At 46.9% G+C, this 72,089-nt stretch overlaps 3 protein-coding genes across 3 annotated transcripts; 2 read left to right on the forward strand and 1 right to left on the reverse strand.

The window, feature by feature from the left end:
- Positions 1 to 7,684: 7,684 nt before the first annotated feature.
- On the reverse strand, positions 7,685 to 8,080 carry LOC147983621 (uncharacterized). The gene has a single exon (XM_087540795.1). The coding sequence runs from the start codon at positions 8,078 to 8,080 to the stop codon at positions 7,685 to 7,687; it is 396 nt and encodes a 131-aa protein (XP_087396921.1).
- Positions 8,081 to 20,531: 12,451 nt separating this feature from the next.
- LOC125534893 (uncharacterized) lies at positions 20,532 to 36,729 on the forward strand. The gene is made up of 5 exons (XM_087539566.1): positions 20,532 to 21,059; positions 22,191 to 22,283; positions 22,365 to 22,514; positions 35,618 to 35,652; positions 35,769 to 36,729. Exons 1-5 carry the CDS (start codon positions 20,532 to 20,534, stop codon positions 36,727 to 36,729), a joined length of 1,767 nt encoding a protein of 588 aa, XP_087395692.1.
- Positions 36,730 to 39,970: 3,241 nt separating this feature from the next.
- Positions 39,971 to 40,839, forward strand: LOC147983622 (uncharacterized). The gene has a single exon (XM_087539567.1). The coding sequence runs from the start codon at positions 40,024 to 40,026 to the stop codon at positions 40,741 to 40,743; it is 720 nt and encodes a 239-aa protein (XP_087395693.1). The 5' UTR covers positions 39,971 to 40,023; the 3' UTR covers positions 40,744 to 40,839.
- The last annotated feature ends 31,250 nt before the right edge of the window (positions 40,840 to 72,089 follow it).

The raw sequence follows: 72,089 nt of genomic DNA on the forward strand, positions 1-72,089 counted from the left end.
TTTAACGAGGTTTCCCCGGTTAAATTCGGATGTAACTTTTCGAGTAGATAATTTTTCATATAATTTTTTTTAATCCGAGTTCGTATGCAAAAGTTATGCCCATTTTACAAATTCCAGAGAGATTTTGCAAATAAAGTCAAAATTCATATTTGTAAATTTTCCCAACAAATAGACCACATATCACATGGGAAACTTATTTTTTTTGACATTTTCATCATTTTCTTTTGTTTTTTCTAAAACTGAAAATGCGGTCCATGGGGGGGGGGGAGTTTGAAAATGGGACCTTTAGTACCGGTTCGTGCCATGAACCGGTACTAATGCCTCAAAGCCCATTAGTACCGGTTGGTGGCACCAACCGGTACTAAAGGTCTAACCTTTAGTCCTGGTTGGTGCCACTAACCGGGACTAATGAGCATCGCACCCTTTAGTCCCGGTTCGTGGCACGAACCGGGACTAAAGGGCCCAGGTGAACCGGGATAAATGCTCACGTTAGTCCCGGTTCTTGACTGAACCGGGATTAATGTGAAAACTGCCCCGTGACCAAAGCCTTGTTTTCTACTAGTGGAGGCGGGCCCAATACGCAATATGCACATAACACATATACTCAACAATGAGTGCCTGTAACCTGGAGGAGAGCAAGGGACAGGTCTGATGGACTGGTTGCCCCCGGAGGCAGCCTTGTAGACGAAGTACTCGAGGTGATGGGAGTCTTCGTCGTTGGTGCTCGGTGGGCCGGTTCTGAAGGCGAAGCCGAGTAGGGCGAGGTCGTCGGCGGAGGAGATGAGGCGGGGCTCCGTGGTGCAACACTCGTGTACGCTGATCCCGGGAAAGTGGACACAGAAGTAGGAGACGGCGGGCGGGTCGGCGAGGCAGAAGGTGACCTTGAATTCGTAGCCAGCGCTCGTCGTGGCCTGCACGGTGGTGGCGTCGTCGTGGTCGGCGAAGTAGGCTGTGCTGTCGAGGAGGATCCACGAGGGGTAGCCGGAGGGGAGGTTGGCGCCGGCGGGATCGACGTCGGGTGGCTGGAAGGAGGCGGCCGTGAAGGATCCCTCCATGACTGGCGGCGGCGGTGGCTCGCGAGATCGGATTTTCGAACCTGGGTTTGTCCTGCTTCCGTCCTGATCCAGTGGGCCCTCTCCGGTTGGGGCTCAAGTGTAACCGGCGTTGAGATCCTGCTAACACAATGTTAATTTTTTTCTTCCAAACAAGGCTCTGAATTCATATTAAAAAGACTTCCATACAAATTGAATCAGATGCCTTAGAGGTCGTTAATGCATGTTCAGGCCAAGAGAGGATGTGGAGGGAAGCAAATGAAGCTGCGCACAATTTAGCTAAATTTTCTTATGAGAGTAATGTTTCTTGTAATTGGGTTGATGAACCCCAAGATTTTCTTGTAAACTCTTTAGTGAACAATGCAACAATTTTGCCAAATCAATAAAGCTAGCCATGATGGCATTTCTTCCGCACAAAAAAAGACTTCCGACAATAGAAGCTCCTGTCAAAGATTAGCAAGATGATTGGAACGCTCAAGCGTGAAAGAGTCCTTTCCGATTTACATTTGCTGCTATAAGTTGAGGCGTTTGGACTGAGAAACAAGGTAGCTTTGAAAAAACATGTGGTTATGTCCTGTTGTTTTTACAACTTGCTATTTTCTAATGTATGTATTTGTCAGGTCTTCTGAAAGATGCAAATAAGGAGACTCTCTACAATTGGGTGCAACTTCTTATGATAGAGGCTTCGAAACTGGCGACACTCATTGACTCTAGCTGCTTCCACAAGTGATCTATTACTTCCTCTGTCCGGATTTATTAGGCCTCTCAGCATCACAAGCATGTTCTTTTTTATAAGGCATCACTTTGAAAAGGTGCATGTTTGCAACCATTTCATTGGTTGCATTAAAAGTCATTGTTGTAGGTGCCACTTCACGCGTGTTTTTTCATTGGCTGCATGCATGTGAGAGAGTGTATTGAGAGTGGAATTGAAAAATTAATGTGAGCAAATTACTACTCCCTCCGTCCGGATTTATTAGGCCCAAAGACCACTTTGATAGGACCAAGGCAGTGCTTAAAAGAAGAGCTTGAAAATTACAGCTGAAATTGGCCAATTAGGAGGCTCTGTTCTAGCTTAAAGTAGATGCTACATTAATAAGCCGCAGGAGCTTAAATGCGCATGCAAAGTACAATGGTTGATAAAATGGTCTTATCTTAAGTCTTGCGTGTTAATTAGAGAGGACAAAAAAGATATCTACAATGGGTCATCTCTTAGCCTTATCTTCAATAACTAGCTACTCCTAAAAATGTGGTGAGACATATTATGCTAAGAGTTCATCTCTTGTCTTCTCTTAAATAAGATAAGACAAGCCTTTTTTTATTAGTTCTCTCTTCACCTCATCATTTATATTACGTGGCACTTTTAAGATAACACTATTATACATGCCCTAAACAGCCCACACAAAAAACAAGGCACGGCTGGGGCGGCTTGCAGGCAAAGGCTAGCATGCACTGACTTGCATGCACGGCTCGTAACTGCACACACGATTAACAAGGCATGGCATGGGAATAGGAAACGGTAAAATACTGCGATTGGAGCAGGTTTAGTGTGCGCGGCCTTACAATTTCGGACAGGGCTTCCTGGCCAAGAGGTCCTTTAAACCCAGACGGAGGGAGTATGTATCTTGGTCTAAGAGAAGTTGTCTTTAGGTCTAATAAACCCGGACGAAGGAAGTACCACGCATTGTTGATTGAAGACCTTGCTAAAACGTTTGGCCTCAACTGTCGCTTTGTTTTGTGGATGTATTTTTTGTTAGGTAATATCAGTTGGTTGCATGACTGTTTTCTTTCTTAAAAAAAGGATGACTTCCGGTCTCTGCATCAAGGCGATGCATATAACCATAAAAGTTGGTTGTATGACTGTTTAGTGTGAGACAATGTTAGTTTAGTTAGTGCTAGCAGAGTTACGTCCTATAGCTAGAACTCGATGGTGAGCTCTAGGCAGGTTTCATCAAGAGGCAGACAATGCAGACAGTGGTGGATTCATCCCAATGGACCAGGGTGGACCAACAAGAAGAATGCTCATATAAATACTAGAAGAACGCCCGTGCGTTGCAACGGGGCCACATTAACTTTAAGAGTTCAATATTGATCATGTTAATAATACATTTAATATTCTCATACATATCAAGTGACACTGGCGACCTTTTTTATCAATTTAGCAACGGGCTCAGTTGCAATGGGCTCTTTATACATATCATACAACTCGCTACTACTTAAACTACAACTATGACTATCAATATTTTTTTTGTTAATTTAGCTCAGCAATAGTGCCTGGCTTAATAGACTGCTTTGCATTCACCCCCTCAGAAGACAGAGAGAACCAACTCAACATGTCAGAAGATTAACAGAAATTTCATTTGTATGGCATGAACATATAGCAGGAGCACCAACACATAGATCAGCAGAGAGCAGAGCACAGCATGCACACACTCGGGCCATCTATATCATACACACACAACAACGCACACACGCATCACGCTGGCATACACATACAGAAAAGCAGGCACACACGCATCATGCGCATTGGCCGGTGCGACGCACGCAGAGCAAGTACGTACACACGGAGAGCAAGCTAGCAAGCACGCACGCGTCCAAACCCGCCGCTGCATGCGCTGGCAGAAGGTGAGGCAGCAAGGGAGACTGCACATTGAAGCTGTCCATGCAAGGCTGGAGGTGCTGGGCCGGCGACGGCGGTGTCGGGACGGCGCTTGATTCGTTCCCGGTGGCGTGGAGCTTGGGGCGGCAACGCGACGATAGCTAGTGCTCGGAGATGGGGGTTTGGGGCAGGGGCAGTCGACCCGATGGCTGGCGAAGTTAACGGGCTCGGGCGGCTGGAAATTCGGCGGGTGGCGGCGGCACAGCGCGAGGATGGGACAGGCGGAAAACCTAGCGGGCGTTCAACTACCAATACCCACGCCTTTTTTAGGGGAATTGCTTGTGAAAATAACGTGCGACGACGACTTAGCGAGCGGATCTCCTTAAAAAAGACATAGCGAGCAGATTCCCTTAAAACTGGTAGGAATGGATATGATTGATGACGTTGATAAATAGTGGTGAATGTTGACCTAATTTACTATCATCATGCATGGAAACGAATTATCAAGAAAAAGAATACTTCCTATTACTACACTCATAGGAAGCTTCCTAATCTCTGCTACCAAACAGTTTCTCCCCAAACAAGGAAGAAAAGTTATGGACGTGATTCGGAAGAAAACAAACGTTATGAAGATTAATTAATTTAGATTTGATCTTTAGAGATTGATTGTGATTGATTCTTTTACATAAAGACATTACTAAATAATTTACGTCAGTATGGAAAGTTTTGATCCGTTTAGTTTTTTTCATTGTGTGAGAGGGTGAAGTGAAAATAAATCGATGAAGTGGGGGAGGCGACGAAAAAAATCTACGACGGTTAACCTACGAAAAAAACCGGACGAAAGTGGTGGGACGAAAAAAACCTGGAAGCGAGACTACCAACTGCTCCATTAGAAATAGAGATTTATCATTTTAATTTTTTCTATGATATAAAGGCTATTGGGAAATTTTAGGGTGGGCCACGGCCCACACAGTCCACCCTCTACCTCCATTACCGGACGCAGTAATCTGAGCGAAATAAGCCGTGGAGGCTGAGTACTACACCCGACATAGACAGCTCCAGAAAATTTCGTCCTTGACCCCCTCCTAAAGGCTCTCCCAATGCTCATAAAGCTCAACAAGGTGTTGAGCCAAGAGTCCCGAACTCAAATGTATGTCCTCAAGAAAAGAAAAGGTGATGCATGCGTGTGTCGCCCCATGTACAATGTCGGGGGCTAGGGGTCAATATGACGTGTGGCGTGGAAAGTCGGGGAAGATCATTTCCACATGCTGCAACACGGAATCTACATCTCCAGAATACATACTAGAACATCGAGGCCTCCTTAAAAATGATGGAAAGGAAGAAAAATGCAGACATTTGATAGGAATGCATATGTAAAACAAATGAATAAAAATAGGAATTTTATAAACTTGGGTGTTTGATTCAAAAGAGTAGGAAAAATACATCAATCCTAATTAACGGAGTCAAATCAAACTCAAGCCACCTGGAAAAGGTAAAATTACCATGTTATCATGTCACCGAGGATCTTGGTCACTCTTTGTACAGAGAAAATTGAAAAAAAAAGGTCCAACTGAATCATTGAATTCCTATGTTTTTCTTGAAATAGGGACCAAAAGGTTTCTTCCGCAAGAATTGCCTAGAATCATCTGAGAATCGTAATGTATCCCAGAATCGTCCAAAACCTATGATTCTGGTGATTCTGGGCAGCCCCTCAAAACAAAACATTTCGTTTTAAGAGAATATTTCTAGTTTTTTTTAACCAGGCTAACCCTTCTTTTCATTGCATAGAACGAAAATACAGCAGTCTTACAGAGAATTTAGGAAACAGGAAAAAGAGGGAAAGCGAATTCAACACACTATTAGGAAACCCATCACATTCGCCTGTTATCGAAACAAATGTTATGAGGCAAAAACCTAAGCAGTAAACAATTTCTATTATAGACTGAGATCAGCCAAAGTTTCAGGAGCCTAAAACGAGTCAACGTAAGAGAGACCAGCACCCTGAACAGACTAGGGCCAAACGGGAGGAAATTATAGAGGAAATGCCGTAGGGTCAAACGACGAGTGTCAAACGGTTCCTTTCCTTTCTCTTTCTCTACTTGCCTCGACCCCGCCCCGCCTCCGCTCGACTACGACCTTTTGCCCGTCCCTGACCTACTCGACTCCGGCCCTCTGCTCGGCCCCGCCCCTACATGCCGCCCCCTCCATGGTGCCTTAGAGCATCTTCAACCGTTGGCCCCCCAGGAGGTATAAAAATCACCGCTTGGGGGCGAGCCAGCGATAGAATCGGCTCTGGGGGCGGTTGGGCATCCAGCCGTCGCCCCCAGGTGCCGATATCGGCCCATTTCTGGCCGCTTTTCGGCCCATTTTTTGTGACAAATGGCCCGATATCGGCAAGAATCGGCCCATATTCGACGTAGTTCGGCGTCGAATTCTCAACATAAATAATTTTTTATCACATAGTTCGTCGCAGAAAATTAAATAGTTCAACAAAATAGTGCAACAACAAATAGTTCAATACAAATTATATAGTTCAAAAAATAAGAACTCATATTTCATCACACGTCGAGGTAGGCGCCGCCCTTGATCCTTCATAGGTGATCCACCAGATCCTGCTGTAGTTGATGATGCACCTGTGGGTCTCGAATCTTCTAACGCATATTGAGATAGGCAGTCCAGGTTGCCAGTAACTGGTGATCAACTTTAGCTAGAAGACCCTGTCATGAACGTGACGACGCTGGTCCATCCTGTGGCATGGCAACGACGTCTGCGTGCCGCAGCCGCACCCGACCTACCCGGCCGGTGGCCTCGTGGCAGCATGCAGTGCAACGCGCGAGGCGGACATGGCTGTTTGCGTTCGCCGGCAATGCACAGGGGCAAGACGGCAATAGCAATAACGTTAACGGGGCCGGCGAAGGGAGCATGGTCTCTAGGGTTGCGGCTCGTCGTTCGCCCGTCCCGCGGCTCCGGAGTCCTGGCACCCGTGAGATGTACGCACTGGCCCATGGCAGTCACGAAGCATCGGTGCTGTGTACCAAAGACATCCCGCACAATCCGTTAGACCAACTCCATCGCACGATCCCAAACGGATGTTCGATTTGGCCTGTTTTCGTTCATTTGGTGTGGTAATGAGGTCGCCCATGCCCGCTTGTGGCTGTTAGGTTGTTGGTGCGCCCAACGCGCGGTCGCACCCCAAATCATGTCTGGGGTGGACGTGATTAAAAAAACGCAAAAACTAAAACAAAATGCCAAAAAATAAAATAAACGCAAACATAAAAACATAAAAGCATAATTAACCATCAGGGACACAAAACGGTCCAGTTCCACCGTTCAATTAACATAGACATAATTAACATAAAAAACAAAAGAAATCTGCTGCCCGCACGCTCCTGCCCATCAATGCCGTGGCCGTCGCCGTTTTCTCAGTGGCCGCCATTGTCATCGTCGTCGCTGACGAGGTCGACGTAGTCCATTGGCGTCCAAAGATGGGACGGCGGTGCGTGGTACATGGGGGCGGGCTGGAAGGCGGGAGGTGCCTGCACCACCTCCTCTCATGGCGACGCCTCCCGCTCCGGTGACCGCGGCAGCGTGAGGCACCAGTTCACGCCGCCACGGCGTCGGCCATCTCCGGAGCCGTGCACGACTAGCTCCACTGCTAGCACACCAGGCCCAGGTGGAACGCGGCCACGGGCTCCTCCTCCATCACCTCCTCCGTCCCCACCTTCTCCAGCTCGGGGATGGCGACGTCGCCGGCCGCAAAGAGGGCCATCATCTCCTCGAGGCCCTCCCATTGGCGCTCATCGTGCGTGTTCATGGAGTCCTCCATGACACGCTGCATGAGCCGGGCCTCCTCCTCCGCTGTCATGCGAGGAGGTGGTGGTGGCGACGGAGATGGTGAAGGCAACGGCGTGGGCGTGGGGCCGCGCACCTGGGGAGCAGCCGCTGCACGCTCTTGACGTGGCCGCCACGGCCCCGACGAGGTGCCGGCGAAGAAAGAGGCGCGTCGCGTGTCGTGCTCGTCCCGAAACCACGTGTCTCACAAGTCGGAGTCGGTCGCGTACCTGGGGTCGTAGTACAGGTCATCCGACAGGAGGCGGCGGCGGCAATGGATCTCCTCATGGTGCACACGGCCGCTCGTCGGGACAGGCGGGATCGACACCCGGTCAGTGGAGAGATGCCAGTTATTGGGGAGGTGCACGTCGCTCCCCAGGAGCGGCGTCTTCGTCTCCCAATAACGCCGGCATACATCTGCGTTGATATACTGCCGGCCGCGCTCACCATCGGCCGCAGGGCCGATGGTGAATGGGGAAGGCGCGGGGGGCCGACGCGATGGTGATGCGGGCTCCTCTTTCACGGAGCCGTGGCGGTGGCCCGAGGACGAGCCGGCCTCGCGGTCGTGCTTTCCCTTGTGGCCGGTGTTCCAGAACCCCATGGCTGCGAGGCGGCCGGCCAGCGAGATCAAGGACGGGGAGAGGGAGAGCTAGGGTTTGGGGGCGTGTCGGGTTTCGAGGAGGCAGCATGGGCTCGAGTGAGGAGTGTGGACAACGACCGGTCCACGGCTTCCCATTTAAGAAGGACGGCAACCGTTCACTAGACGAATGACATGTGAGGCCGACCGTGTGTGTGCATTAATGTTGGCCGATGGGAGGTAGATGGTCGCCTACCACACGCCCCCGAAGCGGACGAGCGACGCGCCTGTTTACTATCCGCCACGATCTAAATCCGACGCATGTTTGCGCTTGAAATGGGTTAGACCGAACACAAAATGGATCAGATGGGTCTAGGCCATCACACACTGGGCCGGATGAGATGAGGTCACACGCTGGAATTGGCCTTATGCCCGCACGATGCCGTCAAGTTCGGCTCGTGCGCTGCCGTTCTCGGCCTCGTGGACGCCCAGGCCGGCGCGCAGCTCGGGAACGAGTGCCGCGAGCTCGCGGGCAGGCAGGCTCGCCGCGTGCCTCTGTACGTGCGCCGCCAAGGATGGCATTCTCGGCTTACCTTTCACAAAGCGCAGTCTGCTCTCCTCCGGAGGAACATCGTCTTGCTCGTGGGTCTTGGTACCGCAGCAGACCATCCTTACACCCAGGAACATTTGTCTAAGGAAGTACCCCATGAGTTTCAGCACATTTGTAAGGTTGATTTGAGAAATTACAGCAACCTTGTTTATGAATACATGGATTTCTCTCCATTCTATAGTAGTACTACTTTCTCTATTCACTCTTATACAATGTGCAAAACAACCTATTTTAAGTTGTCTGAAACGATTTACAAAAGTGAATGGAGGGAGTATTTGATTTCCCGATGGCAACAACATGTAGGTGTACAAGTTCTGTATTCACGATGCCTTGTCTGCCACCATCAACCTCAAGAGACTTGTCAAAATAATGTGTGCCCTTCTCTACATACCCTAAGGTAAACATCGTTCCTTCCTTCCCCAATATTTGCCTGTGATTTTGGTTGAATAAGCTCTCCTTCTTGAGTGCGGCAATTCAGTGCCCGGGTGCATTTGCACCGCGACATGAACAGTAGTAAACAAAATTAAAATCTGATTTTTGGTTGTCGTCCAAGATGCTTGAATGAGCATGTGTGTACAAGATTCATTGTGTTTCGACATTCGAAGTTTTCGTGGCAAAAAGATAATGGCAGTGACAGAAACTTTGGAAAAAGAACACTGTTTGGACCCGATTTTGCCTTTTGCCTATAGCTCCTCGAACGTCCACCTGCATTTTTTTTGCATGCACATCGCGCACTCGAGCATCTTTGATGTAAAAAAAATTAGATTTTTTTTCATTTTAACTATTTTTTGAATTTTGATCCTGGAGCTCAAGGGTGAGTTGAAGTTGGTTTTCTGGTTCATCTTCAGCTATCTTATAGCACTGCTCCAATCTCGCAGATGGAGCCATGGATCAAATTTTCTCAAGTCTCAAATGAACCCTATGAGTGGCTAGGGTGGAACACTTGCCTCACGTGGATTTGACGAAAAAAAAATTGACGCCGCAATTTCAACCTCCATTGCGGAGGCCCTCTTCTCCTTGCAAGATGCCAAATATTTCGCAGGACATTGTGGCGATAGCATCTCCGACGAGGTCTCCCAGGAGCATTAGGACTCAATTGCATTTTTGTCGAATCATTTTCGGGTCCGATTTGATAAAGGGAGGATCATGTTATAATTTTTATTCCATGTGGGATTCTTTGTGCAGTGTTGTAACTCGTTTCATCTATTAATGCTACCCTTGTTAAAAAGGGTGAATCTGTGAATGGTTACCGATTTATCATGCAAGCAAAATATGAAAATTGATTGGAACCAGGCGACCGATCAACGCCCACATCCATCGCACACATCTTGCTGGTGGACCCCACGTGTAACCCTTGCCAACCTTATATCTACCGCAATCATCTAGCGCATCGTATGCAGCCACACACTCTAATTCAACCCCCCTCTCCCTCGCTCGCTCTCACACACCTTTTTGTGCATCTCCTGCCTATCTTACTAGAGGCTGGGGCGCCACCTGGTGGCGCCTCCTGGGACGGGACTGTGCGCACTTATCTTATGTCAACACATTGGACTGTCATGTTTGATCATCAGTCTCACTCATGTACATCAACATGCATGGGCGTATGGTATAACATCACGATTTCCCGCTCTCTTGGATGTAGTCATATAAAATATTCATTACAACCATCCCTTGATGAATCAATAAGAAATAAATAAAATCCGAATAAGCTTACAACAGATCAATTTCAGTGTGTATATATGATAGGTTGCTCTGCTATCTACAAAACAGAGAGATGGAAAAGGGAGAGAGAGCTACCATTAGATGGAAACCTATATAAGAAAGAGCGAGGAACATGAGTGGGAGCAACGAAGCTGAGTATAATAACTGGCCGCTGCTAAAGGTAGACTAAGGGTGTAGGTGAAGACATAGCAGAGGGCGAGCTGCGGCTTCCGGCCGTCGAGCTGCAACTACTTCCTGCCAACGTCCTCATCCATATCTACGTCCCCTCACTTCACACCACCTTGTCACTGACCTTTTCATGACAGAGATATACAAAAATTGAGATGGAATCCAGTTGACATAAGATATTCAGCCAAACAAACTGTTAGTGACTTCTTCAGAAAAAGAGATGTACATCAAAGTAAGCAGAGCTTCTAGCAGAAACATCATATACAGGTACATGCTGATCACAAAACTGGGAGTTTTATGTGAGAACGGAACCTGGCAATCTATATCAAAAAGATATCTTAACTGAAAATTTAAGCAACACAAGAATATCACACTTGAGTGGTTATAATTACTTACGGATTCAGATTCTTACTTTTCTTGTAGAGGCCTACTATCCTTAATTACTTGGAGCAAATTTAACTTAGACCAAATATCTAAGAGTAAGCTTTGGTTGATGCAAAGGTCTGAAGCTTTTAGCATTCTATAAAGGGCTTATGATTGTGCAAAAGTTACAGCTATAGGAATTACGTAACCACAAACCAACAGGATATATACAAAGTAACCACTACCACCTTGTCGAACCCTACTCCGCCGGTCCTCTTCCTCGTCGGCCCTGGCGTAAGATGGTTAACATGGTTAACATCACAAAAGGGCATGGATGTTCCCTTGTTTAGTATCTGAAACATGTTTATCCCGAGGATAGTAAAACAAGGCTTCATACCTGTAACAACGAAAGATGGCATAGAAGTCGAGAACTAAATTTTTCACAGAAAAAATAGAACAAACTTATGCACACATAAACAATACACAGAAGATTAACAGAAGAGCCCTCAGTTACTCTGTGGTGTGCAAACCAAAATGCAAGTTAGCTTATTTTCAGTTTACTCTGTGGTGTGCAAACCAAATAAGGAATGCACCATACACAATACACAGAAGATTAACAAGTATAAACTGAATAGTTCCATCTGCCTAATGCAAAGATGCACATTTTTCTATATTTAGCTACATCTTCCAGATTCAGTAAAAAACTTATGCACACATAAGCCTTGTTAAATGAAAGTAGTCGCAAAATCATTAATTAGGAGACAAAATAATTTTCTGGAACTTGTGGCATGGTGCACTAAAATGGGCAGCCTGACGTCCTGCTTGTGACATGACGCCCAAGAAACGGTAATTTTGTTCCACTATTAGGAAAGAAACAGAGAAATAGCACTTCAAAGAAAGAAAACTAAATGACTAATGTTTGTGTAGTGTGCAGGCCTCGGTGTGCGCACCTCCTGAGACTTATAGCAACAACATCATACAGATATGATGTATCAGGAGCAATTGTTTTCCTCTAGTTACCATTTTATTCAGTATTTTGTCCAATCTCAAAATCTGAGATATGCCCGTATCCAACTATTAATAAGTTAACTTGCAACTGTTGGCACAAAAAAGATGCAGCTTGATAACAGAAGAGCCCTCAGTTATCCGCTTTTGATGAAGGTCAGCAGTAGCGGGGCGTGGCGGCGGGCCGGCGGCCATGCCCGAGCACCCGGCGTCCGCAGAGCCGAGGAGGAAAAGACGAGCGAGTGTGGTGGATGTGTGCACCATGGATGACCTCCTTTCCTCCATGGTCCACCGCCTCCAGGCATCCGCCTCATCGGCCGATCTGGTTGACAGGCAGAGCAAAAAGGAGCACGGCGGCCATGGCGTGGGCGCGATCAAGCAAACTTTTGGAAGAGGGGAACAGAGGCGTGGCATTGAATAGACATATACCTGAAAGTGAACATTTGTTGACTTGATAAGTTGAGCGTTGAAGCAGAAATCGTAGATCATGCTAAAGAATTAGCTCCTCTCTGTCAAAATGTTAGGGAAAAGGTCACACGATTAGCTCATGTGTATCAAATTTTAGGTAAGTATGTCTTGTACTGTATTAAGTCAACATGCTACAAAATTTAACCAAAAATTATAACAGGATGCAAAATCAAAGGAGGTGTACAAGGAGGGAAAGGTAGCAATGATATATCTCTACCCAATTTTGAACTTACCTATCAACATAAGACATTATCTTAATAATGGGCAGATTCTGCAAGCAAACCATTTTTCGCAAGAAAGGGGTAAAATCAAGCAGTTTACACAACTACAAATGATTTTCAGCCAAGCAGATGAAAAAAGGACAAAATTACCCATGATTAAAAGATATAATTATTAAAGTTTTCACTGAGACCATGATATAATCTATAAAAGTTAAAGTATCTAGTTGTCAGGAAACCTGTCTTTGATATGACTGATAATGGTGAAGGTGTAACCTTAGAAACTGCTTCAGTGTCCAAAAAAATTCAGATAGATCTGTACTCAATTTTCATTAAGCCTTTTACATGGTTAGTAGAATTCCTTGTGATATATAATGCGACTAATTACTCTCACAGTTAAAACAGGAGATATCAAGTCCAAGGAAGCACATGAGGTCAAGTGCAAGCATGGAATCACTGCCTATTGTTCTTAATTAAAACCAAAATCAGTAAAAAAAAAGTAGCACTGCAGAGGACCTTCAAGTTATATTTCTCATGAGCAGCTTCCAACACTGAAACCCCAATAAGAGCATTAATAATCTTTTCGTCGCCAGCATTGACACCCCAATACGAACAAATGTCACATATATCCTGCAAAGTAAATTCCTGTTATTGGTACTGAAATGCCAATGGGGTGACAAAACAATATAATTTTCAACCAAAAGAATGCACTACCCATCAGATATTAAGCAGTAAATCAGCTCAAGAGAAAAGGGCATGGAATCCTGACCAGATGATTAAGTTCTGGTATAAACTGCAGGTACCACAAACTCAAGCCAATACAACGATATGCAAGAATCATGTGGAGATGACGAGAGAAGAAATAAAAGGAAACTCACACGAAGTGCAGATCATGGTGAGAGAGAGAGAAAAGGACTTGTAGGTCGAGCAGATGCCGTCGGAATCAGAAAAACCAGAGAGGAGGACGACCTCATGTGGACGAAATTTCAACAACAAAAAACTGTGCAAATCTGAAGTATCACAATTAAATTTTTAGTCTGTTGTCTAAATCTGTACATTACATGACCAATGTATAATAGTACCCTACCTTCTTCTAAATGGCTCTTATGATTCTTTTAGAGTGCAGACCAATGAGATTAACTAAATTATCTCGCAATTCCATTAGAGACGACAATAGCAGCAAGAAAGCATCATAGTTCAAGTTATGCAACTACCAACCTGTGTTTTATTGAAACAGAAGAAACTTAGCTTAAGTATACAACTTCCAGACTACAGAAGCAGCAAAAAGCATCATGGTTTAGGCTTTGCAACTACCAAAATGTGATCTCATGCGAAAAAAGGACAATAAATTGTTCAGCTTAGCTTCATGTTTCAGCTTACACAACTACCAAAATGTCAGTCTAAGCCATTGTTTAATGCTTTCAGGAAAAGGATTACGAGAAAGGTCACCCATTAATGTGATTCAGATCCAGCCTACCACAAGGTCAGAGAAGTTAATCGTCATTCACGTTGGCATCATCCGCTGCACCGTTTTGCTCCTGCAGTACTGTTTTTTATTTCTTTCAAAAAAGTACTGTTTTTTATCTAGTTTCTTCTGTTATGCTCCAGGCTTCATTTTTTTGATTTTGAAGATTGCAGATAGCAGAGAAATTAGCTAAAGACCTTAACGATGCAGATCCTAAACCAGCAGTGCTAACTGCTGACCGATGCCAATAAATTAACTACCACTATTTTCTTCCCCCAAAAAACCCACAAACATTTAACCAAAGCATCAAATTCGTCACCCAAATTACCCTAAACACATAAGAACAACAGTTCAGACTTCAGTAAATGCTACAACACCCAGCGGCAATCAAATTTAAACATCCATAGTGCATACTTCATAGGCACTGATCCTAATAAAGATATCTTGCTAGTCTGCTACTGTAAAAAAACATGCATTTAAGTTAGATCCGCCCATGAATACAGGTAAGGATCCATGACAACCAAAACTGAACCAAGCTTTTTCTACTTCATTTTGAACCTCAATCAAAACAAGACTTTTCCTTTTTGAAACTCAATCAAACCACGAAAGATTGACTATGTGAGGAACTAAGGAAGAGGAATTGAGGACTTACCATATTGGAGTCTTGGAGGTGGACGAGATGAGTAGTGAACTGACACGCTCGCCAGCCGCTGCAGAAGACACCTCGCCGGCGCACCCAACACTGCGGAGGCTGCCCGAGCCCGGGCCTCCATGCCGACGCCGTCGCAGCGCAGACGGGAGGCCTGGCCCCGTGAGACGGAGAGATCCGTCACTGCCACAGATCGGGGGCGCCGGTATGCGCCAATGGTCGAACCTCGTCATCGCCGCCGTTTTCCATGTGGCCGCGGTATGGCTAGCATCCGCACCAGCGGAGGGGAGAGTGTTGGAAATATTCCCTAGAGGCAATAATAAAATGGTTGTTATTATATTTCTTTGTTCATGATAATTGTCTATTGTTCATGCCATAATTGTCTTATCCGGAAATCGTAATACATGTGTGAATACATAGACCACAACACGTCCCTAGCGAGCCTCTAGTTGACTAGCTCGTTGATCAAAAGATAGTCATGGTTTCCTGACTATGGACATTGGATGTCATTGATAACGGGATCACATCATTAGGAGAATGATGTGATGGACAAGACCCAATCCTAAGCATAGCTCAAAGATCGTGTAGTTCGTTTGCTGTAGCTTTTCCGAATGTCAAGTATCATTTCCTTAGACCATGAGATTGTGCAACTCCCAGATACCGTAGGAGTGCTTTGGGTGTGCCAAACGTCACAACGTAACTGGGTGACTATAAAGGTACACTACAGGTATCTCCGAAAGTGTCTGTTGGGTTGGCATGAATAGAGACTGGGATTTGTCACTCCGTATGACGGAGAGGTATCTCTGGGCCCACTCGGTAATGCATCATCATAATGAGCTCAATGTGACCAAGTGGTTGATCACGGGATCATGCATTACGGTACGAGTAAAGTGACTTGCCGGTAACGAGATTGAACGAGGTATTGGGATACCGACGATCGAGTCTCGGGCAAGTAACATACTGATTGACAAAGGGAATTGTATACGGATTGATTGAATCCTCGACATCGTGGTTCATCCGATGAGATCATCGAGGAGCATGTGGGAGCCAACATGGGTATCCAGATCCCGCTGTTGGTTATTGACCGGAGAGTCGTCTCGGTCATGTCTGCGTGTCTCCCGAACCCGTAGGGTCTACACACTTAAGGTTCGGTGAGCTAGGGTTGTAGAGATATTAGTATACGGTAACCCGAAAGTTGTTCGGAGTCCCGGATGAGATCCCGGACGTCACGAGGAGTTCCGAAATGGTCCGGAGGTGAAGATTTATATATAGGAAGTCAAGTTTCGGCCATCGGGAAAGTTTCGGGGGTAATCGGTATTGTACCGGGACCACCGGAAGGGTCCCGGGGGTCCACCGGGTGGGGCCACCTATCCCGGAGGGCCCCATGGGCTGAAGTGGGAGGGGAACCAGCCCCTAGTGGGCTGGTGCACCCCCCTTGGGCCTCCCCTGCGCCTAGGGTTGGAAACCCTAGGGTTGGGAGGGCGCCCCACTTTGCTTGGGGGGCAAGCCACCCCTTGGCCGCCGCCCCCCCTTGGAGATTGGATCTCCTAGGGCCGGCGCCCCCCTAGGGACCCTATATATAGTGGGGGGAGGGAGGGCAGCCGCACCCTAGCCCCTGGCCTCTCCCTCTCCCTCCCGTGACACCTCTCCTTCTCGAAGTGCTCGGCGAAGCCCTGCGGAGATCGCCGTAGTTTCCACCACCACGCCGTCGTGTTGCTGGATCTCCATCAACCTCTCCTTCCCCCTTGCTGGATCAAGTTGGAGGAGATGTCTTCCCAACCGTACGTGCGTTGAACGCGGAGGTGCCATCCGTTCGGCGCTAGGTCATTGGTGATTTGAATCACGACGAGTACGACTCCATCAACCCCGTTCTCTTGAACGCTTCCGCGCGCAATCTACAAGGGTATGTAGATGCACTCCTCTCTCCCTCGTTGCTAGATGACTCCATAGATTGATCTTGGCGATGCGTAGAAAATTTTAACATTCTGCTACGTTCCCCAACAGTGGCATCATGAGCTAGGTCTATGCGTAGTTTCTATGCACGAGTAGAACACAAAGCAGTTGTGGGCGTGAATATTGTCAATTTTCTTGCCGTTACTAGTGTTATCTTGATTCGGCGGCATCGTGGGATGAAGCGGCCCGGACCGACCTTACACATACGCTTACGTGAGACTGGTTCCACCGATTGACATGCACTAGTTGCATAAGGTGGCTGGCGGGTGTCTGTCTCTCCCACTTTAGTCGAATCGGATTCGATGAAAAGGGTCCTTATGAAGGGTAAATAGAAATTGGCATATCACGTTGTGGTTTTGGCGTAGGTAAGAAACGTTCTTGCTGGAAACCTATAGCAGCCATGTAAAAACTTGCAACAACAATTAGAGGACGTCTAACTTGTTTTTGCAGCATGTGCCGTGTGATGTGATATGGCCAAAAGGATGTGATGAATGATATATGTGATGTATGAGATTGATCATGTTCTTATAATAGGAATCACGACTTGCATGTCGATGAGTATGACAATTGGCAGGAGCCATAGGAGTTATCTTTATTTATTTATGACCTGCGTGTCAACATAAACGTCATGTAATTACTTTACTTTATTGCTAAAGTGTTAGCCATAGTAGTAGAAGTAATAGATGACGAGACAACTTCAAGAAGACATGATGATGGAGATCATGATGATGGAGATCATGGTGTCATGCCGGTGACAACGATGATCATGAAGCCCCGAAGATGGAGATCAAAAGGAGCAAATGATATTGGCCATATCATGTCACTATTTGATTGCATGTGATGTTTATCATGTTTTACATCTTATTTGCTTAGAACGACGGTAGCTTAAATAAGATGATCCCTCGTAATAATTTCAAGAAAGTGTTCCCCCTAACTGTGCACCGTTGCGAAGGTTCGTTGTTTCGAAGCACCACGTGATGATCGGGTGTGATAGATTCTAACGTTCGAATACAACGGGTGTAAGCCAGATTTACACAGCAATACACTTAGGTTGACTTGACGAGCCTAGCATGTACAGACATGGCCTCGGAACACGGAAGACCGAAAGGTCGAGCATGAGTCGTATAGAAGTTACGATCAACATGAAGATGTTCATCGATGTTGACTAGTCCCTCTCACGTGATGATCGGACACGGCCTAGTTAACTCGGATCATGTTTTACTTAGATGACTGGAGGGATGTCTATCTGAGTGGGAGTTCATTGAATAATTTGATTAGATGAACTTAATTATCATGAACTTAGTCTAAAATCTTTACAATATGTCTTGTAGATCAAATGGTCCACGTTGTCCTCAACTTCAACACGTTCCTAGAGAAAACCAACCTGAAAGATGATGGCAGCAACTATACGGACTGGGTCCGGAACCTGAGGATTATCCTCATAGCTGCCAAGAAAGATTATGTTCTAGAAGCACCGCTAGGTGACGCACCCATCCCAGAGAACGAAGACGTTATGAACGCTTGGCAGTCACGTGCTGATGATTACTCCCTCGTTCAGTGCGGCATGCTTTACAGATTAGAACCGGGGCTCCAAAAGCGTTTTGAGAGACACAGAGCATATGATTACTCTTTGTTCTACAGTAGTACTACTTCCTCTGTTCACTTCTATAGGAAAATTGAAGACATTTTAGACAATGCGTAAAACAACCTATTTTGAGTTGTCTTAAACGACTTACAAAAATGAATGGAGGGAGTATTTAATTTCTCGATGGCAACAACATGTAGGTGTAGAAGTTCTGTATTCACGATGCCATGTTTGCCACCACCAACCTCAAAAGACTTGTCAAAATAATTTGTGCCCTTCTCTACATTCCCTAAGGTAAACATCGTTCCTTCCTTCCCCAACATCTGCCTGTGATTTTGGTTGAATAACCTCTCTTTCTTGAGTGCAACAATTCAGTGCCCATGTGCATTTGCACCGTGGCATGAATAGTAGTAAACAAAATTAAAATATGATTTTTGGTTGTCGTACAACATGCTTGAATGAGCATGTGTACACAATTCAATGTGTTTTGACATTCGAAGTTTTCATGGCAAAAAAATGGCAGCGACAGAAACTTTGGAAAAAGAACATTGTTTGGACCCGATTTTGCCTTTTGCCTATATATAGCTCCTCGAACGTCCACCTGCATTTTTTTTTGCATGCACATCGCGCACTCGAGCATCTTTGATGTAAAAAAAATCTGTTTTTTTTATTTTAACTATTTTTTGAATTTTGATCCTAGAGCTCAAGGGTGAGTTGAAGTTGGTTTTCTGGTTCATCTTCAGCTATCTTATAGCATTGCTCTAATCTCGGTAGATGGATCCATGGATCAAAATTTCTCAAGTCTCAAATGAACCCCTATGAGTGGCTAGGGTGGAACACTTGCCTCACATGGATTTGACGAAAAAAATTGACGCCGCAATTTCAACCTCCATTGCGGAGGCCCTCTTCTCCTTGCAAGATGCCAAGTATTTCGCAGGACATGGTGGCGATAGCATCTCCGATGAGGTCTCCCGGGAGCATTAGGACTCAATTGCATTTTTGTCGAATCATTTTCGGGTCCGATTTGATAAAAGGATGATCATGTTATAATTTTTATTCCATGTGGGATTCTTTGTGCAGTGTTGTAACTCGTTTCATCTATTAATGCTACCCTTGTTAAAAAAGGTGAATTTGTGAATGGTTACCGATTTATCATGCAAGCAAAATATGAAAATTGATTAGAACCAGGCGACCGATCAACGCCCACGTCCATCGCGCACATCTTGCTGGTGGACTCCACGTGTAACCCTTTGCCAACCTTATATCTACCGCAATCATCTAGCGCATCGTATGCAGCCAGACACTCTAATTCAACCCCCTCTCCCTCACTCGCTCTCACACAACTTTTTGTGCGTCTCCTACCTCCCTTATCGTCGTTCACATTGACACCGCCGCTCACAACACCATGGATTAATATTTCTCTTGCCATCACCGCTCACCTTCCTCCTCTAAATATCATTGCACATCTATGGCTCACACCTACTGGCGCCTCCTACAGGGAGACGCTAGAAGGCAGTGTCTCGCCGCTGCAGGGAGCTGGAAGGCCGGCCGCCGACACTGTTGGCTAACCTATGCCGATGTCCTCCGACGCGTTACAAGTGGGCCACAAGGCTTCTGCAACTGCTGGCCACAAATGCTACGCCCACGATCACGGATGCAGTGCGGCGAGTGGCCGTGCTGTGAACGACCGCACCATGTTGGGGACGGCGAGCGTCCGTGTTGCAATGTTGGGACCGACCGCGACCCATGTTGGGGATGGCGAGCGTCCGTGCTGGGATCGGCCGCGACCTATGCTGGGACGGTGATCACCCAACTCTACGCCCAACCATGACCCATGCAGAGTTTCTAGTCGGGACATGTGCTGACGCGGTGATCAGCCCACACTATGACCACCCGTGACTCGTGCGGAGTCGCTCGTCGGATTTTTTTGCGCAGTGGCCGATCTCCCCTCGCAAGCGCGGTGAGGGGAGAGGAATGTTTTCATGCAACGTCGCACAAGGCGCGAGACGAGGGGAACGATGCAGCCGGACTGATCAAATGGGTTGGATATTTGGATCCAACGGCTTGGGAGGGAGCCGACCTTGGGCAGGGTCGATCACCCGAAGCGTAGCCTACCCGGCACGAACGGCTCTTCCAGAAGGCCACAGCTTCGAAATGCCCCCCCCCCCCGCCCCCTGCCTTCCCAAAATTTCCCACCTCTCCCCCCGAATTCTTGGAACAATCCCCCAAATTGGAACCCCTCCCTCCCCCCCCCCCCCCGCTCGTCGTCATGCCGGGGCTCCGCCTGCATCCAGATCACAGCGGGAGGCCGCCGCTTGTCGGCGGCGAGGGCGGCAGCGGGAAGCCGTCGCTCCTCTCCCCCACCAAGTCCGCCGTCTTCAAGCCCACGCGCCTCCTGCCCCAAGAAAGCAGCGGAAGACAGCCGCCCCGCGGCGGCGAGCGAGGCAGCGGGGGCCTCCCCAGGGGCGACGGAGGAGGGACACAAGAGGTCGAAGGCGACGGCGGTGAGCGCGGCAGCGGGGGCTGCCCCAGCATTCACAGCGGGGGAGAGAGCCGAGGGCTCCACGGGCGCGATGGCGGGCGCGGCACCTCGATCGGAGCCGGGGATGCGGGCGGAGATGGTGCGCAGAGGAGGAGCGACCGGGGACCAGAGGAGGAGGACGGGAGCGCAGGAGCTGGGGGCGCGACGGCGAGGCCTCCCGCCCGGGAACAAGCAGGTCCCAGCCACGCGGGCAAGCCCTTCTCCGGATTCCTCTTCGTCTTGCTGGATTACTCGGACGCTGGCATCACCGACGAGGTGAGAACTCGAGAAATCTGAACTGCTGGGCGTGCTCTTGTGAACTTTTGACCCTTTTGTGTGGAATTTGGGAGCAAGAGCATAATCTTGTTTGGTATATATATGGCGTTGCTATCACTAAATAATAGGGATCTGATAATTTTCTTACTGTCTCCTTGTAGCTGCATCCTTAATAATCACATGAAAAGAGTTATGTTGTCATGGTTTCTTGGGGTAACAATAGGAGATGCTGCATTTTGGTTGTATACATCAAGTTGGTCAACAAGGCCTAGGTGTCAGATCGGTGGCAATCCAGTCCTAGCATCCAGGCCAGCAAGGTCCTGCCTAGGAATTGCACTGCAAGATCATGCAGCTGGGGCTGCTGAGCACTCGGCATTTTCTGTTCCCTTTAAGGAAGGTTTTGAGATCCACCGAACACTAGTCTAGTAGTCTATGCGTTTACCTGAATGTAAAATTGACCTGTAAGCATCAGTGTCCTCAAGTTTTTTCATTCAGAGTTTTCTCACTCGGTTTCTCCTTTCATCGTTTTGTCTGATGGGGACTTTCCCCTAGTTCTAATTAGGTGACCAAGCAGTACAAACAAAGTCTCACCGTACAAAGCCTTAAGAAAATCTGCTTGCTTCTCATTCAGACCATGAGACTTTTTTCTCTGCCATTCTTTTCAAATAAAATATCAACATCAGAGGACTTCAACAAGCTTCGCGGATAAATCCTAAATTGTGACATTGTGGCAATTAATCTGAACATGTTAATTTGTTATATGTGGTTGCAAAAGTATTGGCCAGTCATTTTAGACGTAGAATCATGTCACTGTTACACAAAAATGCAAGTGCAGTAGTGCAATGTGGCTGATTTTGTGATAACGAAGCAATATAAAGTACTTTCATAATTAAAAGCAGATAAATTGCACTAATGGCAGTTATTTTTTGAGAAAACACATCTATTTTGGACTTGGTATGCTGGCTTCCTTACATGGTATAGAAGCAATATATAGTCACTTTTATTTTGCAAACATCATCTATTCTGTCCAAGTCACCCAGTTCTTTTCTCCGAGAAACTTGCAGGAGCACATTTTTGGAATAAACTACAACAGTGGCTAATAGTTTTTGAATATCTATCTTGCATGCGCAGGACTTAGCAGCTTATAAGGAAAAGATTGAGTCTCTTGGTGGAGCACTTGCTACAGGACTTCACTATAAAGAGGCCACACACATAATTGTCAAGGTAGTATTCGCTCATATCACTTTATGAATTATCTAAAACCCGAATATTTTAAATCATGGTATTCACATATTTTTTTGGTAGGGTAACATCCCAGCAGGGGCAAGGATCTTGTGGGAGTCGGAGTTAAAGCAAGTGAGCTCAATAGATTGGGTTGAGAGCTGTTCTAAAGAAAGCAGGCTATTGGCTACTGAACCAAAAGGAATTATTGAAAATCTGATTTCTCCAGAAAACATAATGCACTACCAGAATTTACCCAATTGCCGACGGCCAAATCTATGCCGACGGCCCCCGTCGGCATCGACAGATCTATCCCGACGGCCCAGGCCAGGCCGACGGCATAGGAAAGCCGTCGGCATACATCCACCTATGCCGACGGGGGCCGTCGGCACAGAAGGGCCGTCGGCATCCCAATAAATATGCCTACGGCGGCCGTCGGCATAGAGGATGCCTTCGGCATATCTGTGGGCCCGACTGCCCGGGCGGCGACATCCTTTGACGGCGTGAAGCCTACACCGATGGGGCCTATCGGTGGCCGTCGGCATATCTACCACGTCATCGATCCACGTGATCTGCCACGTCAACGATCTGAAACACTCACCAGTCCGTGGGGTGGCATATCTATGCCGACAGCCTTGCCGTCAGCATAGGCTTGGCCCATGGGCGGTGCCACGTCATCGATCCGCGCCATACGCCACGTCATCGATCCATGGCTCTACCCTTCTGTGGCTGTAGCTATGCCGACGGCATAGCTGTAGGCATAGATTTCTAATATTTTTTTCATATTTTATTTGTTTTCTCTTTTTCCTTTTTATTTTTTCCCAAAATAATTAGATTAACTTAAATGTGCCTTATGTACAGAAAACATATCTCGATTATATATATATATATATCGTTTGCTCCCTCTCGGGCGTCGCTTCCGTCGTGTTGCGGAGAGGGGAGACGGGACGGGGTACCTGGGGGGTAGCAATGCCGCCAGGTGTTGCGGTCGGCCCTCCTACGGTTGTGGAAGCGTGGTGGCAGGCGCAGGCACCCGGCACGCGGCTCCGGGGTGTGCCCCTCCCCTCACGGGCGTCGCTGCCGCCGTGTCCCGGAGGGGGGAAACGGCAACGTCGGGCCGACACGGAGGGAATCTTGGGGTGGGTTGGGTCGGGACTGTGTTGGGGATGTAGCTATGGGCTGGTCTATGACAACCAGGTGAAAAGGTCCACCGGTCAAACCCCGTGCGGTGAAAGTCAAAGGGCTAGACCCGGCGGTCGTCTGTGTCAGGGTTAGACGGGACGGTGTACCTGGGGGTTAGCAATGCCGCGAGGTGTCGCAGTGGGCCCTCCTACGGTTGTGGAAGTGTAGTGGCAGGCTCAGGCACCCGACACGCGGCTCCGAGGTGTGCCCCTCCCCTCACGGGCGTCGCTGCCACCGTGTCCCGGAGGGGGGGAAATGGCAACGTCGGGCCGACACGGAGGGAATCTTGGGGTGGGTTGGGCCAGGACTATGTTGGGGGTGTAGCTATGGGCTGGGCTATGACAACCAGGTGAAAAGGTCCACCGGTCAAACCCCGTGCGGTGAAAGTCAAAGGGCTAGACCCGGCGGTCGTCTGTGTCAGGGTTAGACGGGACGGTGTACCTGGGGGGTAGCAATGCCGCGAGGTGTCGCAGTGGGCCCTCCTATGGTTGTGGAAGCATAGTGGCAGGCTCAGGCACCCGACACGCGACTCCTGGGTGTGCCCCCCTCACGGGCGACGCTGCCACCGTGTCACGGAGGGGGGAAACGGCCACGTCAGGCCGACATGGAGGGAATCTTGGGGTGGGTTGGGCCAGGACGGTGTTGGGGATCTAGCAATGGGCTGGGCTTGGAATGGTCCACCGGTCAAACCCCGTCCGGCGAAAGTCAAAGGGCTAGACCCAGCGGTCGTCTGTGTCAGGGTTAGACGGGACGGGGAACCTGGGGGGTAGCAATGCCGCCAGGCGTTGCGGTGGGCCCTCCTACAGTTGTGGAAGCATGGTGGCAGGCGTAGACACCCGGCACGCGGCTCCGGGGAGTGCCCCCCTCACGGTTGAGGTCCCAGTGCGACGCTCCGGTGCCATTGCTACCCCCAGGGCCCCCGTCCCGCCTAAACCTGTAGCATTTGACCACGGGATCTAGCCCATTGACTTTGCACGGACGGGCTTTGAGCAGTGGACCTCTCCACCCGGTTGTGTTAGGTTAGCCCATAGGAACACTTTGGAGCAACATCCGGGCCAGACCCACAGCAAGATCCCCTCCGTGTAGACCCGACGCGTCCGTTTCCCCCGTCCAGGTGCCGGCGGCGGCGCCGTCCGTGAGGGGGGGGCACACCCCGGAGACGTGTGCCGGGCGTTTGCATCCGCCACAACACTTCCAGACTTGTGAGAGGCCGCCTACGCATGATTTGGCGCCATGCTAGCCCCCGGAGGCCGCTGGCCACAGTCGTAGACACGCGAAGAGCAATCCGCGTAGAGGGAAGTGTTCAGATACTTCTCCATCATGAAAAATTATGAAAAATTACCATCAGTCCTATAGCACATGTGCCCACGTCGTGTAAAAAACTCATGATTTTATCGCGCTCCAAGTATTTAAAAATATTCACGCCGCATCGTTACCGCAGAACGTGTACTACCGTGTCATCGCCATCAGTGAGGGGGAGGGGGCACACCCCGGAGACGCGTGCCGCCTCTTCGAACATGCCACCACACCATCCCGCATGTATGATGTCCCGGTGCGATGCTCCGGTGGCATTGCTACCCCCCAGGGCCCCCGTCCCGCCTAACCCTATAGCATTTGACCACGGGATCTAGCCCTTTGACTTTGCATGGACGGGCTTTGAGCAGTGGACCTCTCCACCCGGTTGTGTTAGGTCAGCCCATAGGAACACTTTGGAGCAACATCCGGGCCGGACCCACAGCAAGATCCCCTCCGTGTAGACCCGACGCATCCGTTTCCCCCGTCCAGGTGCCGGCGGCGGCGCCGTCCGTGAGGGGGGGGCACACCCCGGAGACGCATGCCGCCTCTTCGGACATGCCACCACACCACCCCGCATGTATGATGTCCCGGTGCGATGCTCCGGTGGCATTGCTACCTCCCAGGTCCCCCGTCCCACCTAACCCTATAGCGTTTGACCACGGGATCTAGCCCTTTGACTTTGCATGGACGGGCTTTGAGCAGTGGACCTCTCCACCCGGTTGTGTTAGGTCAGCCCATAGACGCGCGATGGTATTTTTTCATAATTTTTGGTGATGGAGAAGTATCCGAAAAATTCCCTCTACGCGGATTGCCCTTCGCGCGTCTACGGCTGTGGCCGGCGGCCTTCGGGGGCTAGCATGCCGCCAAATCTTGCGTAGGCGGCCTCTCACGAGTCTGGAAGTGTTGTGGTGGTTGCAAATGCCCGGCACGCATGTCCGGGGTGTGCCCCCCTCACGGACCGCGCCGCCGCCGGCACCTGGAGGGGGGAACGGACGTGTGGGGTCTACACGGAGGGGATCTTGCTGTGGGTCTGGCCCGGATGTTGCTCCAAAGTGTTTCTATGGGCTGACCTAACACAACCGGGTGGGGAGGTCCACTGGTCAAAGCCCGTCCGTGCAAAGTCAAAGGGCTAGATCCCGTGGTCAAACGCTACAGGGTTAGGCGGGATGGGGGCACTGGGGGTAGCAATGCCACCGGAGCATCGCACCGAGACATCATACATGCGGGGTGGTGTGGTGGCATGTCCGAAGAGGCGGCACGCGTCTCCGGGGTGTGCTCCCCCTCACGGACGGCGTCGCCGCCGGCACCTGGACGGGGGAAATGGACGCGTCGAGTCTACACGGAGGGGATCTTGCTGTGGGTCTGGCCCGGATGTTGCTCCAAAGTGTTCCTATGGGCTGACCTAACACAACCGGGTGGGGAGGTCCACTGGTCAAAGCCCGTCCGTGCAAAGTCAAAGGGCTAGATCCCGTGGTCAAACGCTACAGGGTTAGGCGGGACAGGGGCACTGGGGGGTAGCAATGCCACCGGAGCGTCGCACCGGGCCCTCATACATGCAGGGTGGTGTGGTGGCATGTTCGAAGAGGCGGGACGCGTCTCCGGGGTGTGGCCCCCCCTCACGGACGGCGATGACACGGTAGTAGACGGCTCACCCCGGAGACGCGTGCAACTCTTCAGACATGCCATCACACCACCCCTCATGTATGAGGGCCCGGTGCGACGCTCTGGTGGCATTGCTACCCCCCACCAGGGCCCCCGTCCCTCCGTGTAGACCTCACGGGCGTGGCTGCCGCCGTGTCCCGAAGGGGGGAAACGGCCACGTCGGGCCGACACAGAGGGTATCTTTGGGCCGGGATGGTGTTGGGGGGTGCAGCTATGGGCTGGGCTATGAAAATCAGGTGAAAAGGTCCACCGGTCAGACCCAGTCCGGCGCAAGTCAAAGAAGCTAGATCCGGCGGTCGTCTATGTCAGGGTTAGACGGGACGGGGTACCGGAGGGGGTAGCAATGCCGCCAGGTGTTGCGGTGGGCCCTACTATGCTTGTGGAAGCATGGTGGCACGCTCAGGCACCTGACACGCGACTCCGGGATGTGCCCCCCTCACGGGCGTCGCTGCCGCCATGTCTCGGAGGTGGAAAACGACATTCATCATGGAAAGTGGACTATCACGGTGAAACCTTCAGACTATTTTTGGGATAGGTGAGACTATTTTTTACATTGTGCTAAGAGTCACACATATGTCATAACAAAAAAAATCGCAAAGTATCTATGCCGACGGCTTAGCCGTCGGCATAGCAGCGCGCACGGCCACGGATCGGCGATGTGGCAAAGGGCTAGGCCTATGCCGATGGCCAAGCCGTCGGCATAGGTTGACCTTATCCGCTGCGGTTCGCCCCCGACCACCCATTCCCCATCTCCCCCTTTTCCTCCCGACCCACACCCGCGCCGCCGCCGGATCCTCTGCTCCGCCTGCCGCTGCCCTTCCTCTCCAGTCGCTGCCGCCGCCGTTCCCTCGCCCTGCTCCGCCGCCGCCCCACATGCGCTCTGGGCCGCCACCGCCCTTCCTTCGCCACTCGCCGTAGCCTCCCCACCCGTGTTCCCCCCGCCCTTCCACTCGCTCCGGCTGGCGGCTAGGCTGCTCCGGCCCTCCTCTGCCGCTGCTCCGGCCGGCCTAGCCCGAGCCCGAGCTCCCCTCCGCCTCCCCCTCCGTGCCTGCCCCCCCTGAGCCGGCCCTCCCCCACGGTGAGCTCCTTCCCTCCCTCTTTGAAGCAATTTTTTTAATTTAGTTAGATGATAGATGGATGGATGCATTATGTATGATGATAGATGGTTATATGGATGAATGCATGCATTATGTATGATGATAGTTAGATGATAGATGATGTGATGATAGTTAGAAATGTGAGAAACGCAAGAAATGCAAAAAAAATAGATGATAGATGATGATAGATTATGATGTTAATGATGATAGATGATGATGTTGATGATAGATGATAATGCTTTTTTATGCCTTGATAATTTTTAGATGATGACGATGATAGATTTCCATTTTTTGCGAAAGAGATGATAAATGATGATGATTGTTGGATCATGATAAATGATGATGATGATTATTTTTTTATGCTTCGATGATTGTTACATGATGATAGATGATGACGGCGATGTTCTTAAATTTTGTCATGGTGCAGGTTCTGTGGTGTTCCATCTCGGTGGAGTGATCGTCGTAGGAGCTGTTGGACCCCGATTGTCCCTCCACTATTCAACTACTTCCTCCACAGCCGAGGGTGAGCTACGAATAATGTCACTAGATTTCATTCTCAAGTCAAGTGGCGTAACCTAGGCGTCTCCCGTCCGAAAGGGTTGCATCGAAAAATATGCATTCAATTGCATATTTATCACCGCAGCTCTTTCGGATTGTCCAGCGTTTTGCATGGACAGCCCGAGGATGTGTAGATTGGGTATGTTCTCCATGTTCTACCCCATTCTGAGACAGGATTTCGGCAGCACCTCCCCATTGTTCTCCGGAGCACATTCTCTCGGCTATTTGCCGAGACGTGTATCTGGAGAACAGCGGGGAGGTGCTGCCGAAATTTTGTCTCGGAACGGGGTAGAATGGAGAACGTACTCAATCTACAGATCCTCGGGTGGGATTAGGACCCATCTTTACCTATTAGAGATGTAGGTGGATTAAACGCGGTACAAAGTGAAAATTTGATGTGATTAATTTAAGGGAATCCTTAATTATGTTGTGTGGGTTGCAAAAAAGCAGAGGATGGCAGATAATCAGTGGATGTACAGTGGTTTTATCCGTCGGAATCGAGTAACATCAGAGTGGATCGCGAAAACCGATGTGTATTTGAAGGAGATATTCCGTCGTCCAATGAGAATTATCCCACCATGCCCCTGTGCGAGATGTGCCAGACGTCACCGTAGAAATCAGACGGACATGAGTGAGCACCTTCGCACGCATGGATATATGCCAAACTTTGACATGCCGCCGATAAACATAGCCGAGCGGGACCGTGGTAGAGAGGAGGTGATGCGACAACGCATCGATGGATATGAGGACGACGGGGTCAGGGACATGCTAGATGATGTCATTGTTGCAGAAACGGCAAATGCGACACCTTCAGAGAATGAACCGGAGGAGCCTGAGGCAACCGCAAAGGCCTTCTTGGAGGTCTTGGCCTCGTCGAAGAAACCTCTTTATGCGGGTGCGAAAATATCTCAGCTGGGTGCCATCTCGCAACTGATTGCAGTCAAGGCTGAGTACGGCTGTAGCCAGAAATGCTTCGAAGCATTCCTGGGAGTATGGGCTAACAGCCTCCCTGAGGGTCATGAACTGCCGAAAAGCATGTACGATACAAAGAAAATCATGAAGGCACTCTCTATGGATTATGAGAAAATAGATGTTTGCCCGAAGAATTGCCTTTTGTTTAGGCACGAGTATGCGGATGACAAGTACTGTAGGAAGTGCGGTTCGTCTCGGTACATTGAGGTGGTCGGTGAGGATGGTGAGAAAAAGCAGCTAACCATCCGCGTTAAGGTTCTTCGGTATCTTGATTTTATAAAAAGACTGCAGCGCCTTTTCATCACGAAGGAGTCTGCCAAAATGATGAAGTGGCACAAGGAACGTATAAGGTACAATCCAAAAAAAATCATACATCCATCGGGAGGGGAAGCATGGGAGTCATTCGATGAAGAATACCCCGAGGAAGCAGCCGAGGCTGGGAATGTCAGAATAGCCATATCAGGTGATGGGTTGAATCCATATGGTATGTCGTCCAATCCATATAGCTGCTGGCCTGTGTTTGTAATTCCGCTCAATCTTCCTCCCGGTGCCCTAATGCAACGGAAGACCATGTTCTTGTCGCTCATCATTCCGGAGCCTGACTACCCGGGGAAGCAATTGGGTGTGTTTATGCAGCCGCTTGTGGATTCTTTGCACCATTCTTGGTACTTTCCGAGGTTGACATACGAACGGGATCTGCAGAGAAATTTCTTGATGAAAGTTTGGTTGCACTATTGCATGCATGACTTTCCCGGCTATGCTCTATTCTGCGGATGGTGTACAAGTGGTAAGATGCCATGCCCAGTGTGCATGCAGGCTCTGCGAATGATTTGGCTGAGTAAGGGTGGCAAGTATGTAGCCTTTGACCTGCATCGACAGTTCCTCCCTCCAGACCATCCAGACAGGGAAGACAAGAAGAACTTCACGAAAGGCCGGGTTGTTCATGAAGTAACCGAGATTCCAACATTTTCGGGGGCAGATGTTCTTGCTCAGCTAAAAGCTCTCAAGCCTAAAGTCAAACGCAAAGCCAAAGCCAAAGCCAAAGGCTTCGAGGGATATTGTGAGACGCACAACTGGACGCACATTACCCCCTTCTCGCAGCTTCCCTATTTCAAGGACCTCAAACTTCCTTACAATATTGATGTGATGCACACCGAAAAGAATGTGGCAGAGTTCCTTTTCCACACGATCCTCAACATTCCTGATAAGACGAAGGATAACGTAAAAGCTAGAGCCGATCAACAGAGAATTTGTGATAGACCACGCCTGAACATGAAGCCTCCCACATGCGGTCGAAAAAACTGGTTCAAGCCAGATGCTGACTTTGTCCTTAAACCGCCAGAAAAAAAAGAAGTACTTATCTGGCTGAAACAAATTTTGAAGTTCACCGATGGTTATGCATCGAATATAAGTAAGGGAGTCAATCTTTCAACGGGCAAAGTGACCGGCCTGAAGAGTCATGACTACCATGTATGGATTGAGCGGATAATGCCGGTGATGGTTCGAGGCTATGTCCCCGAGCATGTCTGGCGAGTGCTTGCCGAGCTTAGCCATTTCTTCTGCACGCTCTGTGCTAAAGAAGTAAGTAAAGAGGTGATTGAAAAATTGCATAAGAAGGCACCGGAGTTGATAGTCAAGCTAGAGAAGATCTTTCCGCCAGGCTTCTTTACTCCGATGACACATCTCATTCTGCACCTCGCGAACGAGGTATTGTTGGGGGGCCCTGTGAAAAATCGCTGGCAGTACGGCCCTGAGAGGCAGAACAAGCATCTCCGACGGAAATGTGGAAACAAAGATAAGATTGAAGCTTCCATAGCTGAGGCAGTTATCCTAGAGGAGGTGTCAGACCTCAGGACATCATACTATCCAGACCACGTTCCCCATCTGCATAACAAGGTGCCTCGATACAATATAGAAGAGCCCAAGTATCAACCCAGGCTCGATCTATTCAACGCGCAAGGTGGGAGGGCTAGGGCCTCGAAATCTTATAACATGCCACGACAAGAGTGGGAGGACCTCATGTTCTATATCATGCACAACATCAAGGAAGTTGAGGAAGTGTGGATGAGGTAATACCACTACACCATTCCTTTATGTCTTCCACATCATCATGTTTCATGTTCACTTAGTCCCGGTCTAACACCGCTTATCTTTTTTTAGTGATTTCATTCAAGAGGAATGGACGGGAGTGAATCCTCCTACTGAGGCGGAGGCACTTACTCTTCTCCGTCATGGAAACCCTGGACGTAAAAATTTTGTTGCTTGGTTCATGGAGAAAGCAATTTTCCACACTCCCCTATTAAATACCTACTTCAACATTTATTAGTTAACCGAACTAATGCACGCAACAATTTCCATTATACTTGTAGGGAAAAGATCTGAACATATCTATGGATGATGAATTGAGATGGGTTTCCATGGGTTTTGACCCTGCCGTCATGACATGTAAAAAGTATGATGTGAATGGGTATCGCTTCCATACAGAGGAGCACCAAAACAGCCGCCCCGATCCCAAAACTATAAATATTGGAGTGTACACCCCCGGTCAAAATTCAGTAGACTACTACGGAAGGGTACAAAATATATACGAGGTTAAATTCCGCCAGGGGCGTGAGACCCTAAGTCTGCCTGTGTTCAAATGCCGATGGTTCGATCCGCGGGAGGGGGTAAAACATACGCCTTCCATTGGTTTGGTCGAAGTTAAACCATCAACCGTCTATGCCGGAGCCGATCTCTTCATTGCGGCTACCCAAGCTACACAAGTATATTATCTGCCTTACCCATGCCAGAAAGTGTATCTAAAGGGTTGGGAAGTTGTGTTCAAGGTGTCGCCACATGGTAAGCTACCAGACCCGAATGAAGACGATTACTGCAGCATTAACCCCATGACATACGAGGGAGTGTTCTATCAAGAGCAACCTGATGATGATGATGTGGTTAGAAACGATGACGCTAGACCATTGGATGATGATGATGATGTGGTTAGAAACGATGACGCTAGACCATTGGGTGATGATGATGTGGACCCAAACATCGACGATGCACGGAATGATGGTGAGACCATTGTCAATGAAAATGGCATACTTATGCTAGAAAAGTAAAACGAAGACGCTGACGACGAGGAAGAGCCTCCACCTCCGTCGTACAACGAAGATGATATGATTGATAGTGATGATGAGACGGACCGAGAAAGAGGTTACAATAGTGATGATTCATATGGGTTCTAGCAGATGTACGTTTCAAGTATTTTTTTCTATAGTTTAGGAATATGCCTTTTTATGCATTTTTATTAATGTGTTTATTATCATGCCTTTTCCTTCATTTCATTAATTTACTAATTGCTTTTTCTCTTTTCAATGCAGGTTCGTGGAACATGGGCAAGGGGAAGGCCGACGGCGTGGGTTTCCTACGCAAGGTCGTTGGCCTGCCTAGTCGGAGTGGTCGAGCACGTAATCCTCCCCCTCGGCTACTTGACGATGACTCCTCACAGGGAGGTCGAGGGAGAGGTGCCCCTAGAGGAGGAGGGGGCGGGGGGAGAGCCTCTAGAGGACGAGGTGCTGGGGGGAGAGCCACTATAGGGGGTCGCGGCCAGAAAGAGCGCACCCCCACCGACAGGGGTGTTGTCTTCGAGGCCCTCCTCTAGTGAGGTACCCTCTAGGGAGGAGGAGGAGGAGGAGGAGGAGGTGGTGGTGGTGGTGGAGGAGGAGGAGGAGGTGGAGGAGGAGGCAGGCGAGGAGGAGGAGGAGGTTGGGGAGGAGGTTGGGGAGGGGGAGGCAGGCGAGGAGGAGGGTGGTGGCGGGGATGATGGTGGTGACGGGAAGGGGGTTGACAAGAAGGGGTGGCTGCGTGGCAACGCAAAGCTACCAAAGCAGGTTCCTGCTATTGAGGAGCAGAAGTGGCTCAGTGAGCCCACGGGAAAGAGTAAGTGGTTCATTATTTTGCTTGTCACATGCTTATTCCGGTTGTTATTTATTTTGCTTGTCACATGCTAATAGTTCATTCTTTTGCAGCAACTGGATATATTCTAAAGGGGTCCGTATTCCCAACGGCCTCATCACCGTCTTGCTGAAGTTATATTGGCCGGGGTTGTACTGTCCTGATCCAGTCAGGCAGCCAGACCGTCGGGTTTTGGCCACGAGCTGGGACCACTGGGAAGCGGCCCGCCACGCGGACCATGAGACCCATGCCAAGGCCGTGATCACTACTTTCTGGGTGAGTTCTCTTCAGAAGCACAAGTCCATTCTAGTTTCATGAATGATTTAACTCATGGCTTCTTCCATTCTTGTTTCATGCATGATTGTAGACATTCTATCGAGTTCTTCCGGAGCACAGGGCTAGAGCGGACCAGATCGTGCTGCGCCAATGCAAGAAGAAGGCCCGCCAGATGCAGTACGAGGTGCGCTATGTGGCCATCTCCACATACTACCACGACTATCTCGGTGTGAAGATGACCAGGGAAGAAGCGCGGAGGATGGCCATTACCTTGGAGAGGCCCGAGTTCTTGGCGGTAAGTATAAAAGATTTTTCATTATGCTTTCATTATGCTTTCATTACCTTGTGGTACATTATGCTTTATGCTTTATGCTTCCATAACACCAATTTGGACACACCTACATGCCATTATGCTTTTATTATGTAGGTGTGTCCAAATTGGTGTTATGGAAAAGACGAGTCCTGGGCGGCATTGGTGGATCTTTGGTGTGATGAGGCTGGAGCCTGAGCGGCTATGAGAACCAAAAATAAGGCTAACCGAGGGACGGAGGGAGTACATGCTCAGGGAAACCGAAACCACTATCTCCACAAGGCAGTTAATGTATGACTAACCCCATTAAACATTCTTCTTCTTCTATTTACCATCACTTTCTTATGTATGACTAATCTCTGTTTGGTGGTGCAGGAGGAGAAACTGAAGCGGCCGCTCTCAGACATGCAGGCGTGGGAGATCGCCCATACGCGGAAGGACTCCAAGCCTGGCGAGCCCCAGTACTACGGCAAGAAGACCGCGGGGAGGAAGCAGGCCTACTCCGAAGCATATCTGAAGTTGCATCCTGACACACCTGACCCCATTGCGACGCCTCTGGACGATAGGGCAGTGGTGAGCATGGGCCCCAAGGAGCACGGTCGGGAGGCGGTTCTCGATGCTGTGATCACTCCTAGTATCTCCTACACACATCTTCGTCGGATCGACCCGAGCCTGAGCCAGCGCACGAGCCAGCCAGTGACCAGTACACAGTTTTCAGGAGCAACAATCTGTAAGTATTTTCCCTCTTATCTTCATTGCTCACTTCATTTTCCGCATTTAGTAGTTTTATGAGTTCCATCATGTCATACTGTAGGCCTACATGGAGTACACACGCCAGGAGACCATGGCGTGGCATCAGAGGCTTTATGAACACCAAGTGCAGAGGGATAGCTAGATGCAGCAGGCTTTTCAGGATATGGCGGCCGGCAGGTGTCCTCAGTTCCCTCCAGCACAATGCCCTCCAGCACAACCAGTACTGATGAGCTTTGAGGAGTTTGTGGCACAGAACGCTGGCCCCTCGCCGGTTAGTTCATCCCCAATCTATTCACCCAAAGCATGTCATGCCTTTCAACACAGTCATATATCTCGTGCATATGTCTTTTCAACATCCAGGGAACATGTGGATCTACCATTGGCGGTGGTCTTCGTAGCACTCCGGAGACACGGAGCCCGACCACTCCGATCCACGGAGGCGGAGGCGGAGGCTGTCTTGGCGGTAGCGCTGCCGCTAGCAGTGACGACCTGGGCTTTGGCCGTCTTGGCGGTGACGACCTCCGCGGTGCTCGATGATCCTTGTGTGGTGATGATGCTTGAGATGACTTGTGTGTGGTGATGATCATTTAGATGACTTGTGTGCTTCTCTATATGCTTATGTTGGTTGTGATGATGTTCATTTAGAGACTTGTGTGTGATGATGCTTATGCATATATTGTTGTGATGGTACCGGATGATATCCCGTTGTGTTTTATATGTCTATCTCATCATATATATCTGCTGATATGTGCTGCTATTTGAATTGAATTGATCTGAAAACAAACAGAAAAAAGAAAAAAAAAAGCAAAAGCAAACTATGCCGACGGCTAGGCCGTCAGCATAGGGCTAGCGTGAGCTCCCAGTAGCTGACACGTGGGCGCCTATGCCGACGGCCTAGCCGTCGGCTTAGTTTAAAAAATGTGCCGACGGCTAGGCCGCGGCATAGGCGCCCACGTGTCAGCTACTGGGAGCTCTGTATGAAGGACTATGCCGACGGCCTGGCTGTCGGCTTAGTTTCAAATTATGCCGACGGCCAGGCCGTCGGCATAGCCCTGGTCCTAGAGCAACGGCTGGTCGCCACGTGGCACACCTATGCCGACGGTCGAGCCGTCGGCATAGTTTTTGACTAAGCCGACGGCTAGGCCGTCGGCATAGTGGTGCCACGTGGCGACCGTTTGTTGGGCAGACTTGACGGCGGCCCTATGCCGACGGGGGCCGTCGGCATAGGCCTATCCCGACGGGACTCAGGGCTATGCCGACGGCCCTGGCCGTCGGCATAGGGGGCGATTTTGGTAGTGATGACACCAACAGCAAAGAAGTCCCCTGTAAGGTATGGGTATGCCTTACCTTACATTTTTATTTATTACATTATTGTGGTCATGCATTTTATTAGCACATATGAAAGCACCTCGGAAGGACTCTACTCAATCTTTATCACTGTTACAGGAACTGCCAGTCAACGGGCTCTAAAATCCTGAAGTGTAGTGCTAGGAACAAGCTCGGAGTTTCAAGGAGGCTGAATTTTCATCCTCATCACAGGCACCTCAGTTGTGCGGCAGAGATCGAAGACACAGAGAGTTTGTATGATTATTCTTTGAGGTACAAGATGCACGAGTACTGTGAGCTCCCTGGATGTAGAGCTGTCCTGAGCTGCGAAGAAGGATCTAACATAATGATACCGACTACTCTGAAGTTATCAAAGCTTCGCAGCAGAGTGATTTTGATGCGTTCATTTAACAAAGTTGTCAAGCTCCATCATGAACACTTTGCTCTTGCTGGAAAGTTTTCCTCGAAGAACTTCCAAATCTATCAAGATGACTCCATCAAGCTTGATGGTCTGGCCGAGGGCGCGATAGTGGAGTACAGTGAAGCTGCCGGGGACCTTGACTATCGCCAATTTGTTCATATGGTTGTAGAGGAGGTATTTCATGGTCAGAAGCTACCATTTGATCTGACCGAGTGGCTAAGGATCATCTCCCAGGGAGTGAACGCGTGTCATGGCAGCCTGCTCTGCAGCCATATTGACCTGATGGAGCCATATCAAGGATACGGAAACTTTGTCTCATTGTTTCAGCTATTCTGGAAAGTCAAAGATACCACTAGTGGAGAAGATCTGCTAAACACTCTGGGACATTACAGGGGATGGAAATCTAAGGGCCTGCAATGTTCATTTCTTCACGATACATTGACCTACGAGGATGAAGCTGGCCATAGATTTGAATATGAAGATGACATCAGAGGACTTCTGAGATTATTGATGAACTCCTTCCGTCACTCGGCAAAAAGCCACTGCAGGCTCGCCATCTACCTGATTATGAATGAGTCCCGCAGGTTGCTGTCTGATCTTCAAAGGGCGCTGCACCAGGGTGGTTACCTTAGTCACCTGTCTGTGAATTACAGTATGTGAAAGCATCCTACATTATACTTCTGTGCACAGTATGCTTCCGTCATCTGAGAGAAGACCATCGCACTCTCTGTACATCGACTCGTGTATGGCAGCACATGATTCAAGGCATGCTATAAATCTCAATAGCAGCCTTAGCTCTTCTGCGAAGATCCTTCCATTTCATCATGGATAGGTCTAATGCAATGAAGCCTGAAGGCTGGAGGCCTGGTGCTGTGTTTGAACACAGCTTGTAACTAGAAAACGGATAGCGATTTGATATTCTTCTTTTCTTTTTGGGCTGTATAGTAGAAATCTTGCCCTTCTTTGAGATGTCCTTGTAGTGGACACTCTACACTTGTGTGTGATGAATGGTGTATGTCCTTTACGCCCTTTAATATGCAGTGGAACATCACATGAAATCAATATATTCTTTCTTTCTGGTGGTATTGTTGTGAACTTGTTCCTAATGCCATGATAGTTTTGTGATGCTGGCGTGGTGGATCTCTAGACCCTCTTGACATGCATGCATTTTACTCTGCATTGGAATATCATCTGAAGTGTATGTCTTTTTTCTGGCTGTATTGTTCATAATGCCATGATATACCTATTGTCTTGATGATTGATTCATGTTAGTTATGCACTGGAGTGTAAAACTACAAAATCACCTCCTGTCATCTGCAGCAGGATAAATTATCTTTTTGGCAGATCATCTCTCTCTCTCTCAAATGGAAAAGCTATGAAACTTTTCCTTGAGTTAGTGAATTGATTCTCAAAACACAAAAGGGGAGTCAAGACCTGAGGTCAGCTTTAGTATAACACCTTCAGATCAAGCTGCTGCTGCTCAGCACCTCCTCTCTTCTTGTACCAAAATTTAGATTGATAATGGCGAGCATGTTTCCTTTTGGGCTGCGATCAGACGTGGGAGCCCTCGTAGATTTTGCTTATTTCCTCTCGTCTTAGGATCAGATGGATATCTTCATCACAACTTGGATTCTGGTTCGGAATCTTGTGCTTGAGGACACCATTTCTTTGGTCAGCCTATGATGCCCATTTCTTTCTTTGGTCAGATTCATAACACCACCAACAGTCACAAATTTTGGCCCGTTCGAAAAACTGAAGGTAAGATGAGGTTTTTCCTTCTGCTCCTTCAAAACAGATTATGGACTGCAGATAGGCTGATCGAGAGCTAGAGGATGGCCGCACGGCATGATAATGCATGCTTGGCTGCTCGCTTTGTGATCTAGTTCTGGAAACCTTACTGTAAGAAAAACCAGTTCTGGAGTGCCCTTTTGCTAAACAGACTTGGTTTGCCTTTGGCATCTCTCATCCATGGGTGTCAACCACTGCTCTGAATGCTTCAACTGCATGCTCTGACTGAAACCCAGCCAAAGGAGAAGGAAGATCTGCACAGTTTTTCTTCCCTTTGGCTGGATTTCAGTCTGTACAGATTTTCCTTCTCCTTCAATGCTTAAGCAGAGCTTCCGGTGTCTAAAAACCAATGTGGTAGCTTAAGCAGAGATTCAGTCTGTAGACATAGCTTAAGTTTATCTTGCGTGAAGACAAAGGTTGGCTTTCACCCATCTGAAGACAAGTTTATCTGCACTTGCACATATTCAGAATCTTTACAAGACTCAAAGATCTGCCAGTTTAATCATTCATTCTCTTTACTGAATCCGAAAGCCGATTCATATCAATCGGACAGTCAATACTCACTCAATAATCTACAACTTGAGGCATGGACGAGCTTTTCTCGTTTCTCTCTTCAACGCGCGCGCCAAGCCACTGGACTGGAGATCCTGCCGTTGGATGCCGGCGCCTCCATGTTCTGTAGCGCGGCCATTTTAAACATTTTTCTTAAAGGATCAATTTTGAAAGATCGTGACCATTTTCAAAATTGCAATTTAAAGTATTCACGAGCATTTCTTAAATATGTAATTTTTAAAGAACCATGTACTTTTGAAAAATGGGCCAATTTTTTTAATAATGTAGGAACGTTTTATTATAATTTTTTGAATATATTTAAAATTTAAATCATTTTAGAAATAAACTTCAAAAAAACATGAAAGCCATTTAGAATGCATGGACATTGTTTTAATCTATGAACACTTTATAAATTTTGGGTAACATTCTTTAATATGTATTTGATTTGTTGGTGGCTTCGCCCGGTAATATGTACTCCCTCCTTAAGAAATATAAGACCATTAAAATCACTAGTTTTACAGAGGGGGTATTTTTTAGTGAATTTATCCCTTTTTAGGATCTCTTAGAGAATTTATCTTTTCTTTAGCAAATTTGGAGAATTTATCTAAATCTGTCCAAAAAAAATCTGGCTCAACCCCGGAACGGGCCCATGTGTGCGCCTAGGCAGGCTATCCCTTGGAATGGGCCGAACCGAATTTCAGGCGCCTGAAGAAGAATAGCACACGCGCAAAAAAGAAAAGGAAAAAAAGATGGGAAGCAGAGGTGGGGCGGCGCGCCGCCGGCCACATCAACATTTCGGCGACCACGGGAGGGGTGGCGCGGCCACACCAAGATTTCGGCGACCACGGGAGGGGCGGCGCGTCTCAACTGCCTTCTTTCTAGCCATACGGGCGGCCCGGCAACTCAAGCAGTCTACGGGCGCGTGGAGCACGAGAGCGGCGGCGACGACTCCGGCGACCACGGCGCGGCAACTCCGGTTAGGCGGTGAGGCGCTGACCCCTATTCTGCTCCTTCCGACTCGGGGTCTAGCTAGGCACTCTGCCATTGGCTATCTGCATGCAATCCGAGCCCGGCTGTGAGTCAGGTTAGATCTGTCGCCTCCTCCTTGCCCTTCCGTTTGTCTATAAATTTCTTCTCCTCTACTGGCAACCCTGCTCGTAACCTCCGTCAGAATCAAAAATTCAATCTTTAGATCCAGTTAGTGCGGGAAGATCGACCGGCGGAGACATGTCTAAGCGTCACCTCTCGGAACCCAATGCCGACCGCACCGGGAAAAGGCCACGCCGTGTGCCCAAGAAGCACCTCTACCTGGTGCTGGACGACTGGCACAAGGACTTCAACATCCACAAGATCGACATCGATGCCTTGCAGGACGCCACCACCGACCTGCACCATGGGTTCCCTCACCCTGCTGCTCTCCGGTTAGCCGCACCGGTAAATCGTCTTCGCATGGACTTCGCCGCCATGGACAGCAACATCTTCATCACCACCAACCCATGCTGTCCGCACACTCCCACCCTCGTGTTCGACACCAAGACGGCTGGGCTCACCATGGGCCCCCGTCCACCGGTTTGACTCATCGACAGGACCACCTTCACCGTGGCCGCCGGCGGCATGATGTACGCGTTGACACATCGCCATGTCCACGAGCAGCACTCTTTCGAGGCCATGTCGTGGGCGCCAATGGACAAGGACGAGCCGTGGCCGAGCCCAACCATGAGGTGGTCCTGGAAAAGCGTGCCCTCGCCGCCACCATTCGCCATGGATGACGTGATCACCTCCTACGCGCTGCACCCGGACGGGCACACCATATTCATGTCCGCGCACGACATACGCTATCATCATCTTCCAAAGGGCACCTTCTCCTTCGACACCAGGACTTCCAAGTGGAGGTTGCATGGGGATTGGGCTCTACCATTCCAAGGGCAAGCACACTACGACGACGGGCTAGACGCATGGGTCGGGCTTCACAAGGACGGGTACATCTGCTCCTGTGAAGTCGCCTCCCGCAGCAGCACAAGTGCGGTGGAGCCCGAGTGGAAGGTGACCAGGGAGAAGCTGTTCCACAAGGACCCGGAGAGGCGGCTGGCATTTGCGAGGCCCAATCTCGCCTACATGGGCGACGGCAGCTTTTGCCTTGTGGAGTCTGTGCTACGCGAGGGAGTGGAGTTTAAGTGCGCCTTCGGTGACCGTGACTGCTGTGTGCTCCACTTGAGCATCTTTGGTCTTAAGTATGATCGTAGGGGACAACTGCAAACCACGCGCCACCACACTATCTCCTATGTAGTGTCTAAGCATCTCCAGACAGTTTCTCCTGTAGTCTTCTGGATGTAGAGCTATTTGTTGACATGTTTTATGCAAACCATGTCCGAGAGTAATGTACGCTATGTATTATTATATGTGGGCACTATAAAGAGAAATAAAAAAGAAGTCCACTTCTCATGGCATTTTTGTGGAACATGAGTGATTATTTTTGCATAACTGTTCTCGAAAGCACAGTGATGATCACACGTTACAAAAACTAAAAGTGGGACTGTCTTTTGCTCCTGCAATAACACGGTGTTAAATATGGATGGTGAAATTCTATTGTATAATAGTATCATAATAGACAATGAAATTATCTCTTATTTTGAAGAAACAGGGCTGAAGCTCTGCCTTTGCATTAAGGAGAAATTAGAGTTTTCTTACGGCAAAATTAAATCATCTATAGTACACCAAAAAGAATTAAATGGTGACAAACCTGCTGAGTAATTGCCAGACCCAGTTCTGACAAAAATTGGAAAATTTGTACAGCTAATATTGTCTAGCTAGTCATATATGTTCTTGAAGAACAAAACAAATAACTGTCGCTAGAGGCACAACTAATATTGTCTAGCCAGTCATAGACACTGTAATCTATGTATTATATGTGGGCAGGATAATAAAGAGAAATAAAAAAGAAGCCCACTTCTGTTGGCATTTTTGTGGAACATGAATGATTCTTTTTGCATTTCTGTTCTTGAAAGCACAGTGATGATCACACGTTACAAAAACTAAAAGTGGGGCTGTCTTTTGCTCCTGCAATAACGCTATTCTTAAATACGGATGGTGAAACTTTATTGTAATATCATAACAAACAATGAAATTATTTCTTATTTTGAAGAAACATGGCAGAAGCTCTGCCTTTGCATTGAGGAGAAATTAGAGTTTTCTTATGGCAAAATTAAATCATCTATGAGTACACAAAAGAAGTAAATGGTGGCAAATATATGGTCGATTTGTAAAAAATTCAGACTGGTTTCCGACCTGCGCCCGTCTGTTGCATATGTGAATGAGATTACCCCCGGTAAATCGATTCCTCCTATGGAGGTGTCGTGTTTATTTTCAGCAGGTACCGATCTCGTTGCTCCAACTTTGTCAACTCACAGTCGAGGAAGTAATTAAAGGGAAATCACCATAAGTGTTGAACGACCGATTCCACATGCCCAAACGAAGACGCCCCGAGGCAAATGCCTCGGCAGGTTCCGATAAGATTTTGAGGGATGATAATGGAGTTGTGATCTTTGCGGCATATAGACGATTGTACTTCTACAATGAGGCTCTAGAGGCTGAGTTACATGTGATAATGGAGGGGGTTGGTTTGGCGATCCGACAGACTACCTTATCAGCATTACTCCAATCTGATTGCACCACTTCATTAGCTGGAATGAAGGGCGACACATTGGACAAAACAACATACGGTCCTTTGATAGTCGATTTTAAATGGTTGTTGGAAGACGGGGTGTTTACTCCCGTTAAGATTTCCCGTGAACAAAACAATATTGCAAACCGTGTAGCAAATTTTGGTCGCAGTGGGGACAAGCTTGCGTGATGGCTTAATCATACTCCTACTTGTTTTTTTTTGCGAGTTATACTCCTACTTGTATTGCTGAAGACTGCTGCTATACAGAAGATAAAGTTGTGGCCGACTCCAGATGATCCTACTTGGCAGCGGCATGTGCATGCAGGAGTCAATTGTTTTTTTCTTAGTTGATGCTAGCGCTGTTGTGGACGAAGTATCATCCGCAGAACATGCATAAACTGTCGTGTGTGAAGCAATTTCGATTGTTGAACTAGTCGCTACCGATTGTAATCCCGTGACTTTGGAATAAGAAATGCACTGTTTTTTCCCGCAATTCTTAAGAAATTTTCACAAGGATTTCATTCTTATGAGTCAAATTATCTATACAGAAAAAGTTTGTAAGAATCCAAATCCTCTAAAAATAATATGGAATTCCTTCCTTTAAATCAAATATTGACGAGTTAGTTAAAAGAGACGCCATGTTGTTGCTTGCTGACTCTGACTCGTGTCTTATTCACGGCTCATGAAATTCTTTCTCTATCCAGATGCGGGCAGGTTCAGAAAAAATACGCCTTCACTCGCAAGACTTTGGCTCCCGCTAATTTCTGATACGCCTTGAGCCATATATTACGTAGTCCTCAATATGTAAGTTGATTTGTTCTGATGTACTACTAGAATGCTTTGCATATGTTGATTGGAAAATCTGTCATCAAGAGTTGTGTTTATTATGTGATCCTATATTTTTCCAAATTGTATTCAAAAGTTGCACCAACAGCAAGCACGCGACGATGATGGGTTGTATATCATCATAGTTTTCGGCGACGTGAAAGTTGTACTTTGTGTGCTCTGTGCTGTTTGACTGTGAAGCTAAACTAGTGAAGTCTTTGTTTACTTGTGTGTGAATTGTTGAGGGAAGTAGCAATGATTGAGTGATGACATTCTAAAGACCCATGTTTCTTCGTTTCAAATGTTGCCAGCATAAAATTCTGAACAAGTTGTAGTGAATGAAGATGACCCATCTAGCATAATACAGAAAGAAAATCCTTTACTTTCGGTGACTGGATTGTTGCCAAATTGACATGGTAAAGAAAGAAAGATAAAAGGAAAGAAGAAACAAGTGCCTGACTGGCTGGCTGGCCGACTCATTAGAGAAACAACAGTCAGCCAACAACAGAAGTACGTACAGAAACCAGTCAGCAGCAAGCAAACACACACAGCCACACTCGTCAATGCCGATCGATGCCATTATATATGTTGTTGCATATCTTAATATTGCTTACATTCAAGATAGATGGATAGATTGTCGCAAAAAAATAAGAAAAAGATAGATAGATAGATAGATACTAGCCCCTAAAAAAAGGAAAATAAAAAGGATGGATAGATACTACGTAGAGAGGAAGGAAGGAATTAGTCCGGTCACGTCTGAGGGGGTGTTTGTTTCCAGAGACTTTTTGGTGTAGGGACTAGAAAAAGTCCCTCTTAGAGATTTTTTAACCAAACAGGAGGGACTACTAGGGACTAAAAGTTGCTTTTTGGGACTAAATTAAGAAGACTCTCAAGGAGAGTCTTTTTTGGGACTTTTCCAACAATGCCCCTCCATGCACCCATTGGCCCGCCACCCCATGGTGTTGTTTGATTGTTATTTTTCTATATACTAGGGGTAACATGGTCATTTAATAACCTCTAGGAAGGGACTAGGGACTTTTTAGTCTCTGGAAACAAACAGGGAGGGACTTTTTAAGGACTAGGGACTTTTTAGTTGAGACTAGAAAAAGTCCTAGGACTTATGAACCAAACGAGGCTTGATGGATTCCCTGCAGTATTATCCATCTATTACTCCTCGTATCCCTCCTCCTCTATTTATTATTTACTCCTCGTATGGAAAGAGGGATTAATTCTCTCCCTCGAAACCAGGCGCTCTGTTACTCCCTCCCTCTCGTTCCTGCCGCATGCCATCCATCGGACTCCCCCTCGTGTCACGCGGATCGACCCCCCATCCGATGTCTCCCCGCGTTTCTTGCCTGCCCTCCTCTCTCTATTTATCTCCATCCATTCCCTCCTCCCGCGTTCCCCTTCCTCTCCAATTGCTTCTCACCTTGCCTCATCTACAACACATACATACATGGAGACCCAAAGTTGTGCCAGGCTGTTCCAATGATGCACTGCCCACAACAACATTGATGGACTGTGTCAGGAGGGCCCGTGGGTTTGATCTGTCCTCTGGCGGTAAGCTCACACCGTTTCTCTCGATCTAATTAACCTTCTTTCTTCAAAGTCAAAAATCTTGGGATATATGGCACTACTCAAACTAATGAGTTTTCTTTCTTGCGGTGTAGTACATGGTTCTCTACTTAATTAGGCGACATGCAGGCAGGCAGAGATGAATTGGTCAGACAACGGCTAGCTACCTAGCAGGATCTGGATGCTGGTATGTTACTACCAGGGAACCTATTAACTGGTTTAAAGAAATAGCTAAAGCCATTGATCTTGGAACATATTGGCTGGACACTATCACACACCAAGTAATTTGCTAGGGATTGTTTTTCAGTGATGTTTTATTGGCTACTTACACTATGCATTTTGGTGTAAGTAGTGTATGTTTTAACAGTAAACAAGTTTTTGATCACAGTAAGTTATAAGGAACTTTATAGTTAGGTGTGTTTCCTGCTGCTACTGCTATAAGTGACCCAAGAAATGTCTGAATTTGTTTTAAGACTATCGCTTCTGCCACTAAACTACTGATGTCGATGCTATACTCTGTTGTTCATGTTATACAGTAGTTAGGTGTGTTTCCTGCTGCTACTGCTATAAGTGACCTAAGTAATGTCTGAATTTATTTCAAGACTACCGCTTCTGCCACTGAACTACTGCTGTTGATGCTATACTCTCTTGTTGATGATATAGTTAGGTGTTGTGGCTATACTCTGTTGATGCTATACTTTGTTTTTGATCCTACTGCTATAAGTCACCGCGGCTACTGCCATACTATTGTTGTTGATGCTATACTAGTGCAGCTTGTTTGACTTAACACTGATTTTTCCTCTGATGCTATACTAGTGTTGCTGTTGATTGGCTGAAAACTCTTTCCAGCCGACTCTAAAGTAGAGACCCATAAGAGGGGGAACATACATATACATCTCTTGGGCCCGTTTTACTTGCTATTCATGCAATGTTCCCACTTGATCTTAGGTTTTGCGTGCTAGGTAATAAACAAATAAATAAAACATTTTTACCAACAGTTCAGTTCATTCTTTTAGAATAGGAGGTGGTTTCTCATTAGATCAAATGTGGTAAGATGTAAGTATTTCGGTTTGCCAACTCAGCACTTGGATTGGTAAAAAGAAATTTCTTCTTGCATCTAGACATATGTCTAAAGTGATTAATTGATTTAGTAAGCACATGTGGTTGATGCATACTAGGTCAGGGCAGAAAATGTTAGCAACCACTGGGTTAGTACTAGTATTATCTCAGTCGATGGCAAGTTGCATCGGTACAATCAGAAAAGACTATGAGTTTGGTAAGACAAGCATACAACCAGTAAAAGCAAAAAGAAAAAAAACTAGGTTAGTACATTGTGCTGCAATTCTTTCTAGAATTAATCTGTCCTGGAAACCAGAGCATACTCTAGTCATCAGCCCCCCCCCCAAAAAAAGCTCGTCTCACCATTGTTACCTCCACAAAAGGGGGGAAACAACTGATCCACATGACATAAGAATCTATACTGTTAATTTCCCACCAATTCAGAAGAATGACAGCTTTGCTGCAGCTCAATACATATAGATAATCAGTACAAGTGTGTCTTAGTGTGTGTATAGACAAGAGTGAAGTTGCAAGACAAAATCTTTGTTCGGAAACCTAAACTGCAACAGTTTAAAATGATCAGCGGAGGAGTCAAAAAATCTCTACAAGTCTGTGCAAACATTTGGCTACTATGTAGGAACCTGTCTACTTGTGAAAATCAAACACCCAACTTAAACTTGGCTGCATTTTCAAAGGAACACAAGAGATTAGCTAGTTTGAACAGGCAAACCAAATTGAGTACCATGGTTCTAACAAGTGTTATTAGCTAATGTCCATTTCTTTCTTTCTGTTAGAATATATAGGAAAGCTTGGTGTAACAAATGTGATACTTTTTACTATAGTCATTGAATTTGCCATTTTTTGGTTGTGCACTGCAGTTGATGGGATCATTTGTTTTGATCCTATTGTGGCAAGATTTTGGTTTGCCAACACTGGGATTGGTCAAAATAAAATAATTGTATCTTATTATAGGGCCGTTGACTCGTTGTGCATGGAGATCGAAGTCGGCGGTGGTCCGTCCTTCCATGTGGAACAGTGGAAAAAATATTTACTAGAAGAGATGGCCGTGGGGAGCGATTTGTAGCGCCATTGTGTATGCTGCGACGCGTTATGCTGCCGGAATTTCTGGTGAGAATTCCCGCGACTTTGTTTTGTTGACCATAGAACAAGATTTGCTTTATTTTGTTTCCTGTGCCCGAGGCTTTGAGCTCCCTCGAAACCATTAATATAATGAAAAGGATCAGAAGAACATGATTTGCTCTTTATTTTCTTTCCTATTCCCAAGGCTTTGAGCTCCCCGAAACCATTACTATAATGAAAAGGATGAGAAGTCAGTCCTTAAACATAGAACGCACATAAGTTGTTTGAAGATCATTTTATTTGGGATGTCAATAACAGTTCTACCAATTTGCATCAATTGTGTATATGTTACAAACCTTCACTTGCCCCCAGTTGAGTCTTGCTGTTTTTCGTCAAATTCAGGAATCTTGCTATACAATCTATGACTTACAGTTGTATTGACACGCTATTGACATTAATTAGATGCACCTAATTTGTTAATATATAAATACTCTAGTTGAAGCAAGAACTAACTTGTAATGGTTCCAAGTACTCCCTCTGTAAACAAATATAAGAGCATTTAGATCACTACTTTAGTGATCTAAACGCTCTTATATTTGTTTACAGAGGGAGTAGTACATATAACTAAAACTGGTCAGATGTTTCTATATTTCTTTCATTAAGACATCTTTCTTCCTTTGTTAAGATGTACCCAAGATGGTCAGGAGCGTCAGCACGCGCATTTATGATCTAGTTGCTACCATATAATGTGTTATGCTGGAAACAATAGCGTGGGTGCGGGTGCCTTATCTGTTACTCTTTCAGGTATAATGCCTCCATATATTTGGATAAAGCACTAACATTAAATATTACAAATAGACAGACACAACACGTGTGTCATCTATGATGTTGTCTAAATTGATGCTTAAAGAAAAACATACTTACATTGCATGTGTTCGTGCACACCAAGCAGAGGCACATTCACACATGTGTATATACGCGGAGGAATTCAGGGAATTAAATGCCAATTTTACATATGAAAAAGATCATTAATCATTTATAGGAGTACATTTATTGTTATACTTGTTTTAACTATAATTTTGTTGTTAATGTGTTTAATGTTACTCCTAAAATCCCATGTGAAATAATCAAATGAATGACACGTCATAACATATCTATGTTTGACATATTCACCGGCTCCACCATGGACTTCTCGTGGAAGTAGCCATTCGGCGATCATCCTCCTCACCAATGGTTGAGCCATGATTCCTTAAATCCTAATATTGAGGGGGGCGGTTGAAGGACACACCGAAAAAAGTACAAGTGTTGACATGCATATACAAGCAATGTGATCATATTGCGATGGACCCTGGCCCTTGCCGCACCCCTGCCTCCACCATTGCTCCTCACGAATGGTGTGGAGCGGGGGTTGGAAGCGGCCCTATTAAGACTTAACTACAATGTTTAGTGTGCATATTATACGTGGAACAAGGTGATGACGAGAATAATGTAATTTCAATGCAATGGATCCAAATAAGACTATGATTACTACTAAAAAAAGCAATCCTCCCTTATAAATTTATCAAATCAATTCTCCATCTATTGCCACTCTAATATACGAGGTCTCATGTTATCACATTATTGGACATAAGATACAACTTGTGCATAACTTCGGATTTGACACCGGCCAAAAATTGGATGGATCTGTTGCAAGTTGGGCTCAATGATAGTAGTGTTATATTAAGAATAAGTGCAAATGCAATGCCCAAGGATTGTTGAATTCAAAATAAGCAAGCTTTGTCAATGGTTCGAGGAAAAATCTCTCATAGATATTTTCCATACTTCAAAATTTTGTAGTATATCAATAATCATTCCTTCTATTTAATTACACTTTTTAAAATCATGCACTCTAGAACCCTCAATCAGTGATGTGGTATTTAAGGATACTAGAATAAACAAGAACACATATATCTGCAGTTCATATAAGAGTGCTACAAATTAATAATTAAATGAGAAAATTGTTTCCAAAAGAAAAGAATTAACACTATTGTCTTAAATTTAGGGCAAGTCCATTTTATAAGACCGATCTTAATTTTTAGCTGCATTATATTGTTAATTTTGGTAATATAATAGAATTGATAGCTAACACCACGTGTGAAAATGAGTTATAAAGAAATAAAAAAGTTTAGTATAAATAAGCGATAACGCTTATTTAACTTAGCATGAGCTAGATATTTACAAAACTAAATCATTAAGGGAAATCGCAAGGCTCCCATCAATTTCCCTCTCCCACGCCCCTTTTTTAGTGCCAAAAAATAAATCAAGAATACAATTTATTTTATTTTTTTATCAAAGAAGGGCTTCCCCCTCCGATTTCCATTAAGGGAAACCACAAGTATATAGCTATAGTAACCAGTTTCAGGACCACAACCAAGTTCAAACGACGACCAGAAAGAACTCGAGCTAGAGCTACAAACTTCAGACACTAAAACAGGGACAAGACCCCAGGTACTAACGAAACTAACATCAAGGCCCCAACAGAGGCTACAGACCCCACCAACACAGGAACAAGTCAACTGACATATATTACAGACCAAAAGGCCAATCGAAAACGGCAGCACGGGACAAGGAAAATGATCCAGGGGACACAGATAAACACGCCTTCTTTTAGAGCCTAGGCACGTTGAATCTCCACCCCTGTATCGCCTTGTACACCTCATTTGCTACCCGCTCGAGCAGCTTTGCCCCCAGCTCCAGCTTGTTTGCATATCTCAGGAAGGAAATGCTCTGCTCCAAAAAAGGAGGATCATATTTCTCTGTTTATTTTCGTTGAGCGTCGGTGTTCGTTGATACATCTCCGTCGTATCTATAATTTTTGATTGTTCCATGCAATATTCTACAATTTTCATATACTTTTGGCAACTTTTTATACTATTTTTGGGACTAACATATTGATCCAGTGCCCAGTCCCAGTTCCTGTTTGTTGCATGTTTTTTGTTTCGTAGAAAATCCATATCAAACGGAGTCCAAACGGGATAAAAACTGACGGAGATATTTTTTTGGAATATATGTGATTTTTGGGAAGAAGAATCAACGCGAGACGATGCCCGAGGGGGCCATGAGGCAGGGGGGTGCGCCCTAGGGGGTCAGGCGCGCCCTGGGCCCTCGTGGCCACCCCGTAAGGCGGTTGGTGCCCTTCTTTCGCAGCAAGAAAGCTAATATCCGGATAAAAACTGTGTACAAATTTCAGCCCGATCGGAGTTACGGATCTCCGGGAATACAAGAAACGGTGAAAGGGCATAATCTGGAACGCATAAACAGAGAGAGACAGAGAGATAGATCCAATCTCGGAGGGGCCCTCGCCCCTCCCATGCCATGGAGGCCATGGACCAGAGGGGAAACCCTTCTCCCATCTAGGGAGAAGGTCAAAGAAGAAGAAGAAGAAGGAGGGCTCTCTCCCCCTCTCTTCCGGTGACGCCGGAACGCCGCCGAGGACATCATCATCACCGCAATCTACACCAACAACTTCACCGCCATCATCACCAACTCTTCCCCCCTCTATGCAGCGGTGTAATCCCTCTTTTACCCGCTGTAATCTTTACTTAAACATGGTGCTCAACGCTATATATTATTCCCAATGATGTATGGCTATCCTATGATGTTTGAGTAGATCCGTTTTGTCCTATGGGTTAATTGATGATCGTGATTGGTTTGAGTTGCATGTTTTATTATTGGTGCTGTCCTATGGTGCTCTCCGTGTCGCGCAAGCATGAGGGATCTCCGCTGTAGGGTTTGCAATATGTTCATGATTTGCTGATGGTGGGTGGCGTGACTGACAGAAGCACAGACCCGAGTAAGTAGGTTGTTTGCGTATGGGAGTAAAGATGACTTGATACTTTAATGCTATGGTTGGGTTTTACCTTAATGATCTTTAGTAGTTGTTGATGCTTGCTAGAGTTCCAATCATAAGTGCATATGATCCAAGAAGAGAAAGTGTGTTAGCTTATGCCTCTCCCTCAAATAAAATTGCAATAATAATTACCAGTCTAGTTATCGATTGCCTAGGGACAAATAACTTTCTTGTGTGACAACAAGCTATATACTAAAACTAAATTAGTTGTGTCTTCATCTAAACAGCCCCTAATTTTTATTTACGCACTCTTTATTATCTTGCAAACCTATCCAACAACACCTACAAAGTACTTCTAGTTTCATACTTGTTCTAGGTAAAGCGAACGTTAAGCGTGCGTAGAGTTGTATCGGTGGTCGATAGAACTTGAGGGAATATTTTTTCTACCTTTAACTCCTTGTTGGGTTCGATACTCTTACTTATCGAAAGAGGCTACAATTGATCCCCTATACTTGTTGGTTATCATTGGTCTTGTCATGCTAAAGTTTGGATTGTATTATATTGTGTGTCGACTTAATAAGTAAACAAAAGAGAGATGTTGGCTAGTTGGCTATTAGTTGAACCTGAATGTCTATTTGCATTCTGACTTTGAGATGTTCATATGTATCAACTGGTGCCATTGTAGATGGAGAGTTGTGGATTTCCTTGTTTGATTGCTGAGAAAAGAAAATGCACTCACTCGTATAATCTTAATTGGTGCCATTGTCTATCTTGTTGACAAAGGATAGTTGTTGCAGTGGATAAGCTATTCGCTGAAATGCCCTATCCTACACCACTGGTCAGTTCTTTAAATTTCGTAGATAAAGCAATGACAAAGTTTCGTTGAATTGCAGCAACAAGCCTCGCAGCTTAAACACACATCTCTAAATTGACCGGGTGATCTCCAAGGCAGATTTTTGTGGTCTTTTGACCATGTTTCCTCCTCGACTCGTTCTGCAAATATTATCTCTGTTTTGCTGATGATGTTATCCTTTTTGTGCGGGCTTCCCCGGTGGATGTTCAGGTCGTGTGTCAAACATGAGATATTGCGTGTATGTCAAGGAGTTGCACCGGTATAAGATCATCCCGTGGAGTAGTTAGTTAGCTAGAATACTATGTAATCTTTATCTTTCTTATCTCTAGTATTCTTTCTCTCCAAGAGATGTATCCCAACAACTTGTACGCGTATCAGGGCTCCCAACCCAGCTATTTAACACGCAACACGTCTGGCCAGGAAAGCTAAGACGTTTACCGCATCGCACATGGTATACAGAGCCTCCTTCTTCCACCAGAAACCCTAGCTTATCCATCTCCATCAAGTGCGCGCAGCCATGTCTTCCTCCTCCACCTCCTTCCAGTCGGCCCTCGGCGGTGGAGCCCCGAAGAAGCTAACCCACGGCAACTATGTTTTGTGGCGGACTCAGATCATGCCACAACTGCGGGGTGCCGGCCTCTTCCACTACGTTGATGGCACGGCAACGGAGCCGGCCGAAGTCCTCACCACCAAGGACGCCGCCGGCATGGAGACCACTGAGTCAAATCCCCTTCACCCGCTCTGGGTGAAGGAGGATTAGCAGGTCCTCGGCTATCTTCTCCAACACCTCTCCAAGGAAGTTCTCATCACGGTGACCACAATCACCACGGCGCGCGCTCTTTGGGTGGCACTGGCGAACATGTTTTCGTCACAGTCACTCAGCCGCGTCAACAACATCCGGACAGCGCTGATCAATGCGCAGAAGGGCAATCAATCGGTGGCCACCTTCTTCGCCGCCATGAGGGGTCTCGCCGATGAACTCGCCGCGGCGGGAAAACCCATCCAGGATGACGAGTTGATCTCCTACATCATCCACGGGCTGGACCAAGACTATCAGCCCCTCGTCTCTGTAAGTGCATCTAGTGCCACCCCTAGTTGGTTTTGGAGTATTGACGACAAACCTAGTTGAGGGACTAATGTGTTTGTGAGAATTGCAGGATAACACAGGTAGAAGTCCCTCATTGATTCGGTTTTCCTACCAGAGATGACCCCTAAAAATGTATGAAGACACTGAAGTCAAAGGTGGTATGTGAAGACATTCACATTGAAGACTATGACAAGAGAAGACATCGCGTGAAGACTATGAAGCGCGAAGACTTAGCAGTTTCGTCGTTCTGTGTTTTTCTTTGTTGAGTCATAGAAACCACCGTACTGTTAAGTGGGGTCCAAGAGAACCAATCAGAATGACTGAAGTGATGCTTAACCAAAATCCTATGTCTTCGAGTGAGGACTATGAGAGCAAATCTTATCTAGAGTTGGATAAGTCAGCTTTGCTTGTAGCCCAAGTAAAGTTGCCGTGTGTGTTTGAAATCTAACCGTTGGAACACGTGTCAGTTCCTTAGTGACCTAGGGTCATTTCGGACAAATCAGGTCGGGTTGCCTAGTGGCTATAAATAGTCCACCCCCTACAACCATAAACGGTTGGCTGCTCAGAGTTAGAGTACGGCTTTTGTCGTTTGAGAGCAACCAACCTCGAAGCCTTTGAGAGAGAATTCCTTGCGAGGATAAAGCCCTAACCACCCAGAGCCAAAGAGTGTTAGGCATCACTTAAGTCTTCTTGTCTGTGTGATCTGAAGACTTATTACACTTGAGGATTGTGAATCCTCCAGCCGGTTAAGCGTCGCGTTCTGAGCATCCAAGAGTCATTGTGGATCGCCGGTGAACGAAGTCTGTGAAGGTTTGGAAGTCTACCTTGAAGACTTACCAGAGTGATTGGGCAAGGACTGGGTGTCCTTAGCTCAAGGGGAATAAGGTGAAGACGAGGTCTTCTGAGTTGAATCTCAGCCTCCCCAACCAGACGTACAGTTGTCACAGCAACTGGAACTGGTCCAACAAATCATTGTCTTCAACGAGTCACTGGTTTCATCCTTCGCTTCCCTTTGCTTACTGTTGGTCCTTGTGAAGTCATTGTATGATTGCATTATCTTTTGGCTTCACTGAGTGACTACTTGTTCTGATTGGCATCATATTATCTTCCTACCTGATCCTTACTGCCTAGCTGCTATTAGTCATTGTGCTTTCACTTCATTGAATACTTGACTATGTTTTGCCTAGTGTAGTCTACCTTCCGCTGCATGGTAATAGGTTTATTTCTATCGTTTGTCTTCAAAGCTTACATGTTTTGAAGACTTTCATAAAAATCGCCTATTCACCCCCCCCCTCTAGTCAATCACTAGCACTTTCAATTGGTATCAGAGCAAGGTACTTCCTTGTTCCGTGTGATTCGGTTTAACCACCTGAAGTTTTAGCTATGTCGACTGTAGGGATAATTAAAGTCTCCACTGCGTGCCCCGTCTTCGATGGAACTGAATATCCCTACTGGAAGAATAAGATGCGCATGTATCTTGATGCCATTGATGTCGACCTATGGTATGTTGTCAAGAACGGCGTTCCCAAGGCTGGAGAAGGTGTTACTGCTGCTGATGTCAAGAAGTTCGTTCAACTGGACTCTACTGCCAAGAATATCATCTGTGGTCATCTGACCAAAGGACAGTATGGCCGCGTGAGTGCTTTGGAAACATCTAAGCTAGTCTGGAACTGGCTCTTCAAGGTCAATGAAGGCGTCTCAACCCAGAGAGATCAGAGAATCAGTGTCCTTCGCAACCTCTTCAACCGCTTCAAGAGAAATGACAATGAGAATGTCCAGCTCACGTTTGATCGACTCACTGACATCACAAATGAGCTTCAAGCCCTTGGCGCTACTGAGATCACCAAGCATGAAGTTGTCAAGACACTCCTGAGATCACTTGACAGTTCGTTTGGCACCCTAGCCCTGATGATTCAAGAACGTCCTGATTTCAAGACACTTGATCCGTCTGACATACTTGAGAGGCTCAACACACACGAGTTTCAGCTTTCTGAGAAAAGAGACATCTACGGTCCCAACTATGGGCGAACTCGTGCCTTGAAGGCAAAAGTTGTCTCCTCATCTAAAGAAGAATCTGACAGCAGTTCTGATGATCCTGAAGACATTGGAAAGGAGCTTGATATGCTTGTGAAGAAATTCGAAAAATTCACCAAGAAGAAAGGCTTCAGAAAGTCTTCACGATCAAGCTCAAGGAATGATGAAGCTTCTGCTCATGACTACAAGAAGAGAACATGTCACAAGTGCAAGAAACCTGGCCACTACATCTCTGAGTGTCCATAGTGGGACAATGAGAACAAGAAGAAGAAGAAGAGCAAGGAGTATGACTCTGATGACAAGAAGAAGAAGAAGAAATACTCAAAGTCTTCTTCCAAGTATTCCTCAAGGTCTTCATCACACAAGAAGAGCTCATCTGGCAAGGCACGTGCGTTTGTTGGCAAGGAAATGGATTTTGAGGAGGAGTCTGCTTCTGAGGAGGCGGAGGTGGAGTCTGAGGAGGAGTCCGATTCTGGTGTTGCGAGTCTGGCTACATCATACGTTGCCAAGTCCATCTTCAACACTGAACACAATGACTTCATCACCGACACCGATGCAAGTGACAAGGACTACTCCACTCCTTTCTACTGCTTCATGGCACGCGGTGCCAAGGTAAACACACGCACTACTCACTATCAAACATCTAGTGACGATGACTCTGATTGTGGTTCCAAACCCAGCTACAAAACACTTGCTAAAATTGCAACTGAACAACAGAAAGCTATGGAACACATTCAAAAACTGTTAGACAAAAGCGATGATCTGTTAGACGCTGAAATGACTCGATCTCAGTCCTTAAATGAAGACATAAAAAATCTTCACGTTAAGTATGAGGAACTTGAAGGTCGTCATGAAACGCTCTCAACAACTCATGAAAGGCTTTCCTATGATTATCTTCAAAGGAAGCAAGATCTTGAGAAATTGAGAGTGGCTCATGAAGATCTTCAAAAGGAAAACGAGTCACTTTGTGCCGAATAGATCAGTTCAGCTCGGGAAGGATTTGAACCACCATGTCCTAAATGCATTGAGCATGATAATGCTACTTCTATTGCTGAATGTTCTACTGCTGCTACTATTGCAATATCGTCAACTGTTGATGTGGTAACTAACCCCTCTGTTGAGGATACCACTGCTATTGCTGATGAGAATGCTAGGTTGAAGACACTGCTTGAAACGGGGATGTACAAAAGTCTCAAAGGGCATCAGACACTATGTGATGTCCTCAAAAGGCAGATCCTGAACCGAAACCCTAGGAAAGAGGGTGTTGGGTTCGAAAGGAAAATGAATGCTGATGGCTCTTACTGGAAACCTGAGCAGTACCCCAAAACCACATGGGTTGCTGCAAAGGAACCTTCAGCGGATCCATCCACCCTATCTGGCTTCACTTGTGCTAATCCCATTGTTATTGATGAATCCTTTGATGCAAACTATAAACTGTTTAAGAATCAGAATGGTGAAGAGTTTGCCAGGTATATTGGCACTAACTGCAGGAATGGACCGCCTATGAAGAAGATCTGGGTGCCGAAAAGGTGTTTGGAGAATCTTCCTGTGAATGTCATCATGACACCACAGGTGAAGAAGACAAACCCCAGACCACAGGCTTCATACGGTCCAAAGGCTTCATACAGACAGAGGACTCACCTGAGTCGCACTAACGCAAATGTTTTGCAGGGAAACCATACTCAGGCCTGTGAATATGAGCGCGTTTCATCAAATCGCCATGTTCATAAGACCAAGAACTATTCTGCTTATTCTTATGAGTACTATTGTCCACCTGCAAGACTTTTTACTAGGGCTCCAAAGCCAAAGTTCTCAGATACTGCACTTAGACTCATTGCTTCGAAGCCACCCTTGAAGATGTGGGTGGCTAAGAAATCTTAACTCTCTTTTGCAGGGAAAGGTCTCCAGCCGAAAACCAAAATCGTCTGACACTATTGCTGGGGACCTTAAACATCTTGTAGGGCGCAAGATCAAATGCCCAAATGGTCTTATTATGTACTTTGTTCCTGAATCGCTTGCTACTTGCCCTATCAGTCCTAATCTCGATCTAAGCTTTAATAATCCACTAGTTCGTCAAATGTTTTTGCTTCACAATTCTCTTCGTGAAGCCTATCCCCCTAACTGCACTGTAGGCTACGACACCAGCTGCTTCAGAATGGATTATTGATAGTGGGTGCACAAATCACATGACTGGCAAGCGAAGCCTTCTCATGGACTCAACGTTACGTCCATCTGACAAAAGTCACATCACATTTGCTGACACTGGTAAAAGCAAGGTATTAGGTCTAGGTAGAGTTGCAATCTCAAAGCATCAACACATGGATAAAGTCATGCTTGTTGAATCCCTTGGTTTCAACTTAATGTCTGTCTCAATGCTTTGCGATTTAAACATGATTGTGATGTTTGGAAAATATCATTGCCTTGTACTAATGGAATCTGACAAGTCTCTAGTGTTTGAAGGGTATCGGAAAGATGATTTGTACATGGTAGATTTCTCAGCAGGACCACAACTTGCAGTATGTCTTCTAGCAAAAGCTTCTGAATGTTGGCTCTGGCATCGAAGGCTAGGGCATGCTGGCATGAGGAACCTCCACACCCTTGCAAGGAAGAAGCATGTCATAGGCATCGAGGGCGTCAAGTTCAAGAAGGATCACTTATGCGGTGCCTGTGAAGCAGGAAAGATGACGAGGGCCAAGCATCCCTCGAAGACAATCATGACAACGACTCAACCCTTTGAACTACTCCACATGGATCTTTTTGGTCCCACTCATTACTCAACTCTTACTACTACTGCTTGTCTCTATGGCTTTGTCATTGTTGATGATTATTCAAGAAAGTTGAAGAAGCCTTCATGGAACCTGAATGGATTCAAGCTATGCAAGAAGAGCTTCAACAGTTTGAGCTGAATAATGTATGGGAACTGGTTAAGCGTCCTGATCCTCGCAAGCACAATATAATAGGCACCAAATGGATATATCGCAACAAGCAAGATGAGCATGGTCAAGTTGTCAGAAACAAAGCTCGTCTCATTGCTCAAGGATACACTCAAGTTGAAGGGATTGACTTCGATGAAACATTTGCTCCTGTGGCTAGACTTGAAGCCATACGCATACTGCTGGCCTATGCAAATCATCATAACATACTTCTATATCAAATGGATGTGAAGAGCGCTTTTCTCAATGGCAAGATTGAAGAAGAAGTGTATGTTGCACAACCGCCTAGCTTTGAAGATCCAAAACATCATGACATGGTGTACAAGCTCAACAAGGCACTGTATGGCCTCAAACAAGCCCCTCGTCGCCACCGTAGGCCCGCCGGCGCCCGTCACCACCTCGCCGGCCGGCCCGGACCTCACTGGTCGCCATCTTGCCCGCCGGCGCCCGTCACCACCTCGCCGTCCGACCCCGACCTCGTTGGCCGCCATCTTGCCCGCCGGCCCCGACCTCATCGTCAGTCGGCCTGCCGGCCCCGGCTTCCATGACCCGTCGCTCGTCGTCCCCGGCAGCCTTCAAGCCTCGTCGCCCCCGTCGGCCTCCGGCGGCCCCGGCCCCATCACCTCCGCATGCCTCGACCTCTGGCGCTGGCCCCGGCCTCGAGGAGCGGCAGCAGCTCCTTAGGCATCCATGGTGGCGTCCGTGTGCTCTATTCTTGGAGAAAGAAAGGAGAAAGGATAGGTGCACGGCTGCTGGTTGCTGCGGCTCCAGTGACCACGGACACAGGAGAAGGGACAGGGGTTGCTCGCAGGGAAGCGGTGGCGTAGATCGAACTCAAGATGGTTGCACGTGTTAGATCTCGTGCTGCTATCATGAAATGTTCTGTCTAAATAGAGTAATGATGTATTTTGTTTTGTCTTGGATTAGCAAGTAGTGATGTATTTTGTGTAAGTATAGTAATTTTGTATAGTAAAATTTGTTCATTCATCGTTGATCCTTCAAACGAAGTGTTGATGGATAATGTGGCGTGATAATGTGGCGTTTGTTGTTGTCCGCTAGTTACTTCTAGCCTCTGTACTTAGACTGTTGGTTAAGATTATTTTAATAGGTAAAATTCTTTGCCGTCTGTGCTTTTATGAGCCTAACGGCAAAGAAACTCAATCGGCTGATGGCAAACGAGCTTTTCTTTGCCGTCTGTTATTAGATCGCCTGACGGCAAAACATCAGTTTGACTGACGGCAAAGTCTTTGCCGTCTGTCCGATAAAAAGATGACGGCAAAGAACTCTTTGCCGATTAATCTTTGCCGTCTGACTTTGCCATCTACTTCCTGACGGCAAACACTTTGCCGTCTGGAATTACGTCTTTGCCGTCTGTTATCCACAGACGGCAAACTAGCAGTTTCCTGTAGTGCAAGCCCTTGGATGAGAAGAGGTTTTGCAAGTTACGGTGTGAGCTAAACATCTTGGAATCCTCAAATGTCGTGTGATCAGGCACACATCCTAACACTTATGCATATTGATGACTTATATGTGCAACACACGAAGTAAAGTATATCTTCAATCAATGAAGACATACACTCTAAGTGTGAATACATTAATGTGGAATTTGACTTCGGAGCGCCACGATAATTGTGTGCCGTGTCTTGGTCTAATACTTCCTATACGGTGGGTAACGCCACCACCAAATTCTTCTGTTTGAAGTATTTCACCCATGCGTTACATTTGCTATGTCTTCACATTTTGTTTGTATTCATTCTCAAACTGTCTTCATGATTATCTTCAGTATGTTGGTTTGATTGTCTTTCTCACATATATATATACTAGTGTTCTGTCCTCTATAGCATTCACTTATAGCTATGTCTTCTTATTGAATCTTTTGAACTAAGTGAATGTGATCGGACCCTAACCTCTCTATGCTTTCTATCTCAAACTCTATCTCTCCAAATCATATGCATTTTCTTGAAACTGTCGAATGTCTTCTCTGCATCCTTGTCAGCAGAAGATACAAAGACAAACATTAAGTCCGCTTTCAATGCTAATTCCTTCACCTGAAACCCAGAGAAGTGGGAACGACCACCCGACAATCCAGGCGTGCATGGGAACATGGAACAACCTCCGATATGTTGCATGATGGCCACGTGTCCTTCAGATGTGAATCGCCAGGGGCACCCGTGTAATAACACTGTGCCGTCCCTGTCCCTATAAATACACGCCTCACCACAGTCATTATCCTTTCTTTCACTCTCACACAAACCCTAGCGCCACCGCTAGCTCTCGACGACGCCGACGACGAAGCGCTTAGCTGGCGCGACCTCTCCGACACCGTCTTCACGCCGGCCGCGGACATCGTCTTCTCCGCCGTCGCCGTAGGTGTCCTCCGTCGCCAAGTTAGGGCACGGACGATCGAACTGCTCGACCTCATCTCCCTCTCCATCTAGCAGTTCTTCGTGTGGTAAATAAAACTTCCTTTTTACGGCCCCTTTGATCCTATAGATTCATCACTTTCAGCCACAAGAAGTTTCTATTCACACAAGTTGGATCTATTTCATACTGCATCTCATAATATGCCTAGTATGTTCACTTATGCTTCACAAATTAGTTAGATTCCTCACTTGTATTGATCCATGGATTTGTACAAATCTGGAACCAACTCTTTATCTATGAGTGAATGTCTTCGCACGATGAGGTCAATGTCTTCTAAACTGATTTATCTTCAAAATCTTCTGAGAATGCATATGACCTCTTCCCCTTCCCTCGCACCTTAATGCTGTCACAGGTACATGTCCGTGGGAGAATCCCTTGGTTCTCATAGTCTGCATTCATTTGCAGAATTCTTACAGCATCACATTAACTCTCCCAAAGCCAATTCCCGTTTGTCCAGCAAGCGAAAACCTTTGAAACCTTTGAACGTGTTGAAGCCATTCAGTTTGAAGTTCATGGCTGCAGAGAAATCTGTAAGGAAGGGTGGCAGACAGCGTCGTGGGGGAACGTCAAGAGATTTGCCTGATGACCTCTCAGAGCTTTAGAAGACAGATCCTGAAGAGGATTACAATCAGCGCAAGACCCGAATCCAATGGATTCGAAGATATTGGGCAGAACAATGGTTTAAGTACCGGTTTGTGACCCAGGAATATGCTGAGAAAAATGCCATCAAGCGACCATGGGGATACATCCTATACAGAAATCTTCAACCCAGGTCCAGAGATGAAGCCATTGAACAAGGCTTCTATCCCTGCATGGTCCGTGGACCACAGCCTGCAGATGCACACCCATCGTCATTGCTATGGTGTCGTGACGACAATCTGTTCAAACGCAACTTCCAGCTTGCCAAGAATTCGGCGAAGCAAAACAAGAAGTCATTGGGACTAGACTTCAACCCTGGTCCCTCTGCTCCTCATGTCGATGGCACCCGCGAAGCTGAACCCAATCTTGTTGGGCCCTTCTACAACCTAGAAGGTCTCATCACTCATATCATGGTTCAAGGGACAGTCGTGGATGAGCCTGCAGATGACGCTGAATCTGATGAAGCGCCTGCACCGCCGAAGCCAAAGAAACTGAAGCAGCCTAAAGCTTCAAAGCCTGCCTCAGCACCAAAAATCTCATGGGCGAAGCCACTGGCTAGTGCACCTCCTGAAGACAGTGTGCAGTCTGAAGATTTGTCACGCATCTCCAAGCCCTCGAGAGTCAAGATGCCTTTGCAACACACCAGCCAAGAACTGACTGCTGCTGCTACTCTATGCAACGACGCCATTGATCTGTCCAGCGATGAAGATCTCGCAGATGACGCTCTTGAGCAACTGATCAAGAGCAAAGAAGAAGCAGAAATCTTCAATGATTTGCCTCTCTTTGACGTGGCAATCATCCACAACTTCATTGATGAGTGGTTTGACACGCCCAACCTCAGCTTTGAAGATCTGCAACTTCCAATTGGCCTAAGTGTCGCCTTCCACGGCGCCATTGCTTCAGAGCTAGCTCTAGCTCAGCGCATCGTTGAACTGAAGCAAAAGATTGACTTTGAGAAAGCTCAGTTCAAGAAGCACATGGCCAAGCTCAGAGTGCAAGAGGTCAAAAATTTCAAGATCATGCTGCACGAGCTCAAAGAAGCCTTTCTCAAGAAGCGTGAAGAAGCTCAAGGTTCTCGTGAGCGCATGAAGAGACTGGCTGACAAGTGTGTGCAAGCCTACAATGAGGCTGAGAAGCGCAAGGCCCTTGGTCGTCCTGGCATCGATCCCAGGATGGCTGGAAAGAAGAAGAAGAAGCCAGCTGTGGCCAAACCCGAAGCGCCAAGGCAGGAAGCACATCCCATTGTCTTCCCAGCCAGCATGACTGGCTCGAAGCCAAAGGTTAGGTCAACCGCTTTAGAACTGAAGAAGACGAGGACTGCTGCGGCTGAAGCGAGAAAGAGGAAACATCCTGAAGCCTCTGCTGCTGCTCCCTCCAAGAAGAAGCGCAAGACCAAGAAGGATCGGACTGCTCCCACAGAGCCCTTAGTTGTTGAACCTATCTCCATGGTTCGCCCTGCCGCTGAACATCAAGAGAGCCAACTGACTATCCATGAGCCTGCTTCCACAGAGGCTCATGAAGCTGAAGACATTCCAGCAGCTGATCCCACCGCTGCTGAAGACATTGGTCACCATGACAATGTTGAAGATGATGTAGTTCTTCCTTAGATCGAGCACAACTTGGTATCATCGCCTGTGCTTACGCACAGGGAACTCATCAGCATTGGTCGTCCTCTGATGCCAATTTCTCAGGATGCATCATGGGCTGATCACCCACAACAACAAGTCACACCACCCCGGCAAGAAGAAGAAGATGACTTTGAGGCCCAGCCAACTCCGTCTCCAGAGGCGTCGCCAGTGTTACGCAGGCTTCGCAAAGGACCAAGGTCTCAAGTCCCTCTTTCGAGCGTTCCAGAAGGAGAAGTGCCCCACCAATCTGTTGCACGTCAAGTGTTTCCAGATGCCACTCCTACTGTGAATGTCGCCGAGTCTGAGGCTAAAGCTGCTGAAGACATTCCGGCTGCATCAGCCGACGACACACAAGAAGAAGAACGTGTCCCTACTCCCCCCATTACTGAAGAAGCTATTCTCGAGGAGAACGTGTTTGTGCCCGACCCTCCAGCTCATCAAGTGGAGGTTGAAAATCTTGAGGCTACCACCACCAACACAAATGAAGCCAATGACGTTGTCATGGCTGAAGCAAATGTGGAGCCTGCACCAACCAGTGTGCCAGAAGTCAGTGAAGCCAATGATGCTACTGCTCCTGCGCCTGCTGCTGGTCCTCAGTTTGACTATCACATTGAGCACAGGCCTCAGGTACAGAAGCCAATGCCAAGGTTGCCCAGGTTTCCAGGTCCTGCATCAGCACCCAGATCCTTTAACGTCAACGGCTTCAAAGCAGACAACACCTTCTTCAATAGCTCCAAGAACCCATACTCAAGGGAAAGAATATCTTCTGATCGGTTCTGGAGCTATCCGCAGCGAAGTTATTACTCATGCATTCTGTACAATCAAGGTCGCATTTTCCCTCATATGCGTCTTGACACTGAAGCCATAACTGGTCTGCCTTGTTTGGAAGAAGCTCTGAATTGCTTCAAAGAGTCTGGACTGTTGCCTTTCGTCACCGACCAAGAGCACTAGAACGAAGTGTTGCTGCTCCAATTCTATGCCACTCTTCACATTCGTGGCTACAACAGAGATCCGAAGACTTGGGTCCTTGAGTGGATGACCGGCAATGTTCATCACGAAGCCAAAGCCTTTGATATCATTGAGCTCACTGGTCTGCCCACTCCTAGAGATCTTTATGAACCTGGTTGTCAGCTTCATAGTGCAGCTATGGAGAGCATCTTTCAGAAGCCTGAACCGAACATGAGTCAAATTCTTAGCATGATGAAGCCTTTGCCTCCAGATGCTGCATATCCTAAGGAGTTCTTTGTTGAAGACCTTGAGTATCTGCCATGCACTATCTATCACATTATCAGGCGAACTCTCTGGCCCATCAAAGGACATTCTCCACATGCAAAGCTGGAAGGTGCAATGAAGACTTTGGCCTTTTATATTCTTCACGGCAAATGCTTCAATGCCCAAGACTTCTTCATCCGCCAACTTGCTGCATCAGGATCTAATCTTTTTGGCTTGAAGTTTTACGCTCCATGGATAATGCGGCTAATCAAACTACACTCAGTTGTCTCATATCAGCCCTCTGCTTGCAATCATCGGATCTTTCTGCCTGACATTGATATTTCCATTGAAGCCATCTATCAAGAGCCTGCCAAGGAGCCTCTTAGGCTTCAGAATGCTGAGCATCAAAGTTTCTCTCAAAACATTGAAGGAGTTGAAGCAGTCACTCGTGTTTATCCTCTAGCTGGTACTACATGTGCACCTCATCGTGCCCTCACTGAAGCCACTAAAAGCACTATTGCCCAACGGCCCAAGAAGTGATCTCGTGTTCTCAATGACCGAGAGCTTCTGTTTGCCCTTCATCAGAAACAGGATAGGCATCATGACTGGCTGAAGCGCCAAATGCAAAGCCTCTTGGTGGATGTCAACCGCATTCGCAATCTTGCCACCAAGAATGCCTTTGTTGCCCATGAAACCTGTCGGCGTACATGGAAAGGGCTGACGCTTATATGTTCTGAAGATGATCTTCAGGAGGATGACTTCTCTAAACGTTTCAAGTTTGACTCCACACCTCCAAGAAGGACTGTGCTGCGACGAACTCCGTCTCTTGAAGACTCTGAGTTCTCTTCCTCCGCGGCAACTGAATGCCAGAGTGATCGAGGATGAAGATGATGCCACTTCACCGCCCCCTACTTCTGCACGCATCGACACTGCCCCAAGTTCGTCTACACCACCGAACAACACCGACGACCTTGCTGCTTCACCTACTCCTCATGGGAACGAGTAGACGCTCTATGTCTTCAAACCTTTTTGGTCCTTGCTGACAAAAGGGGGAGAAGCATATGAGTTTGATAGTCTTCAAGCGGGTCCATATGGGCGGTTGCTTTATGTTTTGCCTAGTGTTTACAACTCTCGTTTTGATACATTTGGTTCTTTGAGTTGTAACACTTAAACTCGATGGTAGTCTGCAACTTATTTGCTATTCTGTGATGCGATGATAAATTCCGCATGTGTGACGATAAATTCCACACTTAGATCATTTTGCAGACGTCCATTTTTCATTATGCATGTCATTATCTTCACATACTTTTCATGCATGATGAATTGTCATCATAAGTTGAAGAGGATCTCCACAAGTACAACCTACCATGTGCATTTGCATTCCAAAAGCAAATTACTTATATGCTCATCTTCAGGGGGAGCCCTTGCAACTAATGAAGACAATTCCCTATCCTTTACAATTTCACATATTATATTCCCCGTTGAAAACTTCAACTAGTTTGTCATCAATCACCAAAAAGGGGGAGATTTTAAGTGCATCTAGTGCCACCCCTAGTTGGTTTTGGAGTATTGATGACAAACCTAGTTGAGGGACTAATGTGTTTGTGAGAATTGCAGGATAACACAGGTAGAAGTCCCTCATTGATTCGGTTTTCCTACCAGAGATGACCCCTAAAAATGTATGAAGACATTGAAGTCAAAGGTGGTATGTGAAGACATTCACATTGAAGACTAGACAAGAGAAGACATCGCGTGAAGACTATGGAGCGCGAAGACTTAGCAGTTTCGTCGTTCTGTGTTTTTCTTTGTTGAGTCATAGAAACCACCGTACTGTTAAGTGGGGTCCAAGAGAACGAGTCAGAATGACTGAAGTGATGCTTAACCAAAATCCTATGTCTTCGAGTGAGGACTATGAGAGCAAATCTTATCTAGAGTTGGATAAGTCAGCTTTGCTTGTAGCCCAAGTAAAGTTGTCGTGTGTGTTTGAAATCTGACCGTTGGAACACGTGTCAGTTCCTTAGTGACCCAGGGTCATTTCGGATAAATCAGGTCGGGTTGCCTAGTGGCTATAAATAGTCCACCCCCTACAACCATAAACGGTTGGCTGCTCAGAGTTAGAGTACGGCTTTTGTCGTTTGAGAGAAACCAACCTCGAAGCCTTTGAGAGAGAATTCCTTGCGAGGATAAAGCCCTAACCACCCAGAGCCAAAGAGTGTTAGGCATCACTTAAGTCTTCTTGTCTGTGTGATCTGAAGACTTATTACACTTGAGGATTGTGAATCCTCCAGCCGGTTAGGCGTCGCGTTCTGAGCATCCAAGAGTCATTGTGGATCGCCGGTGAACGAAGTCTGTGAAGGTTTGGAAGTCTACCTTGAAGAATTACCAGAGTGATTGGGCAAGGACTGGGTGTCCTTACCTCAAGGGGAATAAGGTGAAGACGAGGTCTTCTGAGTTGAATCTTAGCCTCCCCAACCAGATGTACAGTTGACACAGCAACTGGAACTGGTCCAACAAATCATTGTCTTCAATGAGTCACTGGTTTCATCCTTCGCTTCCCTTTGCTTACTGTTGGTCCTTGTGAAGTCATTGTATGATTGCATTATCTTTTGGCTTCACTGAGTGACTACTTGCTCTGATTGGCTTCACATTATCTTCCTACCTGATCCTTACTGCCTAGCTGCTATTAGTCATTGTGCTTTCACTTCATTGAATACTTGACTATGTTTTTCCTAGTGTAGTCTACCTTCCGCTGCATGGTAATAGGTTTATTTCTATCGTTTGTCTTCGATGCTTACATGTTTTGAAGACTTTCATAAAAATCGCCTATTCACCCCCCTCTAGTCGATCACTAGCACTTTCAGTCTCCGCACTAGATGCCCGTGTCACTCCGGTAACTCTCGATGAACTTTTTGCCATGCTCAGTAACTTTGATCAACGCATGGCACAGTATCATGGTCCCGGTGGTGGCTTCAAATCATCGGCCAACTCTGCATCCAGAGGCCGCGGTGGTGGCTCTCGCTCGCGTTCATCTTCCCGTGGCAAGGGGAGGTTCGGCTCCAGCGGAAGTGGCTACTCCAACAACTACTTCAACAATTCACGTGGCGGCGGGCGCTCCGGTAACTCCAAAGGGCGCCGTGGTGGTGGCAGTGGTGGTTCCAACCGGTCCCGTCCGGACTTGCCTCGCTACCAAATTTGTGGCAAGCCTGGCCATACGGCAAAGGACTGCTGGTACCGCTACGAAGAAGATGACGGCGACTCCTCACAAGATGAAGAGAAAGTTGCTACGGCGGCCGATGGCTCCTATGGAATTGACACAAACTGGTATGTTAACAGTGGTGCCACCAACCACATCACCAATGAACTCGAGAAAGTCACGATGAAGGAGAAATATCATGGCAAAGATCAAATTCATAAGGCCAGTGGTGAAGGTATGGGTATAAGTCACATTGGCCACTCAATTTTTAATACCCCTAGTCGTAAAATTCATCTCAAAAGAATCCTGCATGTTCCTAGTGCTCATAAGAATCTTCTCTCCGTTCATAGAATTACTATTGATAATCATGTTTTTCTTTTATTTCATCCTTTCTTCTTTTTGATCAAGGATCAGGCCACGAGGAAAGTTCTCTATCGAGGTAGATGTGTTCGAGGGCTCTACCCGTTGATTCCGGAGTTTAGAAGGTTCAATAAACAAGCTTGTGGTGCTATCAAGCTTTCGTCCACATGATGGCATGATCGTTTAGGACATGCCTTGTTTTCTTTGGTTGAAAAATTACTTAGGAAAAATAAGCTCCCGTTTGTTGGTGAGCGCAATGTTGAAACTATTTGTGATTCATGTCAGTGTCCTAAAAGTCATCAATTACCATATCCCATATCTACTAGTGTCTCCACTAAACCCTTGCAATTGATCTTTTCCGATGTGTGGGGACCGGCCCCCTCCTCTGTTGGTAGACACACGTACTATGTTAGTTTTATCCATGACTCTAGCAAATTCTCATGGATCTATCTTCTCAAAAAAAGATCTGATGTGTTTCATGTTTTTCACAACTTTCAAGCACTCATTGAAACAAAGTTTGACAGTAAGATCATTGTTGTCCAATCCGATTGGGGAGGGGAATACGAGAAACTCAATTCCTTCTTCCAAAATATAGGCATATCTCACCAAGTATCATGCCCACACGCTCACCAACAAAATGGGTCAGCCGAATGCAAGCATAGGCACATTGTTGAGGTTGGCTTGGCCCTCCTCGCAGGAGCCTCCATGCCTCTCAAGTTTTGGGATGAGGCCTTTCTAACAGCTGTTCACATCATCAATATGCTTCCTAGTCGTGTCATAAATAATGAAACACCTATGGAACGTCTCCTCCACACGAAACCTGATTACACCTCTCTTCGTGTTTTTGGGTGTGCGTGTTGGCCAAATCTTCGGCCTTACAATCAACGCAAGCTCATGTTTCGCTCAAAACAGTGTGCTTTTCTTGGCTATAGTGCCCAACACAAAGGTGTCAAGTCTCTTGACATCTTCACTGGTAGGGTATATATCTCACGTGATGTTGTTTTTGATGAGACAAAATTTCCCTTTGCGGATCTTCATCCCAATGCCGGTGCCCTACTCCGCAAGGAAATCTTGCTTTTACCCTCTCATCTCTCCGGCTATGATCAAGGGGGCATTACAAATTGTGATGATCATATGTTGACTAACCCTACTAATGGTCTCCATGAGCTTTGTGATGATGCAGAAGAAAACAGGGCAAAAATCATAGAAAATAATGAAGAAAATGGCGCCGCAGACCCTTATTTCATGTGTCCTGGCTCGGGGGACATATCCACCTCGGGATCAACGCAAGTGCTGCAGCCAGGCAGCAGATCTTCCTTGGATCCCGCGCCTGGCAATGATTCTGCCGCGCCAGCTGAAACAGGAGCAGGCGGGCGCGCCGCCAAATCTGCACCAGCCACGCGGTAGAACCTGGCGGGTGGCAGCACTTCCCCTCGTGCGCGCGACTCCGCGCCTGACAAGCGGCGGGCCGGTACTGGCTCGGGCCGCGTTCAGAGTCAGGCCCAACTGCGTGCGTACACACGTCGTGCTGCTACTCGTCAGGCGGATGCGGGGGCAGATTTGCTCAGCCCGGGGCCCAGGCAATCATTGGGCCATGATGACGCCTCCAGGCCCGGATCTTCTGCGGTGATATCGGCTTCCACACCACGACCCACGACCACAGAAGATCCCGCTTCGACATCGCCTGGTGACGCTGCTATTTCTGGAGGCCCGCGCGGATCCTCCTCGGGATCGGGTGAGGATCAGTTCGATCCAGACCCGGGATCCTCTGTGTAGGATCTCTCTACAGAAGTGCCTGCTCCTACTCCTCCACGTCGAACGCGACTACAACAAGGGGTAATTAAACCTGTTGATTATAAACACGTTACAAAATATGGGCTGGTATGTTCTACAGGTGAACCAGGAGAACCCAATACACTTGAGAAAGCTTTGGGTGATGCAAATTGGAGAAAAGCAATGCATGATGAAATCATAGCACTTAAGAAAGATAGAACTTGGCACTTGGTTCGTTCACAACGAGGTAAAAATCTTATTGACTGCAAGTGGGTTTTTAGGATTAAAACGAAAGCTGATGGAACCATTGACCGTTACAAAGCTAGACTCGTTGCAAAGGGTTTTAAACAACGGTATGGTATTGACTATGAGGACACGTTTAGTCCAGTTGTAAAGGCTGCTACTATTCGTCTTGTTTTGTCCATTGCTGTGTCCAGGGGATGGAGTCTACGTCAGCTAGATGTTCAGAACGCGTTCCTCCATGTTGTTCTGGAAGAAGAGGTTTACATGAAACAACCACCTGGGTTTGTAAACACACATGCACCACTTCATGTGTGCAAACTTGACAAGGCGTTGTATGGACTAAAGCAGGCACCAAGAGCATGGTATTCTCGTCTCAGTAAGAAGATTCAAGCACTTGGTTTTGTTCCCTCAAAGTCTGACACGTCATTGTTCATTTATAACAAACAAGTATATCCATATATGTTCTCATATATGTTGATGATATAATTGTCACAAGCTCATCTGATGAAGCTATAACTGCACTGTTGAAAGATTTGAGTATAGAATTTTCCCTCAAGGATCTAGGAGATCTGCATTATTTTCTTGGTATTGAGGTAAAGCAACACAAGGATGGTCTTCACCTCTCTCAGGAAAAATATGCAACAGACTTGGTAAAAAAGGCTGGTTTACAAAGTTGTAAGCCTGCGCCCACTCCTTTATCCAGCACAGAAAAATTATCTCTTGTTGAAGGAGAGCCCTTGAGTTTAGAAAATGGTACAAAGTACAGAAGTTTGGTAGGTGCACTTCAATACCTAACACTGACTAGACCAGACATTTCCTTTGTTGTTAAGAAAGTGTGTCAGTTTCTTCATGCACCTACCACTGTTCATATGACTGCTGCAAAGCGTAGAGTAAGATATGTGAAAAGTACGCTGAATGTTGGCCTAAATTTCGGCAAGTCATCTTCTACACTTATCAGTGCCTTCTCTGACTCTGATTGGGCTGGTTGTCTAGATGACAGACGTTCAACAGGTGGCTTTGCAGTTTTCTTTGGACCAAATCTGATATCTTGGAGTGCCAGGAAGCAAGTCACGGTTTCAAGATCTAGTACAGAGGCAGAATACAAAGCATTGGCAAATGCAACAACAGAGATCATATGGGTGCAGTCAATTTTAAAGGAACTAGGTATGAAAAGCACTAGAGCTCCTTGTTTGTGGTGTGATAATTTAGGTGCTACCTATTTATCAGCAAATCCAGTCTTTCATGCTAGAACTAAACACATTGAGATAGATTTTCACTTTGTTCGAGAAAGAGTTGCAAATAAACTTTTGGATATTCGGTTTATTCACTCTCAAGACCAAGTTGCGGATGGTTTCACTAAAGCTCTACCCACAAGAAGCTTTGAAGACTTCAAGCATAAGCTCAACTTGATGAAGTTGTGATTAAGGAAGGGTGCCAAACATGAGATATTGCGTGTATGTCAAGGAGTTGCGCCGGTATAAGATCATCCCGTGGAGTAGTTAGTTAGCTAGAATACTATGTAATCTTTATCTTTCTTATCTCTAGTATTCTTTCTCTCCAAGAGATGTATCCCAACAACCTGTACGCGTATCCGGGCTCGCAACCCAGCTATTTAACACGCAACACGTCTGACCAGGAAAGCTAAGACGTTTACCGCATCGCACAATGAACTCTTTGATGGAAATCCTTAAAGGGGCTTCGGGACCAAGTCTTAAATTATCCAAAAGTTCAATCTCACCCATCCTATGTGATGATTATCTAGCCACATTCTGTTGCAATATGCTCAGCTGTAGGCTCGCTCACTGAACTGCAAAAGGGCTAGTAAAGAGGACGTTCAAAGATTGTTGCACATCATAAGGTCGCGTCTTGCATCATGGCAATCTGCAATGTTAACGCAGAGTGGTCATCCTGTGTTGGTCAAGTCTGTCCTAACCCGCATATAAATCTTCAATCTGATTTCTCTTGATCCTCCTCCTTGGGTGTTCAAGAAAATTGACAAAATTTGCAGGGCCTTCCTTTGGAAGGGCTCTGAAATTGTTGGAGGGCACTGCCCTGCAAAATGGGGGCCTTGGGGTCATTAACCTTACTGGCATTAGTTCTGCAATGAAGCTTCGCCGGGCGTGGATTGCTAGGATTGAACCTGATAAACCTTGGAGGCATTTGGATCTTGTCGCTTCGGTCCCAAACAATATCAAATCCACGCCCAAGGTGGCTGATGGCCTTACTGATGGCCGTTGGTTGAGAGACATCAAGATTAAGTTCACCATTAAAAAAATTATTCAATTGCTTAATATTTGGGATGTCATCAGGGTTAATCCAACTTGATCCATCTCAGGAGAATTGTTGGAGTTGGAGGTTAGAACCTTCCGGTCACTTAACTTCCAAATCAGCATACCGAGCTTTCTCCCAAGGAGTTCCTTTATGTGCCTTTGCAAATGCAATCTGGAAGACGTGGGATCCCCTTTGTTGCAAAATATTTATCTGGCTAGTTATCCGGAAAAGGATCTAGATCGCCGATCGTCTCGCGAGGCGTGGCCTCCCACATAACGTGGAATGTGTTCTTTGTGGCAATTCGCTGGAGGATACTGACCACCTTTTGGTGGGTTGCGCTGTATCGTGCATTTTATGGAGTAAAGTTCTAGATTGGATTGGGCACCCTATGATTTCACCCTCCATCGGTGTGATGCCCATATGTTTTTTTAAGCTGGTGCAAAGCGCCTCCAACAATTATCTGATTAAGTTTTTTCGCTGTCGAGAATGGCAATATTGTGTTGGGGGTTCTCTACTGGTATGTCTGAATTTTCTGCCAGTCTCACTTCATTCCTCAATGTGAGGCTGGAGATTGGCACTTTCTATTTGGATATATTGGGCTCCTCTCAGCTCCTGCTGTAGCTTCTGTTCTTACAGTGATCGCGCTCTTGTCATATGGTGGACTAGGGCTAGTTTGAGTTTTCAGGAGATAAACAAAGTGCTCTTGATTTGGTCCTTAATTTCCCTGTCCTCCCTCTGCCCCGGCCGCCGACGAGGACCTACCTCGGGGTCCGGCAGGGACAGTGGGGGACGTGTGTGGCCGAAATCATGGATCAGGAGACCCACACCCAGCGGTGGCTCAGGAGCTTCCATACGCCCGAGCTCGTGGCCAAGGAGTACGACCGCTGGTAGGTCCGCTACCACGGCGCGGCGGCCCGACTCAACTTCCACTTCGGCACGGCTCCGGTCCACCTCGTCACAGCGGAGCCGGGGGTGGTGAGCTCGGCTATGGTGAGGGAGGG

The sequence above is a fragment of the Triticum urartu genome, chromosome 2A (assembly GCF_056163025.1).
Source record: "Triticum urartu cultivar PI428250 chromosome 2A, HENAU_Tu73, whole genome shotgun sequence".
In the NCBI taxonomy this organism is placed as follows: Eukaryota; Viridiplantae; Streptophyta; class Magnoliopsida; order Poales; family Poaceae; genus Triticum; species Triticum urartu.

Coding starts and splice junctions, on each gene's coding strand:
- LOC147983621 (XM_087540795.1), bottom strand. CDS start 8,080: ATGGGGTTCTGGAACACCGGCCACAAGGGAAAGCACGACCGCGAGGCC.
- LOC125534893 (XM_087539566.1), top strand. CDS start 20,532: ATGCCGGGGCTCCGCCTGCATCCAGATCACAGCGGGAGGCCGCCGCTT. Junction 21,060..22,190: donor ACGCTGGCATCACCGACGAG/GTGAGAACTCGA, acceptor TTGCATGCGCAG/GACTTAGCAGCTTATAAGGA. Junction 22,515..35,617: donor ATCTGATTTCTCCAGAAAAC/ATAATGCACTAC, acceptor GCGATTTTGGTA/GTGATGACACCAACAGCAAA.
- LOC147983622 (XM_087539567.1), top strand. CDS start 40,024: ATGATGTACGCGTTGACACATCGCCATGTCCACGAGCAGCACTCTTTC.